This window comes from Jaculus jaculus, chromosome 8 (genome assembly GCF_020740685.1).
Source record: "Jaculus jaculus isolate mJacJac1 chromosome 8, mJacJac1.mat.Y.cur, whole genome shotgun sequence".
NCBI lineage: Eukaryota > Metazoa > Chordata > Mammalia > Rodentia > Dipodidae > Jaculus > Jaculus jaculus.
In genome coordinates this window covers 29,839,005-29,911,093 of record NC_059109.1, presented here as the reverse complement: position 1 = coordinate 29,911,093, position 72,089 = coordinate 29,839,005, and the positions used below count along the sequence as shown (strand labels likewise).

At 40.5% G+C, this 72,089-nt stretch overlaps 1 protein-coding gene across 1 annotated transcript; it reads right to left on the bottom strand.

Moving 5' to 3' along the window:
* Positions 1 to 31,414: 31,414 nt before the first annotated feature.
* On the bottom strand, positions 31,415 to 48,717 carry Lgsn (lengsin, lens protein with glutamine synthetase domain; the record flags this gene model as incomplete). Its single annotated transcript, XM_012947617.2, has 4 exons — positions 31,415 to 32,644; positions 38,950 to 39,116; positions 47,715 to 47,882; positions 48,582 to 48,717. Coding segments are annotated over 4 exons (1,701 nt in total), but the record flags the coding sequence as incomplete, so codon positions are not given.
* Positions 48,718 to 72,089: the final 23,372 nt, after the last annotated feature.

Here is a 72,089-nt window from a genome sequence, read left to right as displayed (position 1 = left end):
GGTACTGAAGAATTAAATTCAGGCCATTGTGTTTTGCAAGCAGCCACCATAATCGCTGAGCTATCTCTCCAGCCCTAAAATACAGTTTTAAAACTAAATGTCTGTGTATGCTAATAACTTATTCAGGGAAGAGTGTCTGTCATTAGTGTGGTTGTTTTGACTGTACTCTCAGATCCCTGTGATAGTAGGAAAAGAAATCAAATTGTTTCTTCTGATTAGAAGTAAGAGGATTTCTGGGAAAGTAAAACCAGAGAGAGTGAATAAAACAGAAGTCAGAATGGCCATCTTTTTCCAGACCCTACAATGATACCTAGTTTGGCTTAAAAAAGAAAAATCAAATTCAGGTAGGCACTGAAACAAGGCTTTGAGTGTCCTTCCACTGTACACAGGTCCTTACCTCCTTGATTGCCTCCTGTTCCGCTCTCCTCACTGTCATATCCATGGAAACATACACACACACACACACACACACAGATGATCCTACCCAAGGTCCTTGATCTACCCTGGAATCCACATCTTCCTGGGGTCTATTCAACTTGCTCCTTCACTGCCTACAAACAGGTACCTAAATCTCACTCCCAGAGGGAGGCTTGATCTGACTATCCTATACCAAGTGTACAATGACCTGCATCGCTACCCCATGATTCCCTTCTCCTCCTGCTCTTTTTTGGCACCTGTGACCTTTACCTTCTTATGAAATTAACTGACTGACTAATTGATTGATGAGTGATTGATTTTATCATTGTTGTTTCTCCCAAACTAACATTCAAGCTGTACCAATTCCGGAGTTCTGACTATTCAGGATCATGAACTCAGCCTAGGATGGAGCAGGCAATCATTAACTGAATGCTGACTATGAATGCAAATTGAGTAGAGTTGTTTTTCAACACATTTTAATCCTTGCAATAAAACTATAAATTAGTGGGGAGGGGTTATGATCAGGATACACTGTGTATATGTATAGAGGTTGTCAACAAAACTGGATAGGTATCTACGAATTAGATGTCATTTGTTAATTATAACTAGATGTCATGTTATTTTTACAGATTGACTAAACGAAGAACTTTAGAAATTAAGGTTTGTTCATATCAGACAGCTAATACATGACTAAGCTAAGATTCAAGCTCAAAACCTTAAATGTTTTCCAACATATCACATTGCAATAACAGTTTACTCTAATTCAATAGTTGTGTCCTGAGTACCTGTGCCATGAAAAGCATGGTACTGCATGAATCATAAAGACGAACAAAATACGGAACCTGTCCACAAGGATCTTACTGTGTGGGTGATAAGTTTCAGAATGAGAACACTGTAAAAGTGAGATAAGATTCACCTGTCATCGACATATACATGCAGTTTCTTTGCTTTGCCCTCATCAACCTATCTGAACCTATATTGTGATTCCCAGATAGCAATTTTTTTGCATAAATAACCTTGGAACCTTGTTTTTATTATCTGAGATTCTTAAAGGCTTTCTGCCTTCCATTTTTCCATTTTGCAAATAGCATACTTAATTGATACATAACACATGCACACAGTTATGAGGTAAACTGTGGTATTCCAGTACTACTTACTGTGTATAATGATCAGAATAATTGGGCTTCATGATTTCTTTTTGTTGAGAACATTCAAATCTCCTCTACTGGATCTGTTGAAATGTTCGAGTAGTTTTGAAATATTCAGGATATCAACCATTTTTATCCTATATTACCTATAAAACCTAGAAGTTCTTCTGTCCAACTGAACTTCTGTTCCCATTGCCTACCCTTTCTCCATCTCCCATCTCCATACCACCCCAGGCTCTGGTGACCACTGTTCTCTACAGCTTGGATATAACTCTAGCATACAAGTGAGAACACGTGGAATTTGTCTCTCTTCACCTGATGTATTCACTTCCATAATCTCTGGCAGTTGTATCCATATTGTGGCAAGTGTCAGAATTTTTTTTAATATTTTTTGTTCATTTTTTATTTATTTATTTGAGAGCGACAGACACAGAGAGAATGGGCGCGCCAGGGCTTCCAGCCACTGCAAACGAACTCCAGACGTGTGCGCCCCCTTGTGCATCTGGCTAACGTGGGACCTGGGGAATTCAGCCTCAAACCGGGGTCCTTAGGCTTCACAGGCAAGCGCTTAACCGCTAAGCCATCTCTCCAGCCCCAGAATTTTATTTTTATCAGTATTCCATTGTGGACATGCTTCACATCATCTTTTTAGTTCATTTTATTTTATTTATTTTAAAGCAGACAGAGAGAGATAGAGAGAGAGAGAGAGAGAGGGTGGGGGGGGAGACAGACAAAGAGAGAATGGGCACACTAGGGCCTTGAGCCACTGCAAATGATGCATGCGCCCCCTTTGTGCATCTGGCTTATGTGGGTACTGGGAAATTGAGCCTGGGTCCTTTAGTTTTGCAGGCAATAGTCTTAACCACTAAGCCATCTCATCTTCATCCATTTATTATTTGATGGGCACCAGCCATTGCTATTTTTTTTAATTATTTTTTGGTTTATTTTTATTTATTTATTTATTTGAGAGCAACAGACAGAGAAAAAGGCAGAGAGAGAGAGAGAGAGAGAGAGAATGGGTGCGCTTGGGCTTCCAGCCACTGCAGACAAATTCCAGATGTGTGCGCCCCCTTGTGCATCTGGCTAACGTGGGTCCTGGGGAATCGAGCCTTGAACCAGGGTCCTTAGGCTTCACAGGCAAGCGCTTAACCACTAAGCCATCTCTCCAGCCCCATTTCTATGTTTTCACTATTGTGAATAGTGCTGCCACGTACATGGGTGTGAAGATGTCTCTTTGATCTATTGATTATATTTCCTGTGTAACATGGCTGAATCATGGAGTAGCTCTATGTCCCAGGGGGTCCTGTCTCACTGTTTATGTGCATCCTTACGCTAGTTTACCTTTACACTACTTCATAGTCTGTAATTAGGAATATATATAGGTCCATAGTTAGTAATGTTTCTATTACCCTTTTCCTATTTGTTCTGCAGACTTCTATCAAGGGTGTCCTCATTTTCCTTTGATACATGTGTATTGGGAACATGAGAATAATAACAGCTTAAGCAACTACTTCAGGCCGGAATCCAAAACATTATCCAGAGCATCTGCAGCTCATGCTAGAATCTTAGCAGGTGTGAATATATTAACATGGGCATCAAAATAAGACTACCAGATGACTTAGCTTAAAAGGAAGATATCAAGTTCTCCATCTGTACACCTTCCAATTTCCTTCATAAAGGATCCAGTCAAAACAAAATTTGAGAACTTTCTGTTCAAGAGAAAGGGCTGCCTAATAAGCTTCTGGAGAAGACATTGCAACATTGACATAGAATTACCAGTACTAGATGTGAGAAAATGCTGCTTTGAAGTGGACTTATGACTCCAGATCCCGACTGAGTGTGTGACATCCATAACAATATCCTAAAATATAAGCTAAATCAGCTCAAAGCAAGTGTGTGTGTGTGTGTGTGTGTGTGTGTGTGTGTGTGTATACATACACAGGAGATGGCAATAATTAAACCATAGAAAGATTAACCTTTATGTAAGAATATCCATATTATTGTAGGAAAAAATAAGCAATGTGAAGAGGATTCCACCCCAGAAGCACACAGAACTTACTATCTACTTATTCTGGCATTCCTTTCCAAGATGGGTGAACATAGGACGGAACTGACAGAAGTCACCTAAGCAGCCTCTCTGTACAGAACAAGGTCAGTGCTGCCCTGGGAGACCTCAACTATCGGATTTTTTAAATTTTTTTTAAATATAAGATTTATTTGAGAACAACACAGAGAGAGAGAGTGTGAAAGAGACAGATAAGTAGAGAGAGAGTGGGTGCACCAGAGCCTCCAGTCATTGCAAACAGACTCCAGATGCATGTGCCACTTTGTGCATCTGGATTATTCATTTCTCTAACTGAAATTTTCCTGAAGAACCTATTCATTGAGAAGGCCTGGATCTCCCAGGCTGGAAGGATCTATCTTTTATCTACACTAGTCCAATTTTGGAAACACTCATCTTTTGAGTGAATAGTGGGTAGCATATTAAACTCTCACCCAGTGACTGCTACTTGCATGTTGAGAAGAATGCCCGCCCCTCAACGTGTGCTAATGCGTAATGGGTCTTGCAGTATCACTCTGGTGCTCTCTCAGGAATACTATGAGTCACTGGAGAATGAACCATACATTTAAGCTAAGTATCAAACAGTTAAAATTAAATAGACACTACTTGTCATAAGGTATTTCCCATCAACATTATATTATATGTTATAAATTCCCTTCTTTATAAAGACCTACTTGAGGTCTTACCTTCTCTCCTTTGACATTAATTAATTTCTTATCTCAGCTTTATAGCTTACATGAATTGTGAAGGTCGTATACCCATACCTTAAGCTTTTGTGTGAATCTTCTGTCCTTTCTGTCACTATTATTCACATGTTTGTTGTTCTATATCTCTACCACTGGGGACTTGATAGCCTTCTGTGTGAACTCTTACATGTTTTGGGAGATGAGATCTCTGGTAGTTTCCCATACTTTCAAAATAGGTCACTAATAATATATTGTTTATAAAGGGATAATGGATTCTGAGTCACCTGCATTTCTCAGGGGTCATACTAAGAATGAACTTATCCAATAGTAATATACTTTCCTTCTTTCTCTCTCCCTCCCTTCTTCCCTTCCCCCTTCCTAGACTGAGGATAGTAGATGAAATAATTCCCTATCACTACATCAGGTGGTAGTCTATGTTTTACCATTATAATCATAAGACTTACCAATGAGGCCAGTAGATAGTCAGCCTGCTGTTCATATGAACTAGCCAAAAGCCACAGCGTATGAAAAAACTGACGCATCATGTCAAGTTTTACAATTCTGCATCATTTCATTTATGCTTTCTATAATTTGAGAAACACAGGGTTTTGGAAAACAGAAAAGAAAATGCAACCTAATGAAACCAGCATCAATCATTTGAGTTATTTTTGGCCTCTCTAAAATGGAAAATAATAATTTTATGGACGGTGACTATAATACTGATGATAACTGCAGAGGTTTTTGGATGATTAGCTAGAAGATGCTAATAAAATTACATGAGACTGTCTACATTTTAAAAGCAATATAATGAGACTAAAATAAAAGAACAATCTTGATTTTTTTGTTTTTCTTAATAGATGGCAATTAAGTTTTATGATTGTTCCAGGCATGGTGTGCTTCTGCCTAATTGTCCTTCTTCCCTTGTCATGTTCTCTACAAGTATTACTCAGAAAAAAAAAAAATTGTGCAGACAACATTAAAAAAATGGTAGCCTCTTAGAACCCTCCACATGAGGACTGTGTAAGGCACCTCACATGTTGCTTCACAAGAACCCTTTGAAAGAGGTGGCCCTGAATCCATTCCATCACAGCTCAAAACAGATTACCTGTGCTTTCAGGATGGTATTTGGCAGCTCAAACTCAAAGGCACATTTTGGGACTTCTGGGTAGATGGCAGCATAGTAGCCAGGCCAAGGCAGCCTAGGGAGGGAAAAAGCAGAAAAATAGGAAAATACACTCTTTTACCAAAGAGTGAAGGTGCACACGTTATTATCAATCTTCAATCACAGCAGAAAAGCAGGAGAGACTCAGATCTTCTAGGAAAGAGGAAACTGGCCAGAATCCCACCAAGGCACCAGTGGCCCCAGTCCATGTGCCCACCTGCCCTGTTTGCACCAAGCTGTAGGAACACAAACCAGCTAGAGGGATTTTCCAGTTACATCAGCCTCCTCACAAAGTCAAGAAACCTGAAGGGGAAGACAGCAGGGACCAAGAGAGCAACGGCTGAAGGAGAACACAAACGGGACCAGCTGAGCAGCTCTTGAACAACTCCAGGCATCTGAGCAGACTCCCAATCCCCATCTGTCACCAGAGAACTCACTCCATCCCCGACTTCAGAGCATCTAACACAGCCAATCAGAACACCCGATCTATACCACAACAGAAAGGGATCAAGGTAAGCACTCAGCATTGGTGAGACAGGAAGTCATCCCAAAAGGCAATAGGGCCTATTTACACAGAGATAAGTACATAGGCCTACACAGGAAGTGCTACTTTCTCTTTCCATGTGAGAGCAGGTTATGTGTTACATATACTTGGTTGGCTTTACCAGTATCAAATAAAGCTGTATTTTGGTGTTGGCTATTGTTGCCATAGATGCTCCCTGATTTTTTTTTTTTTTTTCGTCATCATTTGGGGCAGGGACTGATTCAGCCCCAGGCTGACCTGAAATCCTTTTCAGACCAGAAATCTCAACCTGGCAATTGACAGGATTAAAGGTGTGGAGCAACTCACACCATAGGGACTTTGTGTTTATTATATTATCTGTTTGTTTTAATCCCCACTGTTGCATAAATACTCTGTTCTGGCTTTGATTGAATATGTATACTGCTCAGTTGAATTTTAGAATTTGCTAGTAAATTGCTCCACCCAGTCTACTAGAATACTTGAATAGCAGGCAAACTCAACACCCGGGGTCACATCTGCTGTTTCTATTAGAGTATAAGAACTACACTTGGCACCTTACACTCCTGCCCTGAAGGTATACAAAGTCAGATTTACATGGCTAAGAACATTGCAGATAATTAGAAATACCAAGCAGCAAATTAACCCAAGATGCAAAAATCTCTACATTACAATACTAGAAACACAAAATATCAAGACAATACAGTTCCACCAAAAATTATAAATCCATCAGAAATGAACTCCACTGAAACTTTTTTAGATGAAATGCCTGACAAAGATTCCAAAAAAAAAAGATTATATCTCTACTCAAAGAAATTAAATAAGATATTAAAAGATGGATACTACCTTGGGGTAAAAGGATGAAAAAGAGTATTTCAAGAAAATAGGTCTAGAAAACAAGCAGGTATAGCTGTCCTAATATCTGAAAGGGTACATTTCAAATCAACATTAGTTAGGAAAGATAAAGAAGGTCATTTTATATTGATTTAAGGAACACTTCAACAGGAGGTCATTAGAATTCTAAACATATATGCACCTAACATGGTGACTCGCAATTTCATCAAACAAACACTATTAGAATTAAGGTCACAGCATTAAACACAGTTGAAATGAGGGACTTCAATACCCAATTCTCATCAATTGATAGGTCATCCTGGCATCTGAATTAAATGAGGTCATAGAACAAATGGACCTAACATATCTACAGCACATTTCATCCAAATTCTGCACAATAAAACATTTTTTTCAACAGCACATGGAATACTCTAAAAGAGACCAGATATTAGGACACAAAGCAAATCCTAACAAATACAGGAAAATTGAAAGAATTTCTTGCAGTCTGATCACAATGGGATTAAAGTACAAATAAACAGCAAGAAAAGCTATAGAGCATACACAAAATCATGGAAAATAAACAATACACTACTAAATGATTAATGGGTTAATGAAGTACTCAAGAAGGAAATCAAAAAATTCATGGAATCAAATGATAATGAGAACACAATATACCAAAACCTTTGGGGCACAATGAAGGCAGTCCTAAGAGTAAAATGTATAGCTTTAAGTGCCTGTATTAAGAAATGAGAGAGCTGGGCATGGTGGTACACACTTTTAATTCCAGCACTTGGGAGGCAGAGGAAGGAGGATCACAGTGAATTCAAGGCCATCCTGAGACTACATAGTGAAATCCAGGTCAGCAGCCTGGACCAGAGTGAGACCAAACCAAAAAAAAAAAAAAAAGAAAGAAAGAAACAAAGAAAAGAAAAGAGAAGAGAACGGTGCCAGGTGTGTTACCACATACCTGAATGTCAACTCTCCAGAAGTAGAGATAGGTGGATCACTGTAAATTTCAGGCCACCCTAAGAATACAGTGAATTCTAGGTCAGAACCTTAAGGTCTTGTAAAAAGAAGAACAAGCCAAACAAAAAATCAGTAGATGGGACTTCCACTTAAGCTGGTAACATATGTAACACACCAAATCAGCCTGGGGGGAAAAAAGACCAAAAAAACTCAGCAAAATATACACTTTTACTAAAAAGCGAGGTGTATAGGAAATTAAAGCAGCAGCAGAGAAGTAGAAGAGATCCAGAGCATCCAGAGCCTACACAGGCCGGCAAAAGAGGCCCTGGCAGCTCTGCCAAACACAGTGGCGGGCACACCAGAAAGCCGCCAGACTCGGCTCCAGCTGCAGGTAAAGCCAGGGGTGGGGATTTTCCACTCACACAAGTGCTCCCCAAAACTCAGGAAATGTGAAGGAGAGCAGCAGTGAGCAACAGAGGAGCAGACCACGAGGTAGAAGAACACGTGGAACAGCGAGAGAACCAGAGCAGCTGCGGCTCCCTCCCCTCCCCCACCACCAAAGCCCAGCTCCAGCGAACAGAGCAGCAGTCCCGGGACCCAGCCACACCAACTTGAGCCGACAGAAGGACCCAAGCAGGAGCAGAGTCCAGCAGCAGCATCAGCACCTCCAGCACCAGTAACAGCAGCCCCAGCAGCAGCAGACCCAGCAGCAGCAGCAGTGGCAGACCCAGCAGCAGCAGCGTCAGTGGAAGCAACATCAGTGCACCCAGCAGCAGCAGTGGCTCCAGAAGTGGCAGCTACAGCAGCAGCACCAGCAGCAGAGGCAGCAGCAGTGGTGGGCCCAGCAGCAGCAGCTTCAGCTGCTGAGAGACCCAGCAGAGGCAGCTTTAGCAGCAGCAGTTCCAGCAGCAGGGGTGCTGATCTGTAGGGCCACAGTTGCCAAGCTCGGATTTCCCTGCAGGAAAAGCCAGTGCCCAGCTCCAGAAATCAGAACAGCAGCCCGACGACCCAGGCAGCAACTTGACTGAGACCAAAATCATCCAAGGTAACTGGGATTGCACCAGGGAAGGATCTCACGTGGTCACTTGGATCCCTCAACAGACCAGAAATCTTAACCTCTATGTTGATAGAGGAGCTGGTTGTTATAATAACTACACTGGCATACATACTTTGTGCTGTTTTTGATTGAATGGGTATAGTGTTTAGTTAACTTTTAGAATCTACCTGTATTTTATTCCACTCAGCCTACTTGAATGCTCCCATAGCAGGGAAACTCAACCCCAAGGAGCACCTTTATAGATACTCTGAGACTCTTAAGAGCCACACCTAACACCTTAAGCTCCTACCCTGAAAATATATAACATCAAATCAATTGATACAGCTAAGAATACCCAGCTACCTAGAAAATCCAAGCATTAACTTAATCCAAGATGCAAAAATATATACATTATAACACAAGAAACACTAAAAACCAAAATGATATAAATCCACCTAAAAGTATTCATGCATCAGAAATGACCTCCAGTGAGAACGAGTTAGAGGACATGTCTGAGAAAGATTTCAAAAGAATGATTGTAAATATGTTCGAAGAAGTCAGAGAACAAATCAAAGGAGTCAAAGAGTAACTTAAAGAGGAAATCAAAGAAATCAAAGGAGATGCAGGACACCAATTTCATGAACTAAAGAAGGCAATACAAGACATAAATAAGGAAATAGAAATAATAAAGAAAAACCAGTCAGATTTACTAGCAATGAAGAATGCAGTTAATGAAATAAAAAACTCTGTAGAAAATCTCACCAGTAGGATGGATAAGGGAGAGGACAGAATATCTAAGTTAGAAGACCAGGTGGCAGATCTAATACAGTCCAACAAAGAAAAAGACAAACTTATAGAAAGGTATGAGAGGGAATTTCAAGATATTTGGGACACTATGAAAAGATCAAATATAAGAATTCAGGGCATAGAAGAAGGAGAAGAATTCCATTCTAAGGGCATTGTAGGCGTCTTCAATGAAATCGTAGGAGAAAATTTCTCCCAAATTGGGAAAGAGGTGCCAATGCAGATACAGGAAGCCTTTAGAACCCCAGCCAGACAAAACCTGGAAAGAACATCTCCCCGCCATATTATAATCAAACTTCCAAACACACACACCAAAGAAAAAATATTGAAAGCAGTTAGAGAGAAAAATCAAGTTACCTACAAAAGCAAGCACATCAGGATTACAGCAGATTATTCAACACAAACTTTTAAAGCCAGAAGGGCTATGAGTGATATATTCCAAGTTCTGAAAGATAACAACTGTCAACCAAGGTTACTTTATCCTGCAAAGTTATCCATTCAAATAGACAGAGAAATAAGGACATTCCATGACAAAAGCAGGTTAAAGGAGTATTTGAAGACAAAACCAGCTCTACAGAAAATACTTGAGAGAATCCTCCATGCTGAAGAAAAGGAAAACCACACATAGAAGGAACATAGAAAAAGCAAACAATACTAAAATACTAGTTAACACAAGAGATCACAGGTAGAACCAGAACCCCACACACACACACAAAAAAAAAGGCAAACACAAATACACACCTTTCAATAATATCTCTGAATATCAACGGCCTCCATGCCCCAATGAAAACACATAGGTTTGCAGATTGGGTTAAAAAGCAGGATCCTACAATTTGTTGTCTCCAAGAAAATCACCTTTCTACAAAGGATAGACATTATCTTAGGGTGAAAGGTTGGAAGACGGTGTTTCAAGCACATGGACCTAGAAAACAAGCAGGGGTTGCTATCCTAATATCTGACAAGGTAGACTTTAGTCCAATGTTAGTCAAGAAAAATGAGGAAGGTCACTTTATATTGATTAAGGGCACACTCCAACAGGAGGACATTACAATCCTAAACATATATGCACCTAACATGGGGGCTCCCAAATTCGTCAAACAAACACTATTAGAACTAAGGTCACAGTTAACACCAAACACAGTGGTAGTGGGTGACTTTAACACCCCACTCTCATCAATTAACAGGTCATCCAGGGAAAGAATAAACAGAGAGGCATCTGGACTAAATGAGGTCATAGAAGGAATGGACCTAACAGATATATACAGGACATTTCATCCAAAGGCTGCAGAATATACATTCTTTTCAGCAGCACATGGAACATTCTCTAAAATAGACCATATATTAGGACACAAAGCAAATCTTAACAAATTCAGGAAAATTGAAATAATTCTGTGCATTCTATCTGACCACAATGGAATTAAACTACAAATCAGTAGCAAGAAAGGCTATAGAGCATACACAAAATCATGGAAACTAAACAATACACTATTAAATGATGAATGAGTCAATGAAGAAATCAAGAAGGAAATCAAAAAATTTATGGAGTCAAATGATAATGAGAACAGAACATATCAAAATCTCTGGGACACAATTAAGGCAGATCTAAGAGGTAAATTTATAGCCTTAAGTGCGTATATTAAGAAATTAGAAAGGTCGCAAGTAAACGACCTAATGCTTCGCCTTAAAGCCTTGGAAAAAGAAGAACAAGGCAAACCAAAAATCAGTAGACGGGAAGAAATAATAAAGATTAGGGCAGAAATTAATGAAATAGAAACAAACAAAAAAAAAATCCAAAGAATCAATGAAACAAAGAGTTAGTTCTTTGAAAGGATAAATAAGATTGATAAACCCTTAGCAAATCTGACCAAAAGAAAGAGAGAAGAGACACAAATTAATAAAATCAGAGATGAACAAGGTAACATCACAACAGATTCCAGAGAAATTCAAAAAATCATAGGGACATGCTATAAAAGCATATACTCCACAAAGTATGAAAATCTGAAATAAATGGATGATTTCCTTGATTTATATGACCTACCTAAATTAAATCAAAATGAGATTAATCACTTAAATAGACCTATAACAAACATGGAGATCTGAACAGTTATCAATAATCTCCCAACTAAAAAAAGCCCAGGCCCAGACGGATTCACTGCTGAATTTTACCAGACCTTTAAGGAAGAGCTAACACCATTGCTAATTAAGCTTTTCCAGGAAATAGAAAAAGAAGGAATTCTACCAAACTCCTTCTATGGGGCCAGCATCACCCTGATACCAAAATCAGGCAAAGATAGAACAAAAAAAGAAAATTACAGACCAATCTCCCTCATGAACATAGATGCAAAAATTCTCAACAAAATATTGGCAAACAGAATACAAGAGTATATCAAAAAGATCATTCACCCCAACCAAGTAGGCTTTATCCCAGAGATGCAGGGATGGTTCAATATAAGCAAATCTATAAATGTAATACATTAAATAAATGGGTTGAAGGACAAAAATCACATGATCATCTCATTGGATGCAGAGAAAGCAGTTGACAAAATCCAACATCCCTTCATGATAAAAGCCCTACAGAGACTGGGAATAGAAGGAACATATCTCAATATCACAAAAGGTATTTATGACAAGCTTACAGCCAACATATTACTAAATGGGGAAAAACTGGAAGCTTTTCCACTAAAATCAGGAACAAGACAAAGGTGTCCATTGTCCCCACTTTTATTTAATATAGTTCTGGAAGTCTTAGCCATAGCAATAAGGCAAGAGACACACATAAAAGGGATACAAATTGGAAAGGAAGAGATCAAGTTATCATTATTTGCAGATGACATGATTCTATACATAAAGGACCCTAAAGACTCTACTAGCAAACTGTTAGAGTTGATCAAAACCTACAGCACTGTAGCAGGATACAAAATAAATACACAGAAATCAGTAGCCTTCATATATGCTAACAAAAAACACACAGAGGATGAAATCAGAGAATCACTCCCATTCACAATTCATCAAAAAAAAAAAAAATAATAAAGTACCTTGGAATAAACCTAACCAAGGAAGTAAAGAATTTCTACAATGAGAACTTTAAAACACTCAAGCAAGAAATTGCAGAAGACACTAGAAAGTGGAGAAACATCCCCTGTTCCTGGATTGGAAGAATCAATATTGTGAAAATGGCAATCTTACCAAAACTAATCTACACCTTTAATGCAATCCCTATCAAAATTCCAAAAGCATTCTTCATGGAAATAGAAAAAACAATCCAAAAATTCATTTGGAATCATAAAAAACCTCGAATATCTAAAATAATACTGAGCAACAAAAATAAGGCTGGTGGTATCACCATACCTGATTTTAACCTATACTACAGAGCCATAGTAACAAAAACAGTGTGGTACTGGCACAAAAACAGACATGTAGATCAGTGGAACAGAATAGAGGATCCAGATGTAAGCCCAAGTAGCTATAGTCGCCTGATATTTGATAAAAATGCCCTAAGTGGGCTGGAGAGATGGCTTAGCAGTTAAGCACTTGCCTGTGAAGCCTAAGGACCCCGGTTCGAGGCTCGGTTCCCCAGGTCCCACGTTAGCCAGATGCACAAGGGGGCGCATGCATCTGGAGTTCGTTTGCAGAGGCTGGAAGCCCTGGCGCGCCCATTCTCTCTCTCTCCCTTTATCTGTCTTTCTCTCTATGTCTGTCGCTCTCAAATAAATAAATAAATAATGAACAACAACAACAAAAAAAATGCCCTAAGTACTCATTGCAGAAAAGACAACCTCTTCAGCAAATGGTGTTGGGAAAACTGGATATATATCTGCAGAAGGATGAAAATAGATTCTTCTCTCTCACCATGCACGAGAATTAAGTCCAAATGGATTAAAGACCTTAACATCAGACCTGAAACTCTGAAACTGCTAGAGGAAAAAGTAGGGGAAACCCTTCAACATATTGGTCTTGGCAAAGACTTTCTGAATACGACCCCAATTGCTCAGGCAATAAAACCACAGACTAATCACTGGGACCTCATGAAATTACAAAGATTTTGCACTGCAAAGGACACAGTGAAAAAAGCAAAGAGGCAACCTACAGAGTGGGAAAAAAATCTTCGCCAGCTATATATCTGATAGAGGATTAATATCTAGGATATACAAAGAACTCAAAAAGTTAAATAATAAGGAATCAAATAAGCCAATCAAAAAATGGGCTATGGAGCTAAATAGAGAGTTCTCAAAGGAAGAAATATGAATGGCATATAAGCATCTAAAAAAATGTTCTACGTCACTATCCATCAGGGAAATGCAGATTAAAACTACATTGAGATTCCATCTCACTCCTGTCAGATTGGCCACCATCATGAAAACAAATGATCATAAATGTTGATGGGGATGTGGGAAAAGAGAAACCCTTCTACACTGCTGGTGGGAATGCAGTCTGGTCCAGCCATTGTGGAAATCAGTGTGGAGGTTCCTAAAACAGCTAGAGATTGATCTACCATATAACCCAGCTATAACACTCCTAGGCATATATCCGAAGGAATCATCTCATTTCCTTTTAAGTATGTGCTCAACCATGATTATTGCTGCTCAATTTATAATAGCTGGGAAATGAAACCAGCCTAGATGTCCCTAAACTGATGAGTGGATAATGAAGATGTGGCACATTTATACAATGGAGTTCTACTCAGCGGTAAAGAAAAATGAAGTTTTGAAATTTGCAGAAAAATGGATGGACCTGGAAAGGATTATACTAAGTGAGGTAACCCAGGCCCAGAAAGCCAAGCGCCACATGTTCTCTCTCATATGTGGATCCTAGCTACAGATGATTGGGCTTCTGCGTGAGAATGAAAATACTTAATAGCAGAGGCCAGTAAGTTAAAAAGGAGACATAAAGGGAAGAGAAAGGAAGGGAGGAGGGTACTTAATAGGTCATATTATATATATGTAAGTACAATGATTGTGATGGGGAGGTAATATGATGGAGAATGGAATTTCAAAGGGGAAAGTGTGGGGGAGGGGAATTACCATGGGATATTTTTTATAATCATGGAAAATGCTAATAAAAATTTAAAAAATAAAAATATTTTTAAAAAATCAGTAGATGGGAAGAAATCATAAAGATTAGAGCAAAGATTAATGAAACAGAAACAAAAAACTACAAAGAATTAGTGAAACAAAGAGTTGGTTCTTTGAAAGGATAAACAAGATTGATTAAGCCCTTAGCAAGGGCTGGAGAGATGGCTTAGCGGTTAAGCACTTGCCTGTGAAGCCTAATGGCCCCAGTTCAAGGATCGATTACCCAGGACCCACGTTAGCCAGATGCCCAAGGGGGTGCATGCATCTGAAGTTCGTTTGCAGTGTCTAGAAGCCCTGGCGTGCCCACTCTCCTCCCTCTCTCTCTCTCTTTCTCTCTCTCTCTCTCTCTCTCTCTCTCTCTCTCTCTCTCTCTCTCTCTCTCTCTTTCTCTGTCTGTTGCTCTCAAATAAATAATTAAAAATAAACCCTTAGCAAATCTGACCAAAAGAAAAAGAGAATAGACAACAAAAATCAATAAAATTAGGGATGAAACAGTCACCATTACAACAGATGCCAAAGAAATTCAGAAATGCATAAGGACATACTTTAAGAACACATACTCCATTAAATTTGAAGATCTGAAAGAAATGGATAATTTCCTTTATTTATGTGACTTACTATATTGAATCATGATGAGATTAACCACTTAAATAGACCTGTAACAACTATGGAGATCTAAGCGGTTATTTAAAAAAAAAAAAAAAAAAACTTCCAACTAAAATAAGTCCAGGCCCAGATGGAATCACCAATGAATTTTATCGTACCTTCATGGAATAACTAACACCTATGCTTCTTAAACTCTTCTATAAAATAAAAGGAAGGAATTCTACCAAACTGTTGCTACAAAGCCAGCATTGCCCTGACACCAAAGCCAGACAAAGGCAATAAACAAAAAGAAAATTACAAACCAATCTCCTTTATGAACATAGATGCAGAAATTCTCAACAAAATATTGACAAGCAGAATACAAGAATATATTAAAACAATCATTCACCTTAACCAAGTAGGCTTTAACCCAGAGATGCAGGGGTGGTTCAACATACACAAATTGATAAATGTAATGCACTATATGAATGGACTGAAGGACAAAATCACATGATTGGGATGGAGAGATGGCTTAGCATTTAAAACATTTGCCTATAAAGCTAAAAGGACCTAGGTTCAACTTCCAAGGACCCATGTAAGTCACATGCACAAGGGGGCACATGCATCTGGAGCTCACTTACAGTGGCTGTAGGCTCTGATATTCCCATCATTAATCTGCCTCTTTCTCCTTTCTTTCTCTCTCTCTCTCAAATAAATAAATAAAATTACATGACTATCTCAATAGATACAGAAAAGGCATTCAACAAAATCCAACATGCCTTCATGATAAAAGTCCTACAGAAACTGGAAATAGAAGAAACATATATCAACATAATAAAGACTATTTATGACAAACCTATAGTCAACATAATACTAAGTAGGGGAAACCTTGAAACTTTTCCACTAAAATCAGGAATAAGACAAGGGTGTCCATTGTCCCCACTTTAACTTAATATAGTACTGGAAGCATTAGCTACAGCAATAAGGCAAGAGATATACATAAAAGGGATACCAATTGGAAAGGAAGAGATCAAGTTATCATTATTTGCCGATGATATGATTTTTTACATAAAGGACCCTAAAGATTCTACCAGCAAACTGTTAGAGCTGATAAACACTTTCAGCAACATAGCAGTATACAAAAAAACACACAAAGAAATCAGTAGTCTTCCTTTCCACTAACAACAAACATGGGGAGGATAAAATCAAACAATCACTCCCACTCACAATTGCCTCAAAATAAATAAATAAATAAAGTACCTTGGAATAAACCTTATCAAGGAAGTGAAGGATTTCTACAATGAAAACTTTACAACATTCAAGACAGAAATTGAAGAAGACACCAGGAAATGGAAAGACATCCCATGTTCATGGATTGGCAGAATCAATATTGTGAAAATGGCAATCTTACCAAAAGCAATATACATATTTAATACAATCCCCATCTAAATTCGAATGGCATTCTTCATTGAAATAGAAAAAGCAATCCTAAAGTTCATTTGGAAGCACAGAAAAACCTTGAATAGCCAGAAAAATTCTGAGCAGCAAAAATAAGGCTGGCAGTATTACATACCTTAATTTAACCTATATTACTGAGCCATAAAAAAAACAGCATGGTACTGGCACAAAAACCAATATGTAGATCAATGGAACAAAATAGAGCACCCAAATGTAAATCCAGGCAGCTGTAGACACCACTGATATTTCATGAAATTACAAATTTACAAAGCTTTTCTATAGCACAGGACACTATGAATAGAGCAAAGAGGCACCTACAGAATGGGAGAAGATATTTGCCAGCTATACGTCTAACAGAGGACTAATATCCAAGATATACAAAGAACTCAAAAAACTAAATAATGAGAAATCAAACAAACCAATTAAAACTGGGCTATGAGAGAGTGCTCAAAAGAAGAAATACAGATGGTATATGAACATCTAAACAAAAATTTCTACAACCTTAGCCATCAGGGAAATGCAAATTAAAACTAAAGAGATTCCATCTCACTACTGTCAGAATGGCTAACATCAAGAAAACAAATGATAGTAATTGTTGGTAAGGATGCAGAAAAAGAGGAACCCTTCTACACTGTTCATGGAAATGTAATATGGTACAGCTATTGTGGAAATTAGTGTGGAGGGTCCTGAGACAGCTACAGGTAGATTTATCATAGGATCCAGCTATAGCATTCCTGGACATATATCCTAAGGACCTTTCTCACTACCTTAGAGACACTTGCACAACCATATTTATTGCCACGCTATTCATAATAACTAGGAAATGGAACCAGCCTAGATGCCCCTCAGCTGATGAGTGGATAATGAAGATGTGGCACATTTACATGATGGAGTTATACTCAGTGGTAAAGAAAAATGAAATTATGAAATTTGCAGGGAAATAAATGGATCTGGAAAGGATGTTAACCCAGGACCAGAAAGCCAAACATCACATGGTCTCTCACATATGTGGATCCTAACTACAAATGTTTAGACTTAAGTGTGAGTTGGAATAAAACAATCTATAATAGAGGCTAGAAAAGGACTCCAAGGGAGGGAAGAGATAGGAAGACTTAAGGGCATAGGGTTGTATATATGTAAGTAGACAAATAGATTGCCAGGGATGGAATGGGTTAAACAAGGCCAGGGGAAGAGATTGAGTAAAAGAAGGGCAAGGGGAAAGTTAACTAAAATTCATGATATTGTGAATATGCCATATGAAAACCTACTTTTTTGGATAATGGCACACCCAGAAGCCCTAGATTGTTACTAGAAAAATTTCAGTGCAAGAGATGGGATACCTTCCAGTGAGTTGTTGGCCAGGGAAGTCCCTGTTCCCTCCAAAACATTACAGGCCATTGTCAAGGCTCTTGGTTTCCCACCAGAAGTAGATGACAAGACCATATTGCTGACTACACCACCTCTCTAGCCCTAGAAAGAATTTGGGTTTGTTCACTTGTATATTTCAGAACAAAATGGCTGGGAATGAAAGAGTACAGAATTGTTCGGAGTCTCTGGCTTCAGGTACCTTTACCCATTTTGTCTGTGTGAGATTAGACATAGCAGAGCTAAGATTCAAACTGTATTGAAGGCTAGAGGAAAAGGTACCAAAGTTATGGGACTTTTTCCCATTGCATTTCTCTGTTACTCCAGTTCCCAAAGGCCTTGTCAGTAAAGCAAAGGGATAATTCAGGTTCCAGAGAGAAAACTGGGAAGCCAGCAGCTAACAAGAGAGCAGTGGAAATCAGGGTCAGGCAAGCCAAGCTAATGAGGGATAAAGGAATGAATACCTGTGAGTCATTGACACCTGCTGGCATTACTTTATTTTCTGGAACATGTTTGAATACACTTTTTATCTAAAATCCCTCCTCACTCCCTACTTTCCTCTCATATGTTTGAGCCTGGCCCAGCCTCCTCTGAAATTCCCTGAAGGATTGTGATGCTTTCCCCCTTTCTGTCATATAAGCATAAAATAGAATAGAAATAGCCAGGTGATTAGAAAGTGAGAAAAATTGAAAAAATATCTCCAGCTATGCTTAAATAAATTTAAATCAAAGGACAGGCCCAAACTCAAGCAGGACTTGCTCTCAATTTTATGAGCTAATTCAAAATGAGTTTTAAAACAAATTTAGAAACTAAAAGGCAACCTAACTCAAAATTTCTTTAGGCAGAAAACCAATGGGACTTTAAAACATAGCAAAATGCAAATAAAAGAGCAGATTCAGGGATAAAAATATTTTAAAAGTTTCAGTGACAAGACAAAAATTCTATTTAAACATTAAAATCAAATTTAATCCTTAATTCCCTCTCTTTGCAATAGACTACAACCCAGCCTAAACACCCTGCTGATGTGGAAAACTAGAGGTGCTCTACTGAAAGTTTCCAAGAGGTGAAAAAATGTTTCAGGATCGATAACATTTTCCAAAATTGTTTCTCTCTAAAGCCAATTCCAAAAATATTTTAATTAAAGGTGATAGGACCAAGCTACTATTTCTGGCAAGAAAAAAATAGTATGTTTTACTAATGGGAACATTCTTCCATCTTGCAACTTCCTTATTCTCTCTAAATTCCATTTCCTAAAATCGTCTGTCTGCCAAACAACAGAAAGACTTTTCTTAGCCCTCAAGGTGTTTTTTAATGACTTTATGCTTCATAAAATCATTTTTCCCTTCTTGTAATTTTACTTCCTTCCTCTGACTCTACTAATTTGACATCATAGAGGCCATTATCTTTATTTTTGACAAACTCATTAACACTCTTGAGACAAGTCTTGAATAGCACCTGATTCTTATCAGAAATAGTATACTTAATAGGTCCATTGTCTAATATCATGGTAACCATCCCATTTAAAAGTAATAAATACTCCTGATTTACAAGGCAATTCATGGAAGCTAAGAGGTGAATCCTATGGTGAATCTCCATTGATTGAGTCAAGTACAGAGAAGCTTACCATGTAATTCTGTTGTAAAAGACTATTGATTTACAGTATGATATATAGAAGCAGTTGGTGTAGCAGTATTGCGAGGTTCTTACTCAGTGTGCAATAGCATTAGACTGAGCTGGTATATGGGAAAACTGACTTCCTATGTATCCCAGAAGAAATTACTGTATAACAAAACTTAAATTTTATTAATTCATTGTGAAATTTTCAAGAGAATCCCTCCATAGTCTTATGTAAACACTTGACTCTAAATAGCCATGGACATGGACAAGCACTATCATTATTACTATATAGAACTCACAAGAAAGAAACCTAAGAGGCCATCTTCTGGCTTATGACATGTGCATTACAAATCCTCCAATTGGTTTAAAAAAAAAAAAAAAAGAACAGAAAAGAGAGAAAGATTTTTCCCATGTCAAAAGACATTATACCTAGCATCCATAGAATAATTGTGACAAATATGAAGGAAATAACATAATGATCATCTTTAGTGTTCATTCATTTTAAGATTTTATATTATATGAATACTTTGAGATTGCTTCTAAATACATTAAATTGCTCCATGCTTTATTTGCTGTTGATAAAAGTCCATTCATTATTATTTAAACTACAAAAGGTAGTTTTAGTTGAGGTAGTGTAAAATAAATTTTTATTTGAAAGAAGTTTTTGTAGTCTTCAGGGGGAAAAATGTGCCATCTTTGGTAGGATTTTAATTTGAAAATTGTATGGAAGAAGCCATAATATTATTAAACTATAAGGTGCTTCCTGTTTTAAGCACCATTATAAACTCATATTTTCCTTCCAAATTTAATTATAGATATAATTCATTGAGAATTTTTTTGTTTAAAAGTTCATCATAAGTCCTATACTTTAACTTTCTCTTGAAATCTAATAAAATGAGTTCTTTTCAGAAGATTACTCAGTGTCAAATATCATTTTATTCTGTATGTTGAGTTTTGTCCTTTGTATAAATTATTCAAATCTTCCTTTCTTTTAACCCTGCATATTTCTCTTAAAACCTCTCTTACAATTTATCATAAAAATATACTTAGTAATAAAAAAGAAATGGTGACGAGACCTACATTTTAGTCTTTTCTATTGTTCAAGAAATGCTTGGTGATTTAGTATGCTAGGAAGAGTCCTTTCAACTTTACAGACAGATGAAAATCCATGCTACATAGTATTATTCTAGAAAGTTCCACTTGTGAAAGCTGCCATATGTATAAAATATAAATGTGAAGAATGATATTTGGGGAATGAGTTGAATGTGATAAAATATTGTATTTTCTCAGTCAAAATTTAGTCAAAGGCTAAATACTTCTGAAGTCTTTTGCAAGTGGTATTTTTTAATTACACATACTAAAATAATAACTGTTCTCTGATCCTGTTCAGAATGAGAATTATTACACATTGGAAAGAGAAAAACAAATCTAGAGACCAGAAGACACAGAGGTTAAATGCCTTCAACTGATCTCTGCTCTCCTGTGGATGCAGCCCTCCAGGGCAGTCACCAAGAGAAATCCTTTTTAAGCCCTAATGTCCAACTGGGAAAGTCTCAAATCTTTATAAGGCAGAGAGAAATCCATATAGTCTACCCAAAAAAACAAATATTTCTACAGTTCATTTGCAGATAGTTAATACATACCTAATGACTGATTATTTAATCTCACATAAACTTTTGTAGTTTTACTATGCTCCACATTCCACTAATGCAAAAACTGCTCAGTCGTACAAAACCTTTCCAGGGTCTGAAGATGGTATGTGGTAGAGCTGATACTCAAGACAGGGAAACCTAACTTCTGAGACTGTACTATACATACTTCTACAACTCAATAATAAAAATGCCCAATAAGCTTAATGACCCAACTGTTTTCCAAATTGTACTTGGTGTGTTTTATGTAAAGGTTTAGATCAACTATGGAAACAGATACTTTGTCCTGTTTTCTGATTATGTGTGTGTGTATTTGAGACTAAGAGAAAGAGAGAAAGAGAGAAAATTTAACATGAACAATGTATTTCAGAATCATTTACAGGAATATGAACATATTTCATGAGGAAAATATATTTTCTTGTTAGCATTTATTCAGACATAGATGATTCTGTCTATTGCATGAAACTTTTGTCCTGGGGAGATGAATACATACATCTATTCACCCCAGGTAGGACACCCACAGAAAATAGCTCAAAGCATGATTACACCACAACCTCAAGAATGAGTTTATTGAGGTTACTTACAGAACAGAGTGAGGGGTTGCTTACAAGAGCAAGGCATGACTCAAAGGCAACTGATCACCAAGAAGGCCGCCCCAGAATAGATGAGAAGCTGCCACTCTCCAGAACACTCGACTTACCTGCTCTGGAGCTGGTCAGAGTCTGCTCCTCCCTCCTTTTATCTTAGGGAGGAGTCCTGCGATCTTTGAAATTTCAGCTTTCCCAGACTTGTTGACCTCCTCAGTCTCCTGAGCCTCCCTTTTTGTAGTAGGAGGGAATGTGTCAATTCAGAGAAAATTGCTGCACGACGCTGGTCAGAGTCCACCTTCCACAGTTGTTCAGTGTTGCTATGACCTTGGGGAGTGGTCTGTCACCTTTTAAGTTTCAGCTCTCCCAAATTTGACCTTCTGAGTATCTAAAGCTCCCTCCTCCCTTCAGGAGGGAAATTTTAATTCAGACAAATTTGATATACAACATGGCCCTATGAAAACCTGAGCTTATTATTTAAAAGAAATTCCGAGATGCTGTATCACTCCAAGCAGTAACACACAAAAGTCACAAAACCTCTTGATCATGTAAGATTTTTTTCACTTGAAACTACATAGAAAAGGTTAAGTATAGAAAAATTCTATTCTTAAAATTACCTCAGGGCTGGAGAGGTGGCTTATTTGGTAAAGTTCTTACCTCACAAAGAAGACCTGAGTTTGATTCCTAAAACCCATGTAAAATGCTGACATGGTGGCATAAATCTGTAATCCCAGAACTTGAGAAGCCAAGACAGGCAAGTTCTCAGGACTCAGTCGCCACTCAGTCTAAACTGAGACACCCTATCTCAGAAAAAAAAAAAAAAAAAAAAAAAGGAGGAAGAAAGAAAGAAATGGTGGGGGAGCAGTAGATGATCTTCCAAAGGAATTAAGGAATAACACATGAAATTGGCCTCTGTCCTCCACACATCTATAGATAGATACCCAAACACACGTATTTTAAAAGAAAGATATCAGGAACCAAACAAATTACAAGTTGTTTAATCATATTGTCTTTTACATTTTTAAATATTTTATTTACTTATTTATTTATAAGCAGGGAAAATGAACACAGTAAGCCTCTTGCCCCAGAAACTCCAGATGCATGCAACCACTTTGTGTATCTGGTTTCATGGTGTGTACTGAGGAGTTCAATCCCAGCTGATAGGCTTTGAAACCAAGCCATCTCCCCAGTCCTTTGTTTTATTCTCTGTCTTTCCTAAAAGGAGTTTGTGATAGGTGAAATCCTTCCATGTCAAGTAGCTTTTAACTGTCTCAGCTGCAAACTTGATTAATAGTCATCACATTGGACCTAGCAGCACTGCAGATAACATACTTTTTTAAATCATGTAAAAAGCCTTCCCTGGGCATTAAGAAGACACCCTAGGTGTGAGAACAGCTGTTTGACTTCTGTAGCAGTTTAGAATAACAAACGTCAGCCCCAGAGGCACCAGGAAGTGGAAGCAGGAAAGTAACAGCATGAAAGCAGGAGAAATCTCTGAGATTTTCTTTCTTCTTAGATTCAAGGCTCACGGAAATGTCCCTGAACTTTGGACAGGCTTGATCTTGCAGCACAGTGCTTCTCAGACTTAAACAAGCAGAGAAAATGGCCTAGGACAGTTGTGAAAATTCCTCTGGGCATTGGAGATTGCATTTGTAAAAATGAGCAAAGAGGATACTCAGGCTACTGCAAGAACCCCACCAGGAACTACTCTGAAGGGTGCTGTCTCTGGACATCCTTGCAACCTCCCTGACTACTGGCATCACCGTACTTTCTCACTAGTCCCTTCTTTTCATTCACGCCAACAACATGGAGACAGCACCTGTGGACAATACTGAATGTGCCCAAACCATGACTGCCTCCTACTCAAAAAGATAGTACTGTGTTGGAGAGGTGGCTTAGCAGTTAATGCACTTGCTGGCGAAGCCTAAGAATGTATGTTCAAATCTCCAGGTCCCACATAAGACAGAAGCACAGTGACGCAAGCATGTGATGTTGCACATGCACACAAAGCGGCGCATGCGTCTGGAGTTTGTTTGCGGTGGCTGAATGCTCTGGCAAGCCCATTCTCTCTTCCTCCTTCTGCCTCTTTCTCTCTCTGACAAATAAATAAATTTTTAAAAAGTAATTAAGCCACTGTACACCATGACTTCTTTGACTGGGTCCATGAGCATAAAAAGCGAGTGACCCTTTAGTACCATCCTCTCTGTGAAGCTCAACTAACTGTGGCATGTGAACTTACTGCTGTTTCCACTATTAAGAGAGGCAAAGAGGATATGAAGGAGTGTTCATGAGAGGTCCCATGCAGATGCTCGCTGAAGATTTCAGCCAAGAAGTTCTGATTGATTGATTGATTGATTGATTGATTGACTGATTGAAGAGAGTATTGCACATCAGGGCCACTTGCCACTGCAAACTAACTCCACATGCTTGTGACACTTTTAGGTCTGGCTTTACATGGGCACTGAGTCATTAGAACCCAGGCCATCCAGCTTTGCACGAGTTGCTGCAGACCAGTCTTAATCAGACATGAGTTCCATTTCTACCAAGAGTTCCACTCTTGTACCATGGTAAGGTGTTATGTGGAGTGGCATCTCCTGGTTCTTTCTGGGCCTCAGTTTCTAACTGAAACTGTCTAAAAGAAGCTAGCATCTTACAAGTCAAGCAAAAACCTTTCTAACAAAGAGGCAGATGTGAGTATTGTCCAAATCTGCTTGTCTGCTAATCATGACACATGAAGAACAAAATGGAGCCACTGGGTCTAATAGGAGGAAGGCCACTGTGAAGCTTGCAGAGTGCAGGTGGAGTGCACGTCTAGGGGAAGAAATGAACTTCTCAGCCTGCAGGTCATACAGAGAGGAGTCACTATGAGGACACAATCAGAGGGAGTAGAGAGAGTAAAGATATATAACACAACTGTAAATGTTATTTTCTTTTCGAGAGGGAAGAAGTAAGCAAGTATATGAAGTTGATAGAGGTGCTTTGCTTTGTGTGTTTGTGTGTGCATATGTTACACACACTGGGAACATGTCACTGTGTTTAAATGCAGATGGGAAAGAACATCAGGAAAGGGGAATACTGGAAATGCAGTAGCGAAAGGGCATCTATGAACCCCGGGAGAGTCAGACCCAGAGAAGACCTGAGGACTGTTCCTGCCTGGACACTGGAGGAAAGAGATGGGATAGGTTGAGGCAAATGCCAGTTCACTTGCAGTGAATTGAGGAAGTGAGGCTGCCTACCTGACATGTAACCCTGTTTTGTACTGGGTTCCCTCTCTCCTCAGCCACATTTCTTTTCCTCCTTCAAGTCCTCAAGCCATGCTCGCTGGTTAACTGTTGTCATGGGCAGGGGACGGGGGATGCGGGTGAAGCCCAGGAAATCTAGGAGCCAGCCAAGGCCTCAGTGTGATTTGGCCAATGTCACTTCGATGCTGCTTTACTTACCCCCTCAACATATGCATTTTGTGCTCTATACCTAGACATTTAGAAATGCACCTTATTCTCTCACAGTGAAAGCTCTTGGTGGGAAATATACTGCAAAAATATTATTTAAAAAATTGAATAGAAATACTACTTAATGTGTAACTTCAACTATAATTTAATATTTGCATTCCTTTTCACTACATATGTAATTCAATTATTTTATAAAAATTGATATTCATGTCAAGCATGGTGACACACGCCTTTAATCCCAGCACTCGGGAGTCAGAGGTAAGAGGATCGCTGAGAGTTCATGGCCACCCTAAGACTACATAGTGAATTTCAGGTCAGCCTGAGCTAGAGTAAAAACTCACCTTGAAAAAAAAAATGTTATTCATGTTTTCCAGTAATCAGAGAAAATAACCTATACTTTATATATTTAGTTTAGTACTTTATGTAATTTATTTTGTTGATTCCTGACAGGCTCAATGTATAACTCATTTAAATAAATCTTCAACTAAGTAAAAATTATAAATATATGTTTCTGTCATTATTTTCACAGATTATTAAATAGGCAACATTTAACTATATCTGCTGAAAAACATTTTGGTAGAACAAAAATTCTTAGCCCTTTTCAGATCTATTTATTCCAAGTCTGGTGCAAAGCCATAATTTCAGACATTACATAATTATTGTAATATTTTGATGGTTTCATATTTCTAATGACTCTTAAAATACACTGAAATATCAGTGGGACTCTATCTTTCCAAAGCTCCTATCTTCTCTGTGCTCTGATACAGTCTATATTTAATATCTCTTAAACTAAATATATTCAAATACAAGTAATGTGATTGGAAATGTACTTATGTGGTTAGTATGCCTAGTATTTTTTTTTTTTTTTTCAGTTTTCATTCGTTGACGATCTGGTTGCTTTCACATTTAATGTCAAGCTTCTCGGTGAATGCTGGTCCATGTACTGGCGACTGTTCACCGGCGCATTGCTGCTCTCTAGCGGTGTTTGAAAGTTTCTCTGCAATGTAACAGTTCATTTTACACAAGCCCAACATTCCCATAAAGTGAATGCTCATAAATTCAGCTTTTTGTTGAATCTCATATTAGCAGTTGTATGAATTTGAATTTGTACCACTGTTGATTAATTTCTACTCTGGGTAAGATTAATCAGCTGAAAATGCAAACTTAGGAAACAAAAGTGAAAAAAAAATTCTTTTCTCATAGGGTGGCAAGTGTTCAGCTGATTCTTTCCTCTCTTTCATTGATACTTGCCCACTTCATGCCGACTGTTTTCAGAACCCAGTGTGCTCTCACTCAGGGAGTGCTGGGTGCTCGTCAAAGAGTATTTCTGACATTCAAGCTGTAAGGTCTCTGAAATGTATATATATACACATATATATTCAATAAATATATATATTCAATAAATATATATGTTCAATAAATATATATATTCAATAAATATATATGTATTCAACAAGTTACAGAACTCCTTGAAGCTTTAATTTCTACTCTCTGAGAAAAATTATGACAAGATTTCATTGCATGTCCCTCCTTTGTGATGAGATTTCATGGCCTGGATAGTTATCAAGCAGGTGGGTAATTTAAGTAATTCCACCTTTTACTTCCAGACAGGAAGCTCAGTGGAGGTCATTCAGCCGAGCTTCAGATTCACAAGGACATGTCCCATTTTTTCTCTTTGGAGCCTTAAAGCCTGCAGGGTAATTGTCAGTATTATATGGTGCTGGAACCGGGTAGTGAGTGGCATTTTGGAATAGCACCATGACCAAATACTGAGAGAGTGGACACCTAGACTTGATACTGAGTTCTTTCAACTCTTCTCTGAGTCTTAAATCTCTAGCCTTTAATCTAACAGCCATACATGTCTCATAAAATTAGAGAAAATCAAATATGGCTGTAGATGAGAATGCACTGTGATGATTAGCGTTACTTAAGGAGCACATGGGCCTGGGTTTAGTCTGAATAGCCATGCTCATCCTGTGGTTAAGAAGTACACTTTGCCTCTCCCCCCTTCTCCTTTGGAAAATTTTCTTCCTCCTCACATGTCACTTTTTTCAGTCTTCCTTTATAAACTCTGGCTACTTTAAGCCAAGAGGAATTTATTAAGACATCTTAGGTAATTCATGGAAACTGCAGGACCCAGAGATTCAGGTCCAGAAGTTCCACTCAGTAATCCAGAGGGATTCACAATCACCAGTGCTGAGCAACGGCACCACCACCAGCCCCTGAAGATGCCACCACAGGCTCCCATCACTGGGACGCTGTTGCTCACTGCTGCCTCCCTCCATGACTTGGAGTGGAGTCCATATGGGCTTTATGGCTACCCTTTAGGCCTTGACTATAAGAGCCGCAGGTGAAGTCCTGGTTTTGATATTGGGGACAAAGTCCACAAAAAGGAGTTAGATAAAGTAAAAAGCTACAGACAGGCTCTTTGTGGCCCAAATCCTGAACTCTCCCCTCTAATCCGCTGTGGTATGCAATCCCCAACGTGCCAATCAAAGTTTGTTTCCTCAAGAGCTCCCAGAAACAAGAAAAGTTCATCCAAAGGCAGAAGTCTTAGGGCCAACACAAGCCACCCATCATTGAGTCCCCTTAACTGCATGATAATTCCCACTACAGAAACACTAGCTAGTCCGCAGGCTGCAGGGATATCAGTAGACTGTTCCAAGCTGCCCATAAATTTAGAGTTTACTGTGGGGTTCCATTTTTATTCATATTAAAGTTTTAGATCTTTCATTACCTTCAAATTCATCATTTCAAGCTTTATTGTTATTCAGACACTATAAAATGAAATTTTAAATAATAAAATATCCTTGAAAACAGCAACTTTTTACTATGCCACTAATTTTTTTGTTTTAGTCTTCAAGCGTAGTTTTTAATTTAGATTCTTATGTGTACTCACTTAATAACCAAGTTTAAATTCAGCAATCACATTTCCCCCTAAGCTTTGATTAGAACAATTATGGTAAATGAAAATAAGAAAGTAATTTCTGTAAAGAGATTTTAAAATCATCCTTTTCAATCCATAAAGCAGCCTTCTAAATAGTTGTGGGTTGTTTTGTCTTTTTCAGTATTAGACCTAAAAAAAAAAAAAATGGACCTTTGGTTCTGCTGAAGACGCTCAGGTCTCAGACTGTTCCATGATCAGCCCGCTCTCTTTGTCTCATGACTTTATGTAGGACTACAGCAGAAAGCGGATCACATGGAAGGTGCTCAGTAAATGTACCTGAGTGAACTCCGGCTCATTAATCAGGTCTCTTCCATAGACCAAGAACACAGAAGCACTTGCAGGAAGCCCCTCTACAATAAGAAGCCTTGAGCAGATGAAAAAACAAATACCGAAAATCTGGCATCAACCTACCCTAACTTTTGCTAACCTCTCTTGACGGACGTTTGGAGAGCTTTTTTTTTTTTTTTTAAGATAAGCTCTCACTTTAGCTCAGAGTGACTAACACTCATCCTGTAGCCAAAAACTGACCTCGAGCTCCCAGTCACACTTATACCTTTGCCTCCCAAGTGCTGGTATTAGAGGCGTGTGTCACCAAACCTGGCCTGACTTACTTTAAAGAACAGGGATGCAAATCTGTACCCAGGTAACTGCATCTCTGTGGAGCTGCTGCACAGAGTGAGGCATTCATTGACTGCAGCTCATGGTTGAATGCTTTCTGCTAATTCACTACTGTATACTTAAGACCTATGATAATACCACAATCACATAAGTCCCTTACACACACAGGCATCTTGAGTACAATGCTTTTAGAATTATGCTAATGATGTATACGGAAAAAGAAATAAAGGCTACAAACAGCACCTTTTCAAGCATCTTTTACTCATTGTATTTAAACCAAGCCAAAGCACTTGACATGTTTCATTAAGGCCCATGAATTTATAAAAGGGTCTATGTAGCTCTGCTGGAATTACAAATAAAACAATTCTTTTTATGAATGGATCCTTCTGACAAACTTAGACACTTCCAGAAGTAAAAAGATTGCCGAAACTGCCTTTCACTGGTGCTTTTACCTTTATCCCCAAACAACTCAGTTGTCACACACACACACACACACACACACACACACACACTCACACTGATACAGTTGGTTTCTCTTGCAGGTAAAAATCTGAACACAGGCAAGTCAAGCTCAGCTCCACAAGGCAGTGCTAACTTCGTCGCTCCACCTTCCAGCAGGGAATCCGCTAGCCCCACGGTCTGCTGTGCAAGCAGCCTGCAGAGTGCAAAGAACTAGGAAGAGAAAGGCAAAGCGCCGCGCTGCGCCTCTCCGCGCCTCTCCTTCCCGAAACTCTCCTCCGGCACCCACAGAACGCTTCCACTTACATGCCATTGGCTGGACTTCAACAGGAGGCGCTCACTCAGCCACAGTGGAAGCTCAGAAATACCATTTTTATTTTTCTTCTTTTAAACTTTATTTACTTATACATTTGTGTGACAGAGAGAGAGATGCGGTCTCTTGCCTCTGCAAACAAATGCCTGAATGACTTTATGTGGGTACCTGGAAAACTGAACCTTGGCTGGGGGCCTTGCAAGCAAGTGCTTATAATTCTGAGTGATCTTCTCAGCCCCTCATAGTTTTTTTTATTTTTATTTCTCACAGTGTTTCCTCAAATGACACCTTGCGGTCACACTACTGAAAACAGAGGAGAGGTTGAAAATCAGCCAACAGCTAGCAAACAGCTGCCATGCGGTCTCCGCCTGTCTCCCATGATGCAGAGGGTGGCATTTCATCATCTGCTTCAGTTCAGAGTTCTTCCTTCGCTCTGTGTGTGACCCCTCTCTGTGCCTTGTAGTCCTCCCTAGAACTTCGCTCTGATGTTTCTGAACACATGTGTGCTCTAAGGAGAAAAGAGGCTAATGGTTAGTGAAGCACAGACCCAGAGACTGTTTACTTTACTAAGGGCTAAGAATTTTAACAAGAGGAACCAAGTAAACGCCTTGTGTTCTGCTGATGTGTTTACCATCTTGACTGAGACCACAGTCAGTTTTAATTGAACATAAAAATCTCCCAAATGATCCTAAGCAATAGGACAGTGTTTTCATTTCCAAGTAAATAGATATTGGACTTGTTCCCACGAGTTGCTAACTTTAGTGATGCTGTAATATTATCACATTCAAAGAAATGCCTTGAACATTTAGTATTCCTGGAGAAATACCAACTTCTGTGGGTAATAGAATTCACAATTTTAATACCAGTTGAAGCTGCAGACATAGTTCTGGTTAGCTAAACTACCCTCTATGGAGCAAGAAGGTTTCAAAGTGATATCTACTTTCAAAGCTGGCAGAGCAAGCCCTCCCCGCCCCCACTCTCACCTGTTCACCTGCCATGCACACACCTGTGCGTGTCTATAGGAGGCACTGTCTGAGGAGAGGCCTGTACCACTTTTTAAATCTGACCTCAGTGTTGCCTAATTCTACCTCGTGTGGATTCAAGTCTTTAGGACATGATAGTGTTGAAATCCTTAAGTCTTTTAAAAACCAGTAGAGAAGGTGAAAAGAGCTTACTTACTGTATTTAGAAAGATCACAGCCACTCTGGCAGAGCAAATTCTCAAGATGTCTTCATTAGTAAATTGTGTTAACACATCTGTCTCCCTGGCAGGCAAAACCTATAAGGATGCTTGAAATTATTTCTGGTTTTTTTTCCCCTAGTTATTTAAATTTTGCTTTTCAAAGCTTACATCTTTAATGTGTGAGTATATTTGTGGCCCAAACACGGACTATGCCTATTTAGTTCAGCATAACACAGAAAGAATGATGACAGACTGATAACATGGGTAAGTTTGCATGTTACACTTCACTGCAAATTTATTATGTATATCTATTACCAGGATCCCCGCAGCCTCAGTTCATGTGCCATATATTCCTTGGGGGCAAACTACAGCGAAAGCATTTCTGGTCATGTTGGTAATTACAAAAGCGCAATCCTTTCTTTCTAATGGATTAGCTACTTGGCATCATAGCAACTCTAAAGCCATCAAGAGTTCTTTCCTAAATAAAATACTCTAAGAATTTATTTCTCTCGGCATCTGTTTCTTCGTTCTCCAATTCGTATTTCTTCATGGCAACAAAATAGCGAACGAAAGTTTCTCCCAGAGCCTGCTTCAGACACTCGTCTTCCTCCAGCGCCACCAGGGCGTCCTCCAGCTTCAAGGGGATCTCGGAAGGTTTGGATGGACACAGATCTGAGCTTTGTTCTGCACTGGCGCAGGGCTCGTCACTGCTCTGCAGCCCATCTAAGCCCGCTGCCACGGTGGCGGCCAGCACCAGATAGGGGTTTGCTGTGGCTGAGCCCAGTCTGTTCTCGATCTGGGTGCCTCTTTCGCCGTGACACTTGATGTTAAAGGCACAGCTGTTATCGTTGAACCCCCAGGTGGTGGGCACCCTGTCCTTCGGGTCTCTGCTGTCCTTGGAGTAGCGCTTGCGGCAGCTGGTGGCCGGGGCCATCAGGCAGCTGAGCGCAGCCGCGTGCTTCAGGAGCCCGGCCAGCCAGCGCCGCCCGGGCACCGACAGGCGCTCGCCTCCCGCGCTGCAGCCGCCGCCCTGGCTGACCACGACGTTGCTGTTGAACATGTTTTTGGTCCCTGCCACATCCCAGACACTGTGAGACAAGATGCCCGAGTTGCAGAAGCTGGTCTCGATGAAAAAGCTGGCTATGTAGTTGTACCTCCTCGCCACTTCTTTGACGCCCGTTCTGAGCGTGAACGCGTGATCGGCTGAGCTGATGCCGAATTCAGGCAGGAAAGAGATTTCCATCTGCCCAGGCCTGGTGGAGGAGGAAAAGCTCTCCACGTTGGCCCCGGTGTGACACAAGCCGTCCACCAGCTCCTGCATGAAGGGCTGGTCGTGGTTATTCAGTAACGTGGCGGCGGGGAAAGACAGGGTCTTGGCGTTGATCACCTCGGGCACGCCAAAGATGCAGAAGTCGTGGATGAAGGCGGAGAGCAGCGAGAAGCCCGCCTCCTGCAGCCGGCCCAGCTGCCGCTTGGCCATGAGCCTGGGCGAGGTGGGCAGGGGCTCGCCGGTCACCGTGAAGGTGTCGCAGATCACACGCGCCGTCCTCTGTGCCCAGGGCAGGACCCGGAAGGTCGACAACTCGGGCATCAGGACTATGTCACTGTTAAAGCAAGTGGCTCGTATGTGATTCACTTCGTTGTCCTTAGGAGCCGGCATCAACTCCAGGTAACCCCGGGGCATGAACACACCATGGACCACTTTTTCCTAAAGAAAGAATTGGATAAATCAACTAGGTTTTGAAACTTGACATCAAACGAAGGGGTCAAGAAGCCTGGCTAACGAAAAAAATATATATATGTTTAACATATGTTGGTTAACATGAACTTAACATTAACATTAGATAAAATTTTTTAAAATTCAGAATAATATCCCAAAGGGTGTAGAAATTTTAATATTTTTACGAAGGCTTTAAAGTCTGTATGCTCTTAGATGTTAAAAACAGCAACTATAAATGCTTTACATATCTATAAATAAAAGCTATAATAATGAAGAAAATATCTTTTTACCAAAGGACAAAAGCATAGCCTTGTGGAAATCGTTAAAATTGTTACAGTCAGGGGCCTGGAGAGCGGTTAAGGCATTTGCCTGCAAAGCCAAAGGACCCCGGATCAACTCTCCAGGACCCACGTAAGCCAAGTACACAAGGGGGCGCATGTCTCTGGAGTTCGCTTGCAGTGGCTGGAGGCCCTGGCGCCCATTCTCTCGCTCCCTCTTTCTGCCTCGTTCTATTTCTCTCTCTCAAACAAATTTTTTTTCAAAGTTTTTAAAAAATGTTACAATCAAAAGTACTTTATAGGGCTGGAGAGATGGCTCAGGGGTTAAAGGGCTTACCTGCAAAGCCTAATAACAGTTTGATTCCTCAGTACCCACATAAAGCCAGATGCACACTGGCACATGCATCTGGAGTTCGTTGGCAACAGTTGGAGGCCCTGGTGCACCCATATTATCTCTCTCTCTAACTGTATATCTATCTTTCTTTCTTTCTCTTCTTACAAATAAATAATTTTAAAGTACTTTATAAATTACTTATTTTACAGGAAGTTTCTAAAGTTTTAGATAAGCTTGACTTTGCCTTGTTCTATTGTGTTTTATTAGCATTATTTTCACTGTGCATAGTTATCAGATGCATTGTGATAATCCCATTCATGTACACTGAACAAATCATGGTGCCACCTCCTTATCACTGCATGTTTGGAGCCGCCTAGCACATCTTTTCCAGTCATCATAAAATACTTGACCTGTCATGAGCTAGACTCACCCCACTGAGCTGCAGCACCAGGACTTAAAATTCCACTAGATGCTTTGATACCCATTATCCAATCTCCTTCTATCCCCTCCCTCCACTTCTCACAGCCTCTCTTAAGCACCATTCTACTTAGATCAACATTTTTAGTAGCCACAAATGAAAGAGAATGTGCAGCATTTGTCTCTCTGTGTCAGACTAAATGCAGTATGTTCCAGTTCTGCTCTTCTTATTGCAAATAATAGGATTTCATTCTCTTTATAGCCAAATAATATTCCACTGTGTGTATGTCACAGTTTCTTTGTCATGTCATCCACTAACCTAGCTGCTACTCTAGACTGATTTACATCTAGCTCTTGGAAATAGTTCAGTAATAAATAGATCTATGATATAATCCAATTATCTGACTTCTGAATAAATAACCAAAAAATAATATCAAAAAAAAAAATACAGGGGCTGGAGAGATGATTTACTTTTTAAACACCTCCCTTGAAGCCTAGGGATCCTGGTTCAAGGCTTGAGTCCCCAGGACCCATGTAATCCAGATGCCAGAAGCACAAGGTGGCGCATGCATCTGGAGTTCATTTGCAGTGGCTGGAGGTCCTGGAGCGCCCATTCTCTATCTACCTGCCCCCCTCCCTCTCTCTCTCTTTCTCTTGCTCTCAAATAAATAAATAAATAAAGCCGGGCGTGGTGGCGCACGCCTTTAATCCCAGCACTCAGGAGGCAGAGGTAGGAGGATCGCCGTGAGTTCGAGGCCACCCTGAGACTACATAGTGAATTCCAGGTCAGCCTGAGCCAGAGTGAGACCCTACCTTGAAAAACCAAAATAAATAAATAAATAATAAACACGAAAAAAAGCACACACCTATAGTTATGGTTTATTCCATTGAAATTCCCAAAGTTAACTGACTCTTGAAATTCTATAGTCAAGCTCCTCCACCTCTGCTGGAGAGCTCAGCGTGGTCAGACCAGGAGCACAAGGACAACTGTCTGACATCCAAGGAGCCAGGCCGTCTGACAATTTCACTCCTCTCTTTCTTCACATTTATAACCCATTTAAGAATGACAGTATTACTGTCTCATGAAGTCCCAGAAACCTTAGCTGTGAATGTGAACCAGCATCTCCAGTGTGATAGTTTCTAAAATGTAGCCTTCATATTAGCATGAAGTGACTGGCTGCAGACTGACCCTTAGTTGTAGCTCTGTTGTTATTTTGACACAGAGTTACCAAGATGCCAGGCTATGTGCCTTTTCCATGTGTATGGAACAAGTGTTCAGCTAAGGCACATTTGAACCATAAATCTCTTAGAACAAATGGACTTGTTCATTTATTTAACTTTTTCTATGTGTCAAGCAGCAGGGAAGCAGAATACCAGTAAGGCTTCACATGGGTGGAAAATGAACCCTGACTATAACATGTGGTTTTCAGGATGTCAGTGAGCACCATGAGGTTAAGAAGAACATCCTAACAGGGGTAAGGAGATGGCTCAGTGGGTAAGAGTGCTTGCTGTGTGAGCATGAGGACCTGAGTTTGACTCCCTAGCACTCACATAACCTTAGAGCCATAACCTTAATGTTATGAAGGGCAGAGACCAGAGAAGCACTGGGGTTTGCTAGATAGCCAGTCTGACTGAAAATGACAGCTTCAGGTTCAGTAGGACTCCATCTTGAGGAAACATGCAGATGAGTGATGGAAGAAGACACCCAACTTTCTCCTGTGGCCTCCATGCACACACACTGGGCATGGGCACATCTGCACACCACACACACACACACACACACACACACACACACACACACAAATCCCAGCATTCCACATGTCAGACTGGTTTGTATCTATTATTCCTAGATCCCAAAGAGGATTGTGACCATGACAGGCTGGTACTAGCATAAAACATCTGCTGGTCAGCTCTTCTCTGTGACCATGAGGATGGCCTTGAACTAGTCCTTTTGCTCCTGCCTCCAGAGTACTAGGAATACAGGTAGATACTGACACACCCAGCCTCCCTGTCTGCTTTTACCAGCAATAATGTAGAGGGCACCTCTCACTTTTTTAAACTCATGCACATAAATTTTATGAATACCCATGCATACACATGTACATACGCACGCACGCGCGCACACACACACACACACACACACACACACACACGTGTAGAATCTTAACACTGTTCAGAATGAAGTACTTCAATTCAAATTTTCACTGAAAGAAGTAATGCTGTTTCCTGCTTGCTCATGTCTTATGTGAAAATCTGTATGGTAGCTGTGTGTGCATCTAAAATGAGGGATAATGTATTTCATTCATGAGACTCCTAGGAGTTCCTACAATTTGAATCTGTATTTGTGCTCACTTTCAGTGGTAACAGTGGAGATGGCTGGTTAACTTGTCATTCCAATAGTCCTGTACACAATTGAGGAATCTTCACCTACACATCTATAATATCATGTTTTCTATTTCTTCATGGTCTAACTTAAAAAGTTTCAAATTATTATTTTATTTTCTACAAATAAAAATAATGTAGTTAAACTACTCTTATAAAAATCTGCAGGCTTGGTGTGGTGTGGCAGCACATGCCTTTAATTCCTGCACTCAGGAGGCAGTAGTGTGGTGGTTGCTGTGAGCTCAAGACCACCCTGAGACTACATAATGAAGTCCAGATCAGCCTGAGCCAGAGCAAGACCCTATCTTGAAAAACAAACAAACAAACAAAAAAATCTAAATTATTTTTTCAAAAAACCATGGGCAGTCTCAAACTATTTTATATTTTCATCTAATAACTTTCTCATACATAACTTCATATATGCATATACACATGGTTTAGATTAGCATGCTCAAATGAACCTATTTTTGTTTATTTACAATAAATTTCTAAAATAAATTATTCTAAATTATAAATATTCATGATGCACATACTTATCTTGTTCTTACCTTCAAAAATTTCAAAATGAATTTGAAGTGTTTTTGTTTAAAAACATATATACTCTATGATTACTAAATAGGAACAAAATAGTACTAACTAGATGATGATATAAGAATATGAATTGAGGCCTAGAAATAAACCTATCAATTGAAAGGATGTAGGAAGTCTTACATCAAAATTCTCATGACAGACATTTTTTCTAGCTAATTCCAAGGGAATAAAGTGATTATTGTATGTGAAATATTAAACAAAGAAATGGAAAATATTTTCAATAGTAGTTTTTAAAATGTAGAAATTTTTGTCAAATAAATCAATCTCAAGCAAATTTAAGGAGCAGATTAAGATCTATTTTTATAACCATGCTTCACTGAAGAATGGAAATGATGTCTAAGTATTTAATTTTCAAATGCTATGTGATTAGAATTTGACAAAAACTGAATAGCAACTAGTTTTATATTGAAGTCTCTAGCAAAGGTCTGAACTGCCAATTATATTTTCCTACTGATTGAAGGAGATATGTTGAGTTATCCTCTGGAGTTTCCCAAAGCAAACCTAACATTTCATTATCAGGATTAATGTGTGGTCTTATCTAACTGGAAAGGGAACAGTGTCTACAGACTAAATAATATCTGCAAGCTAGCTACAGACAAATCTGAAGAATTTTTTAATCTTTTTTTTAAAATTTGTTTTCTTTTCTTTTATTTATTTGAGAGCCACAGAAAGAGAAAGAGGCAAAGAGAGAGAGAGAATGGGCGCGCCAGGGCTTCCAGCCACTGCAAACGAACTCCAGGCACTTGCGCCCCCTTGTGCATCTAGCTAACTTGGGTCCTGGGGAATCAAGCCTCGAACAGGGGTCCTCAGGCTTCACAGGCAAGCACTTAACTGCTAAACCATCTGTCCAGCCCCTGAAGAATTTTTTAAACAACATCTTTGAACCGGAGTGAACCCTTCCAAAAATGTTTTGATAAAGCCCCATTTCTAGCACAAGGCATAAGAACAGTTACAATTTGACATACTTTTGAGCTAGTTGCCAGGCACAGTGACCCACACTGGCAATCCCCGCTATCTGGAAGGCTGAAGCAGGAAAACTATGAATCCCAAGACAGCCTGGGCTATGTAACAATATCCTTCATTAGAATTATAATAATAATAAGTTTGGCTAGAGAGATGGCTCAGCAGTTAAGGCAGTTGCCTGCAAAGGCTAAGGTTCTGAGTTTGACTCCCCAGTAGCCAAATAAAGATGCACAAGGTGGTACATGTGTCTGGAGTTCACGTGCATTGGCTGGAGGGCCTGGTGTGCCCAGCCTCCCTCCCTCCCTCTCTCTCTCTCTCTCTCTCTCCCTCTTTCTCATTTTCTTTCTCTCGCCATCTGCCTCTTTCTTTCTCTCACTCTCTCATGAGTATAATAAATAAAATTAAACTTCCATGATGCTTGACTTTTATATTTTCTTAACTAGTACTTACTGGTAGACCTTCTTAAGAAACACATTTAAAAATCACAACAACTTGGTAGCAGAGGCCAGTAAGTTAAAAAGGAGACATAAAGGGAAGAGGAAAGGAAGGGAGGAGGGTACTTAATAGGTTGATACTGTATATATGTAATTACAATGATTGTAATGGGGAGGTAATATGATGGAGAATGTAATTTCTAAGGGGAAAGTGTGGGGGTGGGGAGGGAGGGAATTACCATGGGATTTTTTTTTATAATCATGGAAAATGTTAATAAAAATTTAAAAAAATCACAACAAATTAGTCATTAAAATAAACACATGATATAAACTACATAACCTGAGACTCAAAATATATCCCAAACTACAATGTTACTTAATACCACTATTTTAAAGAACTCAATATTCACGAAGTCACCTGATAACAATGGAATATTTCCTTATCAGAAGTACAGCTGAAAGGAATGTGCTCTTTTATCTAGCAAATTATTTCTACTGAATTATTTTTCCTTTCATATTTGCTCTTGGGTCTTCTGTTCCAATTTTCTCATGTCAAATAAAACACAATCTTCATAATTGCAGTAAGAAAATAAAAGATGATTCTGTAGAGAGAACTTATTAAAAGCAGAAGGACTAAAGTAACCAGCCTTAATTAGTTTTGTATTACTAGTGGGTAAAGGAATGGATATTTGAGTGGTGAAAGTGTATGCTCATCTCCTTGGGGAGCATTGCTATGTATGGGGAGAGTGAGGAAAATAACTAATTATTACTTTTCAGCTTGAATTTACAAGAAAATCATTACAACTACAAGAAAATGAAGATGAGTGCTAAAGGAGCGTTTGCTTGCTGATAGTCATGAAATTACTTTCCATCATAATTGTTTATAAAACTCACTTGAAAAAGTTGTGCAGGGATACTCTTAGATCTGGACACACCATGAAGGTCTGTTGCTTCGAATTGTACAAACTGGAGGTGATTTTTGGCCATCTCTTGCTTAATGTGCTTCATTCTAGAAGAAAGTTGAGGTGGGGTCAAGATCTGAGTGTTGTCCCTGACACGATCTACAAAATAAACAAAGGTTTGAAGTCAGTAGAACAGAATGAGTCAAGAAGCAAAAAGAGACACAGCGACCTACCAACCAAAGCATCATAGATCCTCCATCGTGTGGGTCGTAATCATGCCCAGGGAATCTCACCTCTCGGTGTTAGTGACTTGAGTCACTGCTGGGAACAAACACCTCACAAGAAGCAGCTTGAGGAAGGAAGGGCTAACTGTGGCTGACGGTCACATCCCCACATGACAGGGAAGGCAAGCTGGCATCAGTGGGAAGCCACCAGGTTACAACATTTCCAAAGCCAGAAAGCAGAGAATAAAGAGGAAGTGGGGTGGGGCTATAACCCCTCCAGGTCCTCTCCCACCGACCCACCTCCTCGAGCATGGATCAACCTCCTAAAGATTCCACAGCCCTTCCAAAGAGCACCGCCAGCTGGGGACATGGGCCTCTGGGGGACATTAGAACCAGAGCTCTCACCCTCCTTGACCGTGCTCCTACGGACTGTGTCTCAGCACACCCAAGAAATTGTTTATCAGCTAACGCCAGTTAAATTAATATGTTTGCCTAAGGGCATGACAATATCATATGTAGTACTTGATGGAAATCCCTTTTAATAACCAGACAGCTTTGGAGACAAAGTCTACTTACTGCGAGTGCCATTGAAAATTTTTCTTTCTTATTTCTTTTTCTTGTTTCTTTGTGTGTGTGTGTGTGTGTGTGTGTGTGTGTGTGTGTGTGTGTGTGTGTGATGTGGCATATGTGTGTACATGTGGTGCATGCACACGTGTGTGCAGATGTTCATACCCCATGTGCATGAATGGGGAGGCCAGAGGAAAGCACCAGGGTCCTCTATCACTCACTTCCTCAGATACAGCCTCTCGCTGAGCTGGGGATTCCCACTTTTCCGTTTGACTGACTAACCAGGGAGTCCAAGTGATCCTCCAACTTTGGGGCTTCTTGAAATAACTGGTAATATATAACTTGAAAGTTTATGTGTATCTGAAGGCACAAATTTACTTTCACTTGTTTTCTGTTTCCTTGAGATAGTTTCTTTTCTTATTCATTTTCTTTTCTTTCTTTTTTTTTTCCTGGGATTTATATCTTTGTAATGGCATCTGAGTTAAGAAGCCTAAATCTCTAAGAAATTTTAAAATTATTTAAGTAAGCAAAGGTATCATTAATCCGGACTGGTGAATTTTTTAAAATTGGAAATATAACATGTCTTTGGGCTGAAGAGATGGCTTAGGGGTTAAGTGCTTGCCTTTAAGCCTAAGGACCCCGGTTCGAGGCTCGATTCCCCAGAACCCACGTTAGCCAGATGCACAAGGGGGTGCACGCATCTGGAGTTCGTTTGCAGAGGCTGGAAGCCCTGGCGCGCCCATTCTCTCTATCTATCTATCTACCTCTTTCTCTTTGTCTGTCGCTCTCAAATAAATAAATACGAATAAACAAATAATTTTTTAAAGATTTTTTAAAAAGCCCTTGACTAGACTTTTAAGATAATATGAAATTTCCAGAACTTTAGAGCTAGAAAAGACATCAACGATAAGGCTAATCTAACTAACTCATTAGCTGGGTCCAAGCACAAGTCACACTATGAATGCCAAGGTGGAAAGTAGCCCCAGTTTACCTACCTGCTGGGGAGCCACCTGCTAGCACAAACTGAACGAATGATCTAAGGCACGTGGAGGAGCCCGGCACATAGTCAGCATTGTCGGCATCAGGGGCAGAGCTTTCACAGAAAGCACAGAGTGATCTTTCTTTCGCATCCCATCTTTTCCTGGCAACTTCCTCACCACTGATAAAATATGACATACTTCATGGGCTTGTTATGAGGACTAAACAAGGTATTTAACAGTAGCTGGAAGTCAGTAAGCAGCACGTAAATGCTACTTAAACACAAACAGTGAGTCCAATTACTCTAAGTCTAGTGAGTGGCATCATGATGGTGCCTGCATCTGAACACCCATCAATCAGTCACAACGCTGATGCGCAGCTATAATTTCAAAGTAATAACCGAGTATCTGTTTTCAGACCTAAGTAGACATTAAAACAGGCATGAAGATTGGCAGTTGAAAAACATAGATTGAAAAGATTTTAAATACAGGAAGCATGAGGAAAATAAATTACTGGCTTCACCTTTGCAAATAACTTAGAGATAAAGTCCTGTCACTGATATGTTTAGCTAGTCTGAGACTCCCGAGACTTTATAACTACCTTCCACTTAGCACAAACATTTAAGCTGTGGCAATTACAACACCATTGCATGCTAAATTAGCAGCTTCAGTGTTCCCAACTTCCTCGGATATAATGGGTCTTCAGCCCAAGTTGAAATAAAGCTATTTAAACAAAATAAAATTTTAAAGCATGGACATTTTCAAATAATCGGTACTATAAACATAATAACCTACTATGTATAAATAACAAATATCTGGGCATGGTGATGTACACCTTTAATCCCAGAATTTAGGAGGCTGAGGTAGGAGGATCATCATGAGTTTGAGGCCTGCCTGGACCTACAGAGTTTCTTCCAAGTCAGCCTGGGCTAGAGTGAGACCCTACCTCTCCTAAATTTTCCACAATAAATATACATTATTTTCTTGGTATTTGTCTTCCTTTGTAAATTAAATGAGTTTCACTATGGTATTTATATGTATAACCGCATCATTAAACTTTTGTTATAATTCATCCACTCCACCTCTAGTACCCTCACCGGTGTTATTTTTGAATAAGAAAAAGATTCATATTCATCCACTCAAGATATACTTTTTCCACCGCTACATATTGGTTTCATATATAAACAGTTGTCAGAAAAAGCCATGACTTGGGGCTGGAGAGATGGCTCAGCAGTTAAGGCGCTTGCCTGCAAAGCCTCATGACCTACTTTCGATTTCTACATATCCACGTAAAGCCAGATGCACAGTGTCACATGCATCTGGAGTTCATTCACAGTGGCTGGAGACCCTGGTGAGCTCATTCCTTCTGTGTGTCTCTCTTCTGTCTCTGCTTGTAAATAAATAAACAAGCATTTTTGTAAGCCATGACTTCAAAACATAAAGTACTGATTGGGGAAACTATAAGCAATCAACAAGCCAGAGAATGCAAACGTGGGATAATTCCACAAGACTAGGCGCTGAAGAAACCACAGCAACAAAGCACCAGGAAGAGGTGCAACCTGACTAGCTCAACAGCGCCACCTCCTGGCCAACGTGAAGCTCTACATTTGTACTGCAAGGAAATTTACTTCCTCTCACTTCCGGAAGAGAGTCTACCTTCAAAGACGTTTCTTCTGAGGACTCTACCTCATATACAGTTACTGATCTTTCTTCCAGTATCTCCTCATTGTCTTCCCTGGGAGAGAGTCTCTGTCTTAACATTTTCCTTTTTTAACCTTAATCCTTTTTATTACAAGATATCGTACTGTATTTATATGTTAAAATTTGATTATACATTCATAAATTGGTGGTATTAAGTCATCTTCACCATCTTTTTGTTTGGTTTTGTTTTGGTTTTCGAAGTAGGGTCACACTTTGGCGCAGGCTGACCTGGAATTCACTATGTAGTCTCAGGGCAGCCTCAAACTCATGGCGATCCTCCTACCTCTGCCTCCCAAGCGCTGGGATTAACGGTGTGCACCACCACGCCTGGCAAATCTTTGATATTATTAATAATGCTACTATGTTTTTTGTACAAATTTCTGTATGGACATGTTTTCATTTTTCTTGTAGAATTGCTAATTTCAATAGTGACTGTAGACGTTTTCTCTCCTAACAGCCCTGGATGAGAGTCCTTCTTTCCCCACACCCCCTGTCTTACTTAACACTTAACACAAGTTACATAGGAAATGGCCCATGCTACTGCCTTCATTCTACCTTAATGACTTTTTTAAAGGTTTTATCCCCAAATTCAGTCACATTGAAGTACTAAGGGTTTGAAATTTCACATAAGCACTTTGTAGAGTCACGATATAGCTTAATAACCAACCACATTGCCTTGTTTCCATTTTATTCAGAGTCCTCCCTGCCATCTGCTACCCATATAACAGAACCACATGTTCACGTGTTCCATCCTCCTCTTGCACATCAGCACCGTGAGGAAGGTTGACTGTCAACTGGGTTGGATCAGGAATCAACTACGAGACATACCTAGGGCGCGTCTGTGAGGTATTTCCAGGACTTCCCTCCCTCATAGGAAGCAGCGCTTCCTGTGGTGAGGCAGATACAAAGAGGTCTGAGAAAAGGTATGTTGCTTGTTTGCCTGACTTCACTTCTTGATGGTGAATGTGTTTTTGCCATGGTCCCTTGCCATCCTCCCTGCCATTAGAACCCAGCCTGCCAGTGTGGATGGCAGACCAGTTCTTCAGGAATCCCCAGGGGACTGGGACTGTTGAGCCATCAGCCTGGAGAACTGAGAAAATAGTGGGTTTTCAGGCTCCCCAGCCTCCAGGTGGGCATTGCAAGGCTACCTAGTCCATATGGTATAAGTCAATCTAAACAACCGTCTTCTGACACACACGCGCACACACACACACACACACACACAAATATGAATTCTATTCCTCTGTGGAAAACTGACTATATAGGGGTTTGGTTTTGCCTGCTTTCTCAGCCTCAGTATCTATAGCTGGGCCTAGCCATGATAGGTATTAATACAGATTCCTTTAATAAATAAGTATATGGGTGACTGAATGAACAAATAAATAAATCATGCATCCTATATGATTTGCCCTTGTCTAATTAATAACTAAAAATTGGCATCATATATTATAATATTTCATTTAAATGGTCACTTCTTTGACAAATATGAGAACACTATCCAATCTAATTTCATTTTCAAGGCATCAACTAACCTCGCTGTATCGTTGTCTGAATTTTTTTTCTTCAAATACATCATACTTGTTACTTACAATTAAACCTTTCGTCAGCCTTTCCCTGCCACACATGATGAATACTAGGGAGATAATTGCCAGTTTAGGGGCTCATTTGTTTTTCTTACAGTGTGATGCCTGGGAGGTATTCTCCATCCTATCACCTCAGAGGACTAATAATTTAAATCAATGTGTGTTTATTACTGCAGTTTTTGTTTTGTTTTGGTTTGGTTTTGATTTCTTTTTGAGAGGGGGAAAGAAAACATTAAAGAAATACAACCTCAAAGTTTTCTATCAACTAGAAGGACCTGGAGAATTATTACCTGTGTTCGGTGACAATGAGAATGTATGTTAGTCACACAGAAAGCCATGGTCACTTACAAAGGTATATTGGATAAGAGGTCAAGTGTCCCCATAGACCAAATTCAAACATGGGGAGCAAGTGTGTTTGAAAACGCACTCTGTAATATATTCAGCTTCTTGAACATCTGAGATTCTTCTTCCCCTCTCTAGGGCCCAGTGGGCTGCATTTGTGACTCCAGTGAGAACACTTTGATAGTGAGGCCCCACCTGCATCCCAACCTCATCATGCCAGCGGCAACAGTATTGGAAAGTCCAGGTGATACAATAACCAGATACAAAGCCTGGGAAAAGTGAATAATAAATAGGCATAAATAAACAAACAAACGTGTGGAATAAGGATTTATCTGTGAAAATATGCATTATTTTTTAGAAAACCCTCAAAGTAGGGCTGGAGAGGTGGCTTAACAGTTAAGGCACATGCCTGTGAAGCCCAAGGGCCCAGGTTCAATTCTCTAGGTCCCATGCAAGCCAGATGCACAAGGTGGCACATGCATCTGGAGTTTGTTTGCAGTGGCTAGAGGCCCTGGCATGCCCATTCTCACTCTCTCTTTCCCCTACCCCTTCCCCTCTCTCTGTTTCTAATAAATTTATAAATAAATAAGGATAAACCAAAAAAAAAAAAAAACTCAAAGTAGTTATCTCAAAGGAGGAAGTACTTGTCAACATTTTTTACATTTTGGCTAGAGAGATGGTTCAGTGGATAGTGCTTACCTCTCATACTGGAGTGCCTGATTTCTGTCCCCAGACAGACTCCATATAAAAAGCTCAAGGCCAGCAGGCTTCCATAATCCCAGCATGCTCATACTTATGTGTAGTAGGGAGGTAGAGATGGGAGAATGTTCCAGAAGCCTGTGGCAAGCCCAGTAAAGAAGAGCAGAATGACAAACCCTGCTCCAGATGATGTGGACAAGTGAGGACCAACCTGAAAGTTCTCCTCTGACCTCTACCCACAGGAGAGGACAAACCCGAAAGTTCTCTGATCTTTACCCACAGGTGAGGACCAACCCAAAACTTCTCCTCTAACCTCTAAATACAGGTGAGGACCAACCTGAAAGTTCTCCTCTGACCTCGGTACATGTGCCTTGGTACACACACACACACACACACACACACACACACACACACACAAAATCTGAGATCCTGTTGGATGCTAGTGATCAAATTCAGGTCCTCATGATTGCAAGGCAACACTTTAATAATTAAGCTATATCCTCAACCACCCTTCTTATGTGGGGGGGGGTGATTTTTATATTTATTTTTGAAATGATATACTGGCGGGGGGCGGTTGTTGGGACCTATAAAGAACCTAACCTAGCCCAGACTAACACGGGAGCCTCCAAAGTAATCAAGCTGAATCAGTAACTGCCTATTCCCCTCGTCATGGTTGACACAGAAAGCTCATGAAGAATGTGCCCCCCCTCAGATGACCATCATGTCCTAACCCCTGGGAATTAGAATATTGAAATGAGACTTTCAGGTATAATTAAGGTTATAAACCTTACAACGGAAAATTATCTTGCATTATTATCAAGGCAAAACCTTAAAAGCAGAGAACTTTCTCCATTTGGAACAAGATTAGAGGTGTAGAATAAGGAAAATTCAGACAGATTCCAAATATAAGAAGCATTTGGAATCTTGTTGTCACTCAGACATAGAACTAGGAAAATGCTTCTTGAAGGCATGGTCCTCCCCAATTGACAGCCCACAAGGAAGCAGGAGCCACAGCCCTACTGGAGCTGGATTCTCCCCATCTAATGAATGAACTTGAAGGTGGGGGAGGTGAACTATCCCCCGTCTTGAGAGCTGGAGAGGTCACTCCTTGATTTCAGACGCAAAGCCTACAGCAGAGAAACCCACTGAGCCAACAACACTTCTGAGGTCAGAAACTATGAGGTGTGACATTTGTGACAAGTTGTTATGGTAACAATAGGTACATACGGAGCCACACAGTACTCACTTTAAAGGCACCAATTTTTCCTTAGGTCCTGTGTGCAATAAGGTCATCACATCATCACAATATCATCATCCAAAAGAGAGGCATGCCTTTACCCAGGTCCCCCAAAATGCCATTACAAATCCTTAGAATGGTCTACCTTTCAACATAGTTGGTGTTTGCCTGGAGGTTCTGGGCCATGCTGAGAAATCAAATGGTGTCATCTATGGTAGAGACCTTGAGCCACACTGTACAGCTTTACCCCCAGAAAGGCTGGGACTGAGTCTTGCCACATGGTCAGTGAAGGGCGGTATCCCAGTAAAGACCCCAGATGCCAAGACTGAAGTGAGCTTCCCTAGTGGAAACTGCAAGTGAGTGGTACTGGCTGTGATTGCAGGGACAGGGAACAAGTCGACATGACACCCATGTGTAGCAGTTTCCTGGGCTTGGTCCCATGGATGATTTTTTTTTTAATTTTTATTTATTTGAGAGCGACAGACATAGAGAGAAAGACAGATGGAGGGAGAGAGAGAGAATGGGCACGCCAGGGCTTCCAGCCTCTGCAAACGAACTCCAGACGCGTGCGCCCCCTTGTGCATCTGGCTAACGTGGGACCTGGGGAACCGAGCCTCGAACCGGGGTCCTTAGGCTTCACAGGCAAGCGCTTAACCACTAAGCCATCTCTCCAGCCCCCATGGATGATTTTAATCTATTTCTTATTCTAATAAACTGTGACCTTGAGTATAATAGCTTTCTGTGAGTCCTTCTAGCAAGTAAGCTTGGGGGACTCCAAATTAACAGTGGGTAGCTCAAAACACTTGTAACTGGTATAACCTGGTCCTCTCATTCACAACCTGCTATATTCTCACGTTTCCAAATCTTAGGCATTCACTTTTTCTTGGTAGATTCCTTCATAGAATAAACATCTCTTTTGATCTGTTTTCTGTTACTTGTATCTAAGAGGGTTTTAACCAATGCACTCATACCAAAATAGTTATATCACCAACCCAGAGACCCAGAGTAACAGAATTTTACTTTCATAAATAATTGCACCCCTCAGCTCTCCAGGTCAACAGCTTTAAACGTAAAGAAAACTGAAAAGAGCCAAGGGTCGTGGCACACACCTTTAATCTCAACACTCTGGAGGCAGAAGTAGTATCACCATGAGTTCGAGGCCACCCTGATACTACATAGTGAATTCCAGGTCAGCCTGGGCTAGAGCAAAACCCTACCTTAGAAAACCAAACAAAGAAAAAATGAAAAAAAAAAACTGAAAAGTACTTCATAAGTGATTAGATGTACATTCTTTTTTGTTCTGACTTTCAGGCTAGCAGTCCTCATGCAATATCACATCCTTTTGAATCCAAATACAAACTTAGAATCAATGATTAGAGCCATACATCCATTTCTTCCAGAATCTTTCCAGGCAGGTCAATCCTTACCAGAGTTTGGGTTGAATTCAGCACCGGTTGACGTTTTAGGAGTTGGTGGTCTTATCACTGTTGTCTGACCCTCGGAGTCCTGGTCGTTGCGGAACACATGAGGCCCAGCTGAGCCACATTGGCTCAGATCTGCCAGTTCAGGGTGCACCATTTGGTTATTGATCCTCTCTGTGGTAATAAGGAAACATAGCAAAATACTTCAGCATGTTTCAACTGTATTTTAATATAATACACTTGAGAACATATTGTGCTCCTAGGCAGCAACATACTGCGTGAGAGACAATGTGTTTGCATGCCCTAATTGCAGGCCATAAAGAAGTATAGTCTATAGAGAATTTTAAAACAGTAATAAAATCTATTAAAAGTCTGTTTTGTTTTGTTTTGTTTTGTTGTTGTTACCATGTACTGGCAATTCCTACTGCTTCTTTCTTGGCACATCACCCCTTCTAGAACTGTTATTGTCCAAACTGACCCTGACTTCCAGCACTATTTTACATCTTTAAGTCTTAGAGTTTCAACATGTGGGTAAAAACCTGTTCTATATCTGTCTTGTGGCCTCCCAAATCCTCAGTAACATCTCTGCATTCACCTTCAGTGCAGAAATATGAGCACTTCTCTTTTCACTGTTATGCCTCTGCCCCACACATACGATCATCCTACATCTCATTACCTTTAAAGTCTACAGATTTTGGTTGGTTATTTTATATACTTAAATTTCAAGCTTATATTCTCCACCCATGAAACAATACATTTTATTTCATTGTCATTTTTCTTCTTTCAAAGAAAATAAAATGCTTTATGAAAAAGAACACATGATAGAAATAGTTATTGTCCTCACCAATTTTGAAAGATTGTAGAGTCACACACCTTTTGAATCAGATCTATTCATTTCTCCCACATCATTTAAGCTGGGGTGTGCTTTGGTGGCTTTCTTTCTGGTCCTTCTTGATTTATTCATCCTGCTTCCTTCAGTCTCGCCTTCATCCTTTGCCGTGTCCTGTAATAATTAACAACAATGACTCAAGTAACATCCCATGCAAACAACTAAATTTGGATGTCAGATGTACATGACAGTTAGATAGCTACATTTTAAAGTGAACATGGGACACTCCTTAGGGTAGTATATTTTGTCATTCCCTTGTCCATTTGAATGGCTCTTAACAGGCTGGATTTTCTCCATCTCCTTTTTGTATGTGTTTAGAAAATACCATTGAATAATTTATCTAACTGCTCAACATGTCTTTATAAGTACTTTATAAGATTTTAAATTGCTCACCTCTGAATGATTTTATAATTTGTTTCATTGAAAAACTTTTTTATGATGTCTCTGTTGTCTGGGTTCTCTAATGTTACTGACCATAATAAACATCTGAAAAAATTGGGTTGTCTTCTCTCTTTTCACTTGCCCTTTTTTATCTTTCTGGCATCAAGACTTACTTTACTTCAAAAAAATGCCTATTCTGTACACAGCCGATGCAGGTAACCAACTGCTCATGGATTGGACATGAGACTGGCTCAGTGGGGGAGAACTCATAGCTGCCTCTGGGAACCAATCCAGGTTCCCTAGAACAGGAAACCAATAGATTCCAGGGAGAACCTCCACTGCTGTCTAAGAAGAGTAAATACACACATCAATAAATCTCTCTAATAACTAGACTTAATGACTTTTATCCAGACTGTTCTCACTTTTTTGTTGGAGAATCTGTTCTATCTTACAGATGGAGGAGAAGATGGGGCAGAACAAGGATATATCAATACATCAAGAACAGCCAACTGTCTACCAGGAGATGGGTCACCTCCACCTCATCTCCCTAGGCCCTGAAGTCATTACAGGGGAAATGGTGACATGAACACTGCTCTCATAGCTAACCTGAAAACCAGTTTCAGGGAAATGGTGACAGACACTGTGGTCACTCAAACCTCATCAAAACAGTTCCAGAGTCTACAGAAAAAGCAACACTAAATTAGATCCCTATCTTGCTCACCAAGGCTCAGAGGGGGCAAAAAGATTGTAAGAGCCTCAGGGTGGATGGAAATAGCCTGAGGCACTGTGTCTCTCATGCCCCACAGAGAGCAACCGAGGCCTCCTGGTCCTCACCATGAATACCAGTAACCCCACTGAAAACCCTCAGCAGAATTGGGGCAGGAGAGGGGGTTCTATGTGTGCAACCTTCTTATTAAGAAATTAATAATTTTTTAAAAAAAGTTTTAAAAACCTGAAAACTATGTACATTTTGTGACAGCTTTCTTCTGAAATTTTATTATTAGTATATGTGAACACCAGGTTCCATTGTGACATTTCCATACATGCATATAACATGTATCATATCCCTCCTGTTACTCCTCTGGTCCTTCTTCCCTCTGGTCCTGTGACTGGATGTTAATAAAAGTCCTAAATTGTTTTAGGGCTTGGGAAAATTTACAATGCATTTAAAACAACATATCCTAACTTTCACAATCTGCTTATATTCCTTGACGAGATGCTTCAAGCAGAGAGGTAGGGAGCTGAAGGTTGACAGTGGGAAGCTCATCACTAACTGTAAAATCACTCCTGCAGTCAGGGGACACAAAAGCTGTCACTGAGGGAAACATTAGGCTGATGTTTGTGTTTTTAAGGTCTTGTTTGCAAACTCCATATTGTGGTTTGAGGGGAGGGGAAAGTGACAGCATCAGGGTGAAAATCTCTGCTAAATGTCTTTGAAGAGCAGGACTGGGGAGGCTCTACGTCTGGAAAAGTCATACAACTGCCTGTCCAGGGAGCAAAACCAACTAAGTCTTGAAAGACCAGAAGGGAGAGACTGAGACATTATGATTATAGTTACCAAAGATACAGCTCATGCATAAAATCAATCTTTTTTTTTTTTTTTTTTTTTTGGTTTTTCGAGGTAGGGTCTCACTCTAGTCCAGGCTGACCTGGAACTCAATATGTAGTCTTAGGGTGGCCTTGAACTTACGGTGATTCACCTAGCTCTGCCTCCTGAGTACAGGGATTAAAGGCATGTGTCACCACGCCCAGCTCGAAATCAATCTTTTTATTGTATTACTTTTGAGTTATCAAATAAAATAATGGAATTCACCAATAAAGTCTTTTGTAATATGTAACTTATTGAACTTATTGGAGGATTGCAGTCTTTTTACTCCAGATAATCTTATATTTGATTATATGGAACTTTCATAATAAGCTAATTTATTTTTCCTAGTAGTGTATGATTTTATTCAAATATTTACATTAATTTTCCCAATTTACTTCTGATTGGATCTGACAGTGAATCATATTGTACATATGTTCCATTTCTAAAATTGTATTGGCAGAAATATATATCATGTAGGTATTTTTGTTGTCTCAGTCTAGCCCAGGTTGACCTGAAATTCACTATGTAGACCTCAGAGTTGCCTCAAATTCACAGTGATCCTCCTACTTTTGCCTCCCAAGTTCTGGGATTAAAGGTGTGTGCCACCTTAGCGTGCCCAGATTAGTTTTTATTTTTTAATGTTTTTATATAAGCATATCCCTGACCTTTGAACAAATTGTTTTGAAAAAATATATAAATGTCAGTGTAATCAGAGTAAACTGGTATATTTGTCACAGTTTGACCCCCTTCAGGAGCCACCTCATGCATAGGATGAAGGAATTACATGAGATGAACCTTAAGATACCTCCAGCTTCAAAGTGGACAACTATATCACAAGCCCTAAATTAAGCAGAAGGTCAAGCACATTTTTTGCCAACCCCTCAAAGAAACAGAATGTCTATTCTACAAATAAGAAAAGTGAAACTGAGTGTTACTTGCTTGAGGCCACAGTAGTGTATGAAAAATGCAGTTTCCATAAAGGCCTTCTGATTTTCCAAATGCCATTCTGCTTCCTAAAAGCCAGAGGTCCATGGGGGTGGGGAGATGGCTCTCAAATTAAAGGTGCTCTCTTGAAAAATCTCCTGGACTAGATTCAGGTCCCCAGCACCCACATAAAGCCAGTGGACATTCATTTGCAGATACAAGAGACGCTGCCACCCCCTCCACACACACACATGCATATGTGCAAATAAATAGATTATTTAATTGAACATTCTTGGAGCTGGAGAGATGGCTAGTGGTTAAGGCATTTGCCTGCAAAGCCAAAGGACCTCGGTTCAATTCCCCAGGACCCACGTAAGCCAAATGTGCAAGGTGGCACATGTGTCTGGAATTCATTTGTAGTTGCTGGAAGCCCTGGCGTCCCCATTCTCTCTCTTTCTTTCTAGCTCTCTCAAATAAATAAATAAATAAATTTTAAAAAGTGAACATTCTTGCTGGGCATGGTGGTGCACGCCTTTAATCCCAGCACTCAGAAGAGGTAGAGGATTGCCATGAGTTTGAGGCCACCCTGAGATTCCTTAGTGAATTCCACATTAGCCTGGGCTAGAGTGAGACACTACCTCGGAAAAAAAAAAAAAAAAAAAAAAAAAAAGAACATTCTTAAGTCAGTAGCTCAGTCTCAAAGACTGTTTATATCAAAACACTCATCTGTTCTTGCATAAACTGACCAAAAGAGAAAAGTTTTATGTCAAAAACAAGGGCTGGGCTGGAGAGATGGCTTAGCAGTTAAGCGTTTGCCTGTGAAGCCTAAGGACCCTGGTTCGAGGCTCGGTTCCCCAGGTCCCACGTTAGCCAGATGCACAAGGGGGCGCAAGCATCTGGAGCTCGTTTGCAGAGGCTGGAAGCTCTGGCGCGCCCATTCTCTCTCTCTCCCTCTATCTGTCTTTCTCTCTGTGTCTGTCTCTCTCAAATAAATAAATAAAAATTTTTTAAAAAAGGGCAATTTACCCACCCACTCCCAAATAACACAGGCTGTTGCCGAGTCACTTGACTGCCACCAAAACTAGATGGTAAGATCCCATTACTGAAGACACCACATGGTTGGGCTACAGGTCACTGAGAAATCAAGGTGGAGCTGAGCTGAAAGCCTCCTCCTGTTGACTAGAATTTAAAGTGAACACAGGACACTCCTTCTAGTAGGATGCTAGAAGGTGCTATGCAGTCTGCTGGAGGAGAAAAAGCCATCAACAGTTTTCACCAGCAGTGGAATCTGCAAGCTACACAACTGCCCAGCCAGACAAGATGTGCCCACTAACGCAATAATGGCATGTCTGTTGTAGGGACGACCAACTACTTTCTTATTGGATTTGAGGTCTGCTCTATGGGAGGGAATTTATGCCCGGTACTAAAAACCTAATCAAAAGCCTATGGCTGGGGATATCATAAGCCCTGCTAGGGGAAATTACTACTGCTGTTTAGCTAGATATTATGTCCAACCAATTGCCCTCTTAAAAATTATTCTTATGCCTATACATATGTGTGTGTGTGCATCCACATGCGCGTGCATGTGTGTGTTAGTTCTGGTCTCACTTTTAGTTAGAAAAGCATCTCTTCAGATGACAGTAACCATTCTGGAGACCCAAAATTCATCCAAGGCTGAGAAGTGACAGCTCAGGGTTTCGTACTGAGACATTCCTATCACGCTGCTGCAGTCAGCTTCGCTGGGATGAACTTCCAAACCTAACACAGTTTATGGGAGGAAGGGATTTATTGAAGCTCACAGATCTAGGGGAAGTCCTGCCAGCAAAAGAAGCTGGTCCCCTTTCACAGTTCCATACAGAGAAACACCACCAGCAGCACCGTAAGCAAACACCCACCAGGAAGCCCAGGCAGAGCTCAAGCTCTCTGCATACCTCAGGCTGGAATTCAGATCTGCCTCCAATAACACCTTAAGGTTGGTCCTCAGGATCCGCCCACACCTCCTCCAGCCAGGTGGCTGGAGATCCATTCAAACTACCAGACACACCCTGCAAGACTCTGAGACCATTGTGGAGGAAGTAATGGGAAAGAATGTAAGAGCCAAAGGATGAGGAAGAGTGCTTTCAAAACCTGACATATAGACACAAAGTGGCCATGGCAGTGAAGACTTCACAGTAGCTGTCATGACATGCACAAGATCTGCGTAATATTGACCCCATCAACATGTTGTGATGGATGATGGAAGAGGCCAAAAAAAAAAAAAAGACATGAAAATAGAAAAGGGTGCCAGGCATGGCGGCACGTGCCTTTAATCCCAGCATTCGGGAGGCAGAGGTAGGAGGATCGCCGTGACTTTGAGGCCACCCTGAGACAACATAGTGAATTCCAGGTCATCCTGGACTGTAGCGAGACCCCACTGTGAAAAACCAGGGGGAAAGAAGAAGAAGAAGAAAGAAATAGAAAGAGGTGCTAGGTGCTAGAGAGAAGTCTTAGCAGTTAAAGCACTTGCCCACAAAGCGTAAGGACCCAGGTTCAATTCCCCAGTACTCATATTAGCCAGATGCACAAAGTGGCACATGTGTTTGGAGTTTGTTTGCAGTGGCTGGAGGCCCTGGCATGCCCATTCTTTATATATCTGTCTACCTCTCTAGCTCTCTCAAATAAATATGCAGCTGAAGAGATGAATTAACAGTTAAAGTTCTTGCTGTCAAAGCGAAAAGACCCAGGTTTGGTTCCCCAGTACCCAGGTAAAGCCAGATGCACAAGGTGACGCATGCACCGGGAGCTCATTTGCAAGAGCTAGAAGCCCTGGCGTGTCAGTTCTCTCTCTCTGCTTCATTTTCTTTCGTCCTGCATCTTTCTCTTTCTCTTGCTCAAATAAGTAAATAAAATATTTAAAAACAAGAATTAAGCAAATAAATATTTTGGGCTGGAGAGATGGCTTACTGGTTAAGGAGCTTGCCTACAAAGCCTAAGGGCCTAGGTTCGATTCCCCAGGACCCAAGTAAGCCAGATGCACAAGGTGATGCATGCATCTGGAGTTTGTTTGCAGTGGCTGGAGGCTCTGACACACCTATTCTCTCTAGCTGTGTCTTTCTTCCCATCTCCCCCCACCACAGTCTCTAAAATAAATAAATAAATAAATAAATAAAATATCCAAAAAAATAGAAGAGGGAGGTTGGAAAGAAGAAGAGGATCCATGGAAAGGGAATGGGGAAGGGGGACAAAAGGAAGTGATGGGAGGGTATTATGATCAAGCTGTATTATGTACATGCATGAAAACTGTCAATAAAAATGTTAGGGAAAAAAATTCAGCTGTGTTCATATGAATCAACCTATGGGAATATTTTATGACAACAGCAAAGACTGACTTAGTGGTTAAGGCACCTGCCTGCAAAGCCAAAGGACCCAGGTTCAATTCCCCAGAACCCACCTAAACCAGGTGCACAAGATAGTGCATGCATCTGGGATACATTTGCAGTGGCTGGAGGCCCTGACACAGCCACTCTCTCCCTCCCTCTCCCTCTCCCTCTCTCCCTCTCTCTTCCTCTCTCTCTCTCTCTCTCTCTCTCTCTCTCTCTCTCTCTCTCTCTCTCTCCCTCCCTCCCTCCCTCCCTCTCTCCCTCCCTCATTCCCTCTCTCTTTCTCTCAAATAAATAAATAATTTAAAAAAAACAATTTACCTGAAGAAATTCACAAATAAGAGCCTGGAAACAAAGTTGTGGTATGGGCATCCTATTCCACAGCAAAGATTCTCGTTGTAAAAGGGTAGAGGTGATTGTAATGAACAACCTTTGATGTTCTTTTATGTAGTAAGATGATAAGAATACAGACACTGCTATCTGCCTAGAGAAATTCACTGGACCCCTGGTTTGTCCAACTCTATTATAATACTTTTATTCTTCTAATGTTTCATTTGCATTTAATAATAGTGTGAGTGATGATTCTGTAAAAATCCTAATAACCAAGATTTATAAGTTTTGAGATCCACTTCTGCCATTTCAGAAGGTAGTAAGCTCTGGAGCTTTGGTTTTCTCATCTCTAGATATTAAAATAAATATCATCATATATTAGCATTTTAGATAATTTTATAACCAAACAATATTCCATACATCACTTGATATTTACAATGGCACCACAGGAACATTTATTATGACCTAAATCTCTGTCATAGGCCAGCAGGAGTTAGGTAATGTGTTTGAGGTCATTATAAGAGACAAGAAAGAATTCAAACTTAGTTACTTGGAGTGCTTTCCACACCATCATAGTCAAACAGTTGACCTAGTTCATTTTCCATTTCTATTACATAATGTTACCTACACAATTTACAAAATCTGCTGGACTTCTTCATTATAGATTCTCTTTCCTACTACATTTTAGTTTGATTCCTTACATACATATTAAAATCATTTTATTAGTGTTACCAAAAGCTTGACTTCCTCAGTCCAAAGAGTGAGGATGCAACCTATTATGAGTAAGGCAAAATCAAAACCTGGTATACAAAGAGTCCTTCATTCTAGTCCAAGACTTAAAATGTTTTCATGGATATTAAAGACTTTGATAAAATGAAGAAAGAGATCGCTTAGTTCTGCTTAGCTCACTCTAGATCAGAAAGAACAAACTCAAACACAAGGCAGATAATAAAGAGATACAGTGGTCAGACTGCTAAACAAAGCTCTCACTCCCTCCAGGAGTGAATCAACAGACTCCACCACCATTGTCTGGCAAGATGTTGATCCAGAGCTGCTGGTTCTACACATTTCCAAATTCCAAATATATTGATTTTTTTCATTAATTTTCAACATTAAAATAATTAATTTTATTATGAGGCTCTCAAACATATATAGCTTTGTATTTTGTGTCTACTCACTCCCGTTTATGGCCCATCCCATATGCCCTAGCCCACTTCCTAGAAAAACATGGATTCTTCAATTTGAAATTTCATGGTATTTAAATGTGGGAAACCAAGTTAAGAAAAAAGATAGAGTAAAGAAGAAAATAGAGTTTCTAAACACCTTCATAGCTGGAAGGCTGTTCAGAATGTCACTCGAGAGCTCCTGGGTCACAGTGCTCCAATGCTCCTGACCCAGAGGTGGCATTCAGTTTGACAGTGAAGGTTAGGTGATGGTCAGGCTGGAGAGACGGCTCAGCCATTAAAGGTGCTTGAACGCAAAGCCTCATGGGGTGGCCTTGATTCCCCAGTACCTAACTAAAGCCCGACACACCAAGTGCACATGTGTCGACTGCGTTTTCAGAGATGAGAGGCCCTGGCATGCCCATTCATTCATTCTCTTTCTCTATCATGCTCTCTCTTCCTCTGCTTAAAAATAAATAAATAAAAGTTTTTTAGAAAAGAAAACTGGATAATGATCGAACTACTTAACCATCACTACAACTAGCAAAAGTTTTAAAAGCACATAACAGCTCTAAATGCCTTAACATGTATTGAGCCATTAGTTCTCACAATACTCCCTTGAGATAAGCATATGAGAGAAGAAGAAAACTGAGCCAAAAAAGACAAAATTAGCCCCAAATCACCTATCTGCAGCTAGGATTTGAACTGAATCCAGGGCACCAAAGATTTAGTTGACAGTTAATGACACTGTTAAGAATTCCCTACCAGCATTGCTTTGGTCCAGGGGTTCCGAAAAGCTGAAGCAAGGTCCAAGAGGATCTGACACATGGTTAAGTATTCACCCATTAACTTTAGTTGATAAATAGTGGGGAGGTCCCAAGGGACCCAGGGCATCAGGAGGATGGCTGGAGAAGATTTACGATTTTGCTTTGGTTCTCTTGGAGGGGGCCATAAAGAAGCTCTGGTCAATACTATTTGCCAGTGAATTTAGAAGCAGTTTGCCACTTATCAAGCCATGCCGTTTGTCCTGTTGCATCATGATGTTAGGAAGCAGTGCGGGTGTGAGGCAATTACTAAAGAGACATGAGCTGTGATTAGTATCACCCACGTGCCATGAAGCGCTGAGCGTCTGTGTCTGAAAATTGCTTCATTCCAGGGTACCTCACAAGTCACAGCCAGCCTCAAGGGAGGTCCCAGCAGATCCTACACCTATGTCCTACCTAAGCATCTCTAGATTCTGAATGCCACAAGCCAGCGGACCATCTCAGAAAGATGAGGGCATTTAAGGCAATGGGAGGATTTTCTGGGTGGGGGGAGACAATATGACCAACATACTCTTCCTTGGATTCTACAGTATACTTTTATTATTAAACAGGTAAAATATTTTATAAATTGAGTACTTCAATAGCCAAGGAAACTAGGCTATGCTTTCCCTGAAAGGACACTTGAGCCAAAGATAGAGAGGTGAGGTAAGCCAGGTAGCAAGTACATGAGGGCTGGAGAGATGGCTTAGCCGTTAAGCATTTGCCTGCGAAGCCTAAGGACCCATGTCCAACTCGGCAGATCCCACATAAGCCAGATGCACAAAGGTGAGACAAATGCAAGGTTGCACATCCCCACTAGGTGGCGAAAGCATCTGGCATTTGATTGCAGTGGCTGAGGCCCTGGCATGCCGTTTCTCTTTCTCTCTCTTTCCCTCTTAAAAAAAAAAAAGAACCATGGGACTGGAGAGGTGGCTTAGCTGTTAAGGTGCTTGCCTGCAAAGCTGAAGGATCCCGGATCTACTCTCTAGGATCCATGTAAGCCAGGTACACAAGGTGGTACATGAATCTGGAGTTCGTTTGCAGTGGTTGGAAGCCCTGGAGCACCCGTTCTCTTTCTCTCTCTCTCTCTCCCTCTTCCCCTTTCTCAAATAAATAAATAAATATTTTTTTAAAAAGAACTATGAGCATAAGCACAGGTATGAAATTCCATGTTGATTGCATGGCATAAATTTGCAAACCTAATTCATGTTAATTCAGACGTCTCAAAATTCTACCACACTAGGCTGATCTTCTGACATTTCTACCAGAGTAATGCTTCCCATATCAGAAAGGTTTCTGCTTGCATGCTGTCAGATGCTTCCTTTACTTCATGTGCTCAAACGACCATAATGAATGTGCTGCACTCCAGGGCATTTCCACAATTCTTCCGTTTCTCTTCGCAGCGTTTGTCTTAAAGTTGTGTATATGTGTGGTCTCGGTGGTCAGCCTGACAGGTTTTAGAAGGAATCTCCGTGTATGAATGTGAGGAGGGCTTTCTAGATGAGGTTAAGTGAGGTGTGGAGACCCACCCCAGAGGTGGGTGGTGCATTCCACGGGCTGGGGTCCTAGACTGGACTAATGGGAGCGAGCTAGCTGAACAGCAGCACCATTCATTCGGCTCTCTTGTTCTGTGTGAGCTGCTTCATGTTCCTGCCCCACACAGAGAGCGACAGTCCCCACAGACAGCGACAGTATCCCCTTACACTGTCTTTCTTGGGTGCTTTCCTCAAGGATTTTGTCTCAGCAATAAGAAAGGTAACTAATGCAGTATGGCTTAATATGTGTGTAATTGTGAGTTTCAATTCACTGCCATAACCAAATTAACTAAAAAAGGCTTAACCTAAAGGAATTCTATCAAGCATTAAATTTTAGACTCTTTAACCCAAAAAAATTTCCTTCCAATATAGTAACCAGTGTTATTTAGATTCTAAATATCACTGATTTTATTCGTTTACTTTTAATTTTCTATAACACCTACCTTTTTAATATCAGTACTTTATTTTGACCCCTATATAATGGTCATTGTTTTAGGTACAATCATTAGTGCACTTATCAAACACTCTGGTGTTCTTAATGATGGAGCACATAAAAAAGCAAGCAAATAAAAAATGATTATCATCAAGCTTTAACCTTTGCTAGAAATAATGGAGGAAAGAATCAATGACTGTCAAATTTACAAGTATTTACAAAAAAAAAGGGCCATGTTTCTCGTCACCTAAAAGTGTTTTCTACAAAGAAAAGGGAAGAAAATGTACTAAAAATATTTACTGAAGGCTGAACAGATGGCTTAGCAGTTGAGGCACTCGTCTGCAATGCCAAAGGACCCAAGTTTGATTCTCCATACCCACAAAAAGCCAGATGCACAAAGTGGCACATGTAACTGGAGTTGGCCTGCAGTGGCTGGAGTCCCTGGTGTGCTCACATTCATTCATTCACTCACTCATTCATTCACTGTCTCTCTGCCTGTTTCTCTCATAAATAAATAAATAAAACTTTGAAAAAGTGCTTACTGAAGGAATATTGTCAACAGTAGATCACAAACCAGTCGAAAAGGATGCACACTTATTAACCCAGTATTGCCACTCTGGCAACTTGAACCAGCAACCTCACACTGTGAGGTCATGAACGCCCATCACCACATTCATCATAACAATGCAAACTTGAAAACAGCCTGGAGAAAGCTAATCAACTAAGTCCATTATGGTAATTATCTTCAGTGAGGTTGCGGCTTAAAAGTAAGTGCTTCAGTTTCCCATCTTTCATCTCTTGGGTTATCAGTCTTTACCTATGTGCTCCTGCAACCAGTGCTACCCCTGTCCTAACCACCTTGGGTACTACTACCATGGTGTTTCTAGAAACCACAACTTTCATCTTACAATTTGTCTGCTAGGTTGTCTACAATTACCCATCACCTTTAGGGAAAAAATTAAATTCCTATTCTCAGAGGCTGTATGCAACCCAGCTTCACCACCTTCTCTGGCCTACACATCTGGTCCTTTCTCACACAAACCATACCTCTACCTAGCCCAACTCGTTTATTTTTTCACTTTTCATATCCACATTTCCTTCTTGCTCAGACTTCTGCTGATATCTAGCTTATCTAAGATAGATCAGGACTGACTCTTTTCAACACCCCTAATACCCTGTGGGCAGTCTGCTGTAGCCACCCTGTGAGTAGCTAGTTGGAAATGAGCGGGCTAGAAAGTCATGGACCCCTCCTTCAACGAGCTGTGGAGGCTACCTCCTGTGTCCCTAGTACAGCAGCACACTGATTCTGAGGCACAGCTGTCACCTCCTCAGAACTGGAAGTAGTTAACATCTGTGACCTTCACAAGTGGTTTGGTGACTGGTTGATATAACATTCTGTGATATAGACATACTGTGATTCAGGGCAAATCTAGTTCTGTACCCCCAAGAGACTAGCCTGGAACTAGAAAGTAAAAGTTATACACTCGAAGACATGATAGCAAGACGGGAACAACGACCCCTTAGTACAACATGGAAGACCCCAGAAGCCCCTCCCTCAATAGAGTTGCTTACAGATACTCACTGCTGAGCTTGCCTACTTTCTGAATTTTAACTCAGAATGCGGGACTTTGACTTTTCTCTCTTTCTACCTCACCTTTTCAGACATCAGCCAAACTTCTGAGCCCAGCCAGCTTGCCCTGACGCCCACGTATCCGCTGCCCCTCTGAAGACACCTTTCCCACGCAGCTGCGGCCACGCTTCCACTTCCCAGCCTGCCCGCTCTCTCTAGGTTGGCTTGTTTGTTTGCTTTCCATTGGATTTGGAGAACAAAGTATAAGAAAATAAACACTCAAAACTAGAAAACCCCAAAGCTTAAGTGTCTGTATTCCTGAGAAACCCCTTGGCTATTCCTGTCTACATTTTTCCCGCTGTCCCTGCGTGCGCAGCCCTGAGCTTAGCATGTGACTTGCCCTCCCTCGCCCTTTCCTCCCTGCCTAACTGTTGGCTTTGACTTAACCCTAACCCTTCTCAAAACATGTTTGTCAGGGAAGGAAACCTCTAATTTCAGATTCTGTACCTAGAGCTTACTCTCCAGAACCCCCACTCTCGTCCACCTCCGTCCTAACTGGCAAACACCTGGGAAAGGATTCAGTTCCTATCCAGGCAGTCAGCATAGGATCCTGCCAGCTCTAACCACGGCATAATGTCAGTGAGAACCCAGCTACCGTGATCATCGGTCCAGGGCCACAGATCCTTCCCTTCCTCACCTCTTCACACCTCCTGACCTTGAACCTTTACCTTGAGCCCTGCCTCCTGCAGGAAAGAATCCCTTCCACTAGCCTCCTTCCCCAGGAACCCTCTCCCAGTCCAGTGTTTTCTGCCGTTTGAGCCCATGCCTCTGAGCACCTGACCGGCAGCCATCTTGTCTTTAGATGCTGAGATGTCAGATCAGGACAGACACACACACACACACACACACACACACGCACACATGCACGTGCACGCACACACACAGGCCTTGCTGACATGGACCTTGAGCCTATGGATACCACCCCGCTTTCTAAGGCTGTCATCTTCCACTCTCCACTTGTTTCCACCACTTTGTTGGATGGCCAACTGGAGTTTGCCAATTTGATATTGGAGCTGTCCCTCCAACCACTCTGGGTGAATAACTGGACAGAAGTATGACAACTGGGTCCTTGGGAAGAATTCTGCTTCCTCGGCAGCTACTGCACCCATGTCACCAGATCCTAGCCTCCCACTGGCAGCGCAAGGCAACTCAGATTTGCACTCATGACACTAGCCTGTGTCCTTGGCACATCTGACACCATTTAATGGGATGTTGGAAAGCACCTTTGAGCTTCATACGTGGCCACACCACTACTGGCCTCACATTAACCGCAACAATATATCTTTTTTCTTTTCTTTTCTTTTCTTTTTGTTTTTTTTGAGGTAGAGTCTCACTTTAGCTCAGGCTGATGTGGAATTCACTACGTAGTTTCAGGATGGCCTTGAACTCACAGAGCTGTACCTGCCTCTGCCTCCCAAGTGCTGGGATTAAAGGTATGTGCCACCATGACTGACTAGACTCAATAGGAATGAGTCAACATTTTCTAATGAAACATGCATAACAATCAAGACTGCCACATTGAAGCATGAGACCAGAGAAACGACTGACAAGTACCTCCCCTTCAGAGTGGATTATGAAAAAAATTTGGGGTATTCTGCAGACCTGAAAGGAGCCCAATAGGTTAATATCATCCAATCAGCTTTTCTTGATAAAGTATGACATGAGATGGGCGTGGTGGTACACTCCTTTAATCCCAGCACTCGGCAAAGGCTGAGGTAGGAAGATTGCTGTGAGTTTGAAGCCAGCCTGGAACTACAAAGTGAATTCCAGGTCAGACTGGACCAGAACGAGACCCTAGCTAAAAAAAAAAAAAAAAAAAAAAGGGCTGGAGAGATGGCTTAGCGGTTAAACGCTTGCCTGTGAAGCCTAAGGACCTCGGTTCGAGGCTTGGTTCCCCAGGTCCCACGTTAGCCAGATGCACAAGGGGGCGCACGCGTCTGGAGTTCGTTTGCAGAGGCTGGAAGCCCTGGCGCGCCCATTCTCTCTCTCTCCCTCTATCTGTCTTTCTCTCTGTGTCTGTCGCTTCAAATAAATAAATAAAAAATTTAAAAAAAAAAAAAAGACAAGAACTCCATTAAAATTTTCTCTAGAAAGACTGGAGGCAGAGAACCTACTGTGATTTTTTTTTTTTTAGAGTTTTTCTTTTAACTATACTTTCCTGGATGCCATTTCTTGCCTAAAGGGTTATGATTGCTCTCTTGGAAAGACACACAAACATTTCTCATGCTTCTCTATATCATAGATAAACATGGTGACATTTCAAAGAATTCCCTGAACATTAAAAAGCAATAGAAACTAGGGGACCAGGGAAATGGCTTAGCGGTTACAGCATTTGCCTGTGAAGCCTAAAGACCTGGGTTCAATTCCCCAGGACTCTCCTAAGCCAGATGCACAAGGGGGCACATGTGTCTGAAGTTCGTATGCAGTGACTAGAGGCCCTAGCATGCCCATTCTCTCTCTCTCTCTCTCTCTCTCTTTCTCTCTCATAAATAAGTAAAATATTTTTAAAAAAAAAACATAGAAACTAAAGTCAATCCCTACAGCATCCATCAGAGCCTCCCACAGGAATGCACTTAGTGTTCCTAAAAACAGACAGCAGGAGGGGTGGATCTCTGGTCTCATCTGATATGGCATATGTTTCTTCCATGATGTGGGCTTGTCTTCCTACACTGGAATTTTCTGTGTTGAGTTATAAATGGCACAGGACAAAGAATCATCCAACTGAGCACAGCACCCAGTTCAGTATCACAATGACCTTCATGAAATAGACTTTAACCACTTCCACTCTCTGCCATCTGCCCAAGTTTCCCAATGACATACAACCACACAGTCTACACAGAGAAATGACAATGTACTTTTGACTACTTTCTCATCACCAGTGCTAAGAATGTGGCTGAATGCAAGGCTTTATGGCACTGTTTTGAAAGGAAAATATTAACCATTCTTTAGGGAAGCATCAAATCTAGGATTAATAACAGTTCATTTTCCTGAAGATCATGACAGACTGTGTTTGGGTTTGGGAAGTAATCACACTGAGGAACTTGCATCACACGCCATCTGCCCTTCTGAGTGTGGAGTCTTTGCTCAGCTGCCATGGGTTTGCAGTTCACCTCACGCTGCTGCTGCTCACGGCCCCAGAGCATCTGCTGTGGAGCACAATCATTGTCCTGCTCCTGACATTGCTTACTGGGAAGAGAAATGCCGGAGACCATCTCCCTCCCTCTTCACATAGATTTTTGTCCTCTTGAGATTGTAATCATCATGGACCAGATATTGTACAAAGGTCATGTGGTGGAGAGCTGGGTCAAATGTTCTGCCTTAAGAAAGTCTTCATTGCATTTATTAAATGTAATGTTCTGTTTCATTTATCAAGATCATTTTCCAAGCCAAATTCAATGCCTCATGCTTGACTCCCAGCACTCAAGAGGCTGAGGCAGAAGAATTGCCAAAGGTTGAGGCCAGCTTGGAATATACTCACTTTAGTGAGTTTAAGAATAGCCTGGAATATGGCAAAATTATGTATCAGAATGAGTTTTTGCAGGGCGTGGTGGCACATGCCTTTAAGGGAGGCAGGGGTAGGAGGATCAATGTGAGTTCAAGGCCACCCTGAGACTACATAGTGAATTCCAGGTCAGCCTGAGCTAGAGTGAGACCCTACCTTGAAAAACCAAAAAAAAAAAAAAAAAAAAGACCAGAGTTTTTTTCCAAACAATATACTATGTCTCTTTCTGTTAAAATTGTGAATATTAAAACCATATTGTCAGTTTTTTCTATTCTCCTAAAATCAACATTTTGTCTAGACTGGTATTAGACAAGGTGTGGGTCTTTAATAGAAGCTGAATTGCCTAGACTCTTCAGCTAAAATAGTGAGAGTTGGGGATAATAAATAGATTCAGGTAGCATATGAAGCCTAATCCGTGAAGTTCACAGTGAGACACCTTCCAGTGAGTTGTTAGCCAGGGAGGGCCCTGATGCCCTGAAAACTCTACAGGCCATTGTCAAGGCTCTTATTTGCCCACCAGAACTAGATAGTAATACCATATTGCTAAAGATTCCAGGTACTTGGGCTGCAAGTAACTGAAAAATCAAGCTGGAGATGAGCTGGAAGACTTCTCCCTGCTGACAAGCTGTCAAGATTCCGGAAAGAGCTCTGCAGCACACAAGTTTTTGGGGTAGAAAGGTCATCAACAGTCTTAACCAGCTCTTCAAGCCTTGCAGCTGGCCATCCAGGCCAAATGTGCCAACTGGTACAATGGTGGCATGTCTGTTTGGGGGAAGCAGTGGCTCTCTAATTGGACCGAAGGCCCATCCACAGGAGGGACATCATGCCTGGCACTGAAAACCTAGTCAAAAGCCTATGGCTAGAGCAGTCTTAAGCCTTAAGGGGGTCAACTACTACTGTTATCTGCCTAAATGCAAATATTATGCCCACCAAAATACCCTCTAAACATTTATTTTTATGCCCATATATTAATGCTACTCTCACTTTTGGTTAGTTAGTGAGGTTTCTCTTTCCATATGGTAGTGGCCACTGGGTGATTCAAAACTCACCATAGTGCTGAGAATAAAAACCAGTAGAGTGGTATTCAGTACTAAGTGAGACATCTTATCTCAACCTCCAAGGCCCAGGGACCATTGCAGAAGACCTGGTGGAAAGAATGTAAGAGCCAAAGGAAGGGGAGGACTGCTTACAATACTGTCTTCTGGACACAAAGTGGCCTTAATATTCATGGCCTCCAGCAGTTGACACAATCTACACAAGACATGCATAACAATCACATCAAAATAGAAGAGAGTATAATTGGAAAAAAGAAGATCAGTGGAAGGAATATTTGGGAGGTGGAAATGGAGGTCATGGGAGGGATTTATGATCATGGTATATTGTCTATGCTTTTCAAATTTAAAAAGTTAAAAAAAATAAAAATCTCAGACTGCTACTAATGTTCATATTTTTACATTCTCTTTTTGCTAAACAATTATTTATAACTACAAATTTCCCTTTGGATAAACAAGCTCTCACACATAACATGTCTGTAACCTGATGCCTGTGAAAATGGCAGACACTGTAGATTATGCCATAGCTCTTGCTGAGTGAGTCCCTTAATTGCATAGCCTTGTTCTGACTCTATGTGGAAAGTGTACTCTCCCATCTTCCTTCCAAAGAACACTGCTTGTATTTATTACTTTTAGACATTGCTCCATTTTTCTTTAGAGTCTACAGAGCTTCTCCACTAGATGGAGGACAGATCAGACCTATTCTCTTTGCATCACTATGCTATGTACCATCCACTGGCTAACCACTGCACCTTACACACAGTAAATCTGCTACTCAGGTTACACTGTCTGAATTTCATCTATAAAAATTCTTCAGGGCTGGATAGATGGCTTAGTAGTTGAAGCACTTGCCTGCAAAACTGAAGGATCCAGGTTCATTTCCCTAGCACCCACATAAAACCAAATGCACAAGATGGCACATGCATCCAGAGTTCATTTGCAATGGCTAGAGGCCCTGGAATGTTGCCTCTCTCTCTCTCTCTCTCTCTCTCTCTCTCTCTCTCTCTCTCTCTCTCTCTCTCTCTCCCTCTATCTATCTATTTGCCTCTTCTCTATAACTCTGAAATAAATAAATAAAATATTTTTAAAACTTTAAAATAACATCTTCATAATTGCCTAAAAAAATATCTTGGCACTCTTTCAGACACAAAATGTCCTGGCTACCCATGACCTCGCAGTGCCTGGCACTACCTATAAAAGACCCTCATAATAGGAGGAAAAGATGATGACATCAAAATAAGAGAGAGACTATTTGAGAGGGTGAGGGGATATGATAGAGGATGGATTTGTGAAGGGAAAAGTGGAGAAGGAGGGATTATCATGGTTTATTGTCTATAATTATGGAAGTTGTTAATAATTTTTTTAAAACCTTGGAATGAATCTAACCAAGGTAATAAAGGACCTCTACAATGAAAACTTTAAAACACTCAACAAGATAGAAATTGAATAAGGCACTTAGAAATAGAAAGACACCTAATGTTCATGAATTGGAAGAATAGATATTGTAGAAAAGTCTATCTTACCAAGAGTAGCCTACACATTTAATGAAATCCCCATACAAATTCCAATGACATTCACTCTTCACTGTAAAAAAAAAAAAAAAAAAAATCAATCCTAAAACTCATTTATGAACACACACACACACCACACACATACATACACACACACAAATCCTCAAATTGCCAAAGTAATTCTGAGCAACAAAGATAAGACTGGTGATATCACCATATGCTATTTTAAAATATATTACTGGGGCTGGAGAGATGGCTTAGCGGTTAAGCGCTTGCCTGTGAAGCCTAAGGACCTTGGTTCGAGGCTCGGTTCCCCAGGTCCCACGTTAGCCAGATGCACAAGGGGGCGCACGCGTCTGGAGTTCGTTTGCACAGGCTGGAAGCCCTGGCGTGCCCATTCTCTCTCTCTCCCTCTATCTGTCTTTCTCTCTGTGTCTGTCGCTCTCAAATAAATAAATAAATAAATAAATTTTAAAATATATTACTGGGCTGGAGAGATGGCTTGGCGGTTAAGCGCTTGCCTATGAAACCTAAGGACCCAGGTTCAAGGCTCGATTCCCCAGGACCCACATTAGCCAGATGCACAAGGAGATGCATGAATCTGGAGTTCATTTGCAGTGGCTGGAAGCCCTGGGGCACCCATTCTCTCTCTCTCTCCCTCTGCCTCTTTCTCTCTCTGTCTGTCACTCTCAAATAAATAAAGAAAAAAAAAGGCAAGAGTCTTCTGCTTCTAAAAAATAATAATAAAATAAAATATATTACTGAGCCATAGTAATAACAATAGTGTGGTACTGGCACAAAAGCAGACGTGTAGATCAATAGGATAAATAGAGGACCCAGATGTAAACACAGGAAGATACAGCCATTAGATTTCTGACAAAACTTCCAAAAATATTCACTGGAGAAAAGATAGCCTCTTTAATAAATAGTGCTGGGAAACTGGATATCTATATGTAGTAGGATAAATATAGATCTTTTTCTCTCTCAAGGCACAAGAATCAAGTCCAAATGGATCAAAGATCTTAATATCAGATTTGAAATTCTGAAGCTGCTAGAGAGAAAAGAAGGGGAAGCACTTCAATATATAGGCTTAGGCAAGGACTTAGAAACCCAGTTGTCCAGGAAGTAAGACCATTAATCCACCATTGTGATCTCATGAAATTAAATGGATTTTGTACAACAAAAGACTCTGTGAATAGAACAAAGAAGCAGCCTACAGAATGAGAGAAAATCTTTGCCGGCTATACATCTGACAGAAAATTAATATCTAGGATTTACAAAGAACTCTAAAAGCTAAATAATAAGAAATCAAACAACCCAGTCAATAAACAGGCTGTAGAGCTGAATAAAGAATCTCAAGAAAAAAAGAAATGTAGGTGACCAATAAACATCTGAAAACATGTTCTACACTCTTAGCCATCAGGAAAATTAAAATTAAAACTATTTTGAGGACTTCTGGCCAAGATGGCGACCGCCTAGCTGGCTGCAGATACCAGGGAAAGAAAGATAGATGCAGATCCTAAGGAGAGAGCTGCCCCAACATACCTCAAAAGGGGCCCCGACTGAAACTAAGGACAATTGGCAAAACAAACAAGGGTGATGTTTTCCTGATGATCTGGATACCAGCACAAAGGGGAAGGAGACCAACACAGAGAAAAATCAACTCCTACCAAATCAGAGGCCCCCAACACCTCAGCATGAAGCAGACCAAAAATGAACCCAACATGGCTCAGGGAAATTTTGCGGAAGAGGGGGCGGAAAGAATGTCAGAGTCACATGTTGGGTCATGATATGCAGAGACATTTATCATACCAATAACTGTGGGCTAACTCCACAATGCACGACCCATTTACATCAACAAGGAGGGTCCAATGGGAGGGGGTAGATCATGCATGAGCCTAAAAAATGGTACCAAACTGCCTGTATTTGCTGAAAAGAAAACTAATAAATTAAATTTAAAAAAAAAAAACTATTTTGAAATTCCATCTCACTCCTGTCAGAATGGCTATCATCAAGAAATTAAATGACAATAAGTTCAGGCAAGGATGTGGAGAACTAAGAACCCATTGTTTGTGAGAAGGTAAAATGGTACAGCCAATGTGGAAATCAGTGTGGAGGTTCTGAGGCAGCCAAAAATAGATACCATATGATTCAGCTATACCACTCCTTGGCATAATGACTCCACTCATTAGTATAGAGATAATTGCTCATCCATGTTTATTGCTGCTCTATTCACAAGAGCTAGGAAATGAAACCAGCCCGTATGCCTGTCAGCTGATGAATGGATGGATAATGAAGATGTGGTACTTTTACACATTGGAGTTTTATTCAGCCATAAAGAAAAGTAAAATTATAAAACTTGTGGTAAAGTAGGTGGATCTGGGAAAATTCTACTAAGTGTATACCATACTGAGTTTACCTATACTAAATGTACCCAGTGTACCTATAGTAAGTGTACCCAGACTCAAAAAGTCAACTGCCACATGTTCTCTCTCATTTGTGGATCCTAGCTGTTAATGTTTAGATTTGCATGTGAGTTGGATTAAAGTCACTCATAGAAGCCAGGGAGCCAGAAAGGTGCCCTGAGGGAGGGAAGAAAGGGAAAAGATTCAGGGGATGTTACAGTAGATATACAAAGAGAGGGGCAGAAACTGGGGTGAAATAGTCTGAGTGGTGTCAGGGGAGGAGATGGAGTAAAGGAGGGGATGGGAGGAAGATTAATCAAAATTTTAAGATGTTATGAATAATCCATATGAAAACCCACTTCTTCACTAGCTAAACAATATATGTTTTAAAAAGAGAGAAAGATTTTGGGCAAAAGTTCCCTGTGGAAGTGGACAATGGTGTGCCCAGAAGCCATAGATATTTACAAGAAATTTTAGTGCCGGGGTGGGAAACATTGCAGGAGAGTTCTGGGTCAAAAAGGCTGCTGATGCCCCCCAAATATTACAGACTCTTGCCAAGTTTCTTGGTTGCCCAGAAAAACTAAATGGGGAGAACCTCCTGCTGAAGCCTTCACATTCTTGGGCTGCAGATCGCTGAGAAGTCAAGCTGGAGCTGAGCTGGAAACCTCCTCCCTAGTGACTAGCTGTCAGGATGCTGGAAAGGGCTATGCAGGCCTTTTGAGGGAGAAAAGTTATCAATGCTCTCAACTAGCAGAACTAGCAGTACACCTGAAAGCTTTATAGTTGGCCAACCAGGCCAAATGTATGAAGTGGTGGAATGATGGCATGTCTGTTATTATGGGGGAATCCAAGAGCTCTCTGAGTAGACTAGAGACCTGCTCTATGGGAGGGAATTCATGCCTGGTACTGAAAACCTAACCAAAAGCCCATGCCTGACAATGTCATAACCCAAAGGAGGAAACAATTGTCTGGCCAATTGGGTATATTATGCCCACCAAACTGCCCATTAAATGCTCATTTTTATGCCCACATATTAATACTACTCTCACTTTTAGTTAGAGAAGCTTATCTTTTCAGATGGTGGTGAACACTGGAGATATTCAGAATTACCAAAGTCTTGATAAGAAGTGACAATGACTGAGACATCTCTATCACACCCTCCAAGTTTCAGAGACCATTGCAGAAAAGGTAGTATAAAGAAAAGAGCCAAAGCCAGGTGTGGTGACACACGCCTTTAATCCTAGCACTTAGGAGGCAGAAGTAGGAGGACTGTCATGAGTTTGAGGCCACCCTACGACTACATAATGAATTGCAGGTCAGCCAGGGCTAGAGCAAGACCCTGCCTCAAAAGAAAAAAAAAAAAAAAGCCAGGTGTGGTGGAGCACACCTTTAATCTCAGCACTCAGGAAGCAGAGGTAAGTGGATACTGTGAGTTCGAGGCCACCCGGAGACTACACAGTGAATTCCAGGTCAGCCTGAGCTAGAGTGAGACCCTTCCTTGAAAAACCAAAAACAAAAAAAAAACAAAAAAAAGGAATATAATCCAGGGGTTTAGTGGTTAAGTTGCCTGCCTGCAAAGCTTAAGGACCTAGGTTCAACTCCCCAGAACCCATATAAGCCTGATGCACATGGTGACTCATGCATTTAGGGTTCATTTTCAGTGGCTAGAATACCCATTGTCTGTCTCTCTCTCTCTCTCTCTCTCTCTCTCTCTCTCTCTCTCTCTCTCTCTCAATCTCTCTCTCTCTCTCTCTCTCTCCCTCTCTCATAAATAAAAATAAAATAAAATAAAGTAAAGAATGTAAAAGCCAAAAGAAAGGCAGGAGCACCAGACACAAAGTGGCCATGGTATTCATGGCCTTACAGGGGCTTCCATAAGACCTACCTAATAGGAGAGGTTGACACCCAAGTAGAGAAGGGATTCAGTGGCAAGAAAGGATTCAGTGGGGGTAAAAAGGAGGATTGTGGGAGAGAATTATGATTATGGCATCTTCTCTATGTATACAGAGGTTGTCAATAGTATGTTTGAAAAAAACTTCATTTTTTCCAAACTTAATCATAGCTTACCTTCAAATATACACTTCAGTCTTCCATAATGGTCTGTTAGAAATGCAAGACTAAAAGTTGGGTTACATGCACATTAAGAACTGATGAGAAATGCTACATGTTTACAAGTGATTACTTTAATGCATTCCAGACTCAATGAGTGGCTATCACTCTTTAGTATGCAATGTATTTCAAGTATAATTCACAAGCAGTTTTTCATCTTTAGTCATTTAACCTGAAAGAGGTATTAGAATTTGATACAAGCTTAGAGGAAATCAAAGAGTATCCTCTTGGTAATAACTAAAAACATAATAAACACTTTGTGGCTCACTCTGCTTCTAGAAGTTGATACTTAATGAAGGTATTTTAAGTGACTACCCACACTAAGCTTTCCTAGGTGGGGATTCTGAACTGTTTAGCTATGAGCTCACTGTCATACAGACAAGAGTCCCTTCAAAGCAGACACACAGCAAGTTCAGCCACGCACCCTCCGTCTTACTCATGCTCACATAAGTTACCTGCACTCATAAAAGCCAGAGCTGTCAGTACTTTGGTAAATAATACTTTAATTATTAGCTTCATACCTCCTGCACAAGGTCCCCTTCATCACTCATCTCAACACTTTTTAAATTAAAGTCAGCTTTGAAAGCCTCAGTGCTTTCCACATGCATTTATATGTGCACGTCCAACAAAGCCTGCACATGATGAATTCCATGGGACTTTACACATCAGGCTCCAGAAAGTCATGCCCAAGTTCAGTCTGCTAGAAGTGCTCAGAAGAGTCACATGACACACGCTCCTTTCTGCCTCACTCCCTGCACACAAAGCTT